At 39.7% G+C, this 60,948-nt stretch overlaps 1 protein-coding gene across 2 annotated transcripts; it reads left to right on the top strand.

Moving 5' to 3' along the window:
- The first annotated feature begins 2,677 nt into the window (after positions 1 to 2,677).
- slc6a17 (solute carrier family 6 member 17) lies at positions 2,678 to 41,493 on the top strand. 2 transcript variants are annotated; one of them, XR_005992607.1, is made up of 13 exons: positions 2,678 to 2,987; positions 11,533 to 11,940; positions 19,331 to 19,488; positions 23,871 to 23,997; positions 26,270 to 26,451; positions 27,073 to 27,183; positions 32,358 to 32,599; positions 32,717 to 32,909; positions 33,114 to 33,306; positions 33,399 to 33,558; positions 34,570 to 34,732; positions 35,021 to 35,594; positions 41,278 to 41,303. XR_005992607.1 is itself a non-coding variant. In XM_041800119.1 (12 exons), exons 2-12 carry the CDS (start codon positions 11,640 to 11,642, stop codon positions 35,381 to 35,383), a joined length of 2,193 nt encoding a protein of 730 aa, XP_041656053.1. In that variant the 5' UTR covers positions 2,678 to 2,987; positions 11,533 to 11,639; the 3' UTR covers positions 35,384 to 41,493. The 2 variants fall into 2 exon arrangements, 1 of the variants encoding a protein (XP_041656053.1); XM_041800119.1 differs by having other exon boundaries at positions 35,021 to 41,493.
- The last annotated feature ends 19,455 nt before the right edge of the window (positions 41,494 to 60,948 follow it).

Here is a 60,948-nt window from a genome sequence, read left to right as displayed (position 1 = left end):
CAGCAGCTTAAAGGTGAATAACATCACAGCACGGGCACATTGTCTCTCCTGCTGCATATTTTAACGGTGTGATAAAGCACCTGTTCACAAGTCATACTTGAAAAGGCACTGTAGTTGTAATTTACACGGGAGAAGGCGGGGTTATTGTGCTAAACTCCGGCGGCCCATTCATTCACAGCCGTACTGCAGAGCACCAGTAGGTGCTGTAAAAAATAGAAAGGAAGAGGGAAAAAAACACTCACATCATATGATCAGGGGTTGCCATGGCAACTGATCCCAGCAGTCAGCCTTTGGAAAGTGAGTCACATGAGTGAATTGAAGGAGACAGGAAACATAGTGTGCATACATGTTGTCGGGTGATGCAGTGCTACTGGGCAGTCTGGGAGGAGGTGAGTGTTTTTTTTCATTTAAGATGTACAGCAGAGTTAGGAGCTATTTCTCAATAAAAATATGAAGCCTGGACAAACTTTGAGCTATATTCTAGAATCAGACAAAATTAGTGTTGAAAAATCACTCATTAGTGCATGTAATATTAGAAGCAGATTCCTCCTCTAATAACCCTTCAAACAGTCTCATATCTAGTTTTAACTCACACTTTCTGACACTTTCTGCTTGCTTTGTTTACTCTCTCTGTTGTTTTTACAAGGAGCTCCCTGATAAAACACTCTATTCACGCTGTACCTCCTGTTTGTCTGGGATCACCCTCACAAGCCTGACTTTAACCCTCTCAGATCAACGCTGTTGTATACAACAAAAAGAGACACAGGTTAAAACAGTTACATAACTTTTGAACCATAAATCTTTGCCACTTACTTTTTTCCCTCTTGCAACCTGTTATTGTGCTGCTCTAATGGTGCTACCACTGCATTTGTAGGCCTTATAGAGGCTTTATAGCAAGCCTGGAACTTGGGTGACTCTCTGGAGTTTTAAAGGATGAACTCCACACCAGTAACTCAGACATTTTATGTCTTTTTATGCCTTTTTTAATGAATTTTGGATTGTTTCTGCCACTAGCAGCTAATGACTTCTAACATTTTGTATCCTACAATGCTCTGTGGCAGGCTGTAACAACCAATGGCATGTCTGTGCATGTCTAGATTATAGGGGAGACATCTTGAATAGCTCATAATAGAGAGAAAGAGAGACAGAGAGTCCGTGATGTGGCCCTCTGTGTCACTGCAGAGAGGAACTGCTTTGAATAATGGCACAATAGAGCCAATACAAAGAAACGCAAGGGCTTCTTTGCAATATGTGTCACAGAATAACATTATTTTTACTTTTAGATCCCCAAGAGCTTTTACAAAACAAATCTTAGTCATTGTTGTTTACTTTGTGTCACACATAAAAATCCTTGAGGTTTAACTTACGTGTAATTGTTCTTTTGTCTTTATAGTCGCATTACTTTTAAAAAATCCAAGTGGCATTACTGAAGCATGCATATTCTTAACTCACACTCATTTCAATATTTTTAAAATACTTCAGAGAGTGGAAAATTCAAAAATAAAGCCCTAAACAGGAAGTATGAGATGCTCTGGGCCACTGCTGATTGGCTACTTTCTGTGACATTTACTGATCTCCACTGATTGGCTGGGAAAAATCATTCTGGTTCTACTGTATCACAGAGAGTTTCCTGATAAAATGTTACAGCCTAAGTTGTCCACAAAAAAAGGATATTCAAGGTTTGACTGTACACCACATGGTTGATGTTTCACAAGCTTTTTAGCACAAAAATCCAGGTGAGACAAAATGGTTTAAAAACATAGCATAGGGCTCAGAGGGTTAAATCAAAAAGCCATTTTCCTCTGCAGTGATACACAAACTCAGTATGAACAAGAAATAAAGCAGTAGAAATAAATCTGTGTTGTCTATTTTTGGAAAATAAAAACAGCCAGTGAGCCAGAAGAAGAAATATTGAGTGTGTAGCAATGGCAGACGGAGCCAAGGGCACAATAAATTGCTGGTGTCAGAGAGAAAAATGAATGTGCCACAATTTATCTACACTTGAGAAACGTCCATTAGAAAGCTCGTTCTTTTTTTCTCACTTTTACTGGTCTACATCTCTGAGGGAAGGACACCAAACTCTGACATGTCTATTAGTTGTTAATAGAAAGCAACACCACTTTAATAGAGGTAAACAGGGCCAGGTTAGGGAGGGAGCACCACTTTAAAGCAATGTGGGGGAATATAAACTGAAGAATCTGCTTTGTTTATTAGCCCACTTTTACCTAATAGTAATCCATCCATCCATTTTCTATACACAGACTATAGACATCTAGAGACAGACAACCAGGCACGCTCACACTCACACCTACGGCCAGTTTAGAATCATCCGTTAACCTAATGAGCATGTTTTTTGGTGGTGGGAGAAAGACGGAGAACCCGGAGAGGACCCACGCATGCATAATAATAATAATAGAGCAGAGAGGAGCGTGTTTTTACTGCTTTAATGTACCTGTTGTACCTTCGTGACGCTATTTTTTGCATCCTGTGATCACTGCAGATGGCTTTGGTAGGGGGGGTCAATGGCTGACGTGCGCACGAGCGGGTGAGTCAAACCTGCGTCAGACTTCGTCGTGACTTGCCATAGTAATTTCTCCGTCCTATGGGGAGCTGCTGTTGCCTGTAATCCACAGCAGCGCAGCTAGAACCACGTGGAAACCAGAGGTGTGAACAGTTTTTCTCTCCTTTTTTTCCCCTCCATTCGTACAGCTGTCTAACCAGTGCTGACTGGAGACAATTTAGAAGCCGTATCCTGCACAAGTTAATGTGATTACAGTAGCCAGAGTTGTGGCAGGCGTTGAGCTCCTGCGTCAGCCTTTACGCACCATGCGCCCTGTGTGACTGGGAGCTCTGTGATTTCGCATCTCTGTGCGCGCAGAGATGTTGCATCCGGAGACGGTGCCTGAATGAAGAGAACCCACGCTCACTGTGGATCCATTCTGTCACGCTGACTCGGACGTGAAACAATTTTCTGCACACTACATAAGGTAAGGATGGCATTTTTGTAGTACTAGTCCTTGTAGATCGTTTCGTTTTTAAGAGTATGAATCGCCAAATCAAGCAGTGATCGTCAAAGCTTGTAAAAATCTGTCGAAATCACTTGAAAGAGAGAAGCTTTAGCCTTCACTTCATCACCTGATTCAATGCTGATTTCGCCGCAGCGTTGACGATGTGCGTCGGTCGCTTGTTAATCCTCCGCCTTTGAGTCGACGCCGCGCCATGTGAGTCCACATTTGGCACGATTGTGACGAAATCCGCGGAGCTGCTGATCACCTGCTGACTTGTACTGGTTTTGTCTGCATTCCCCTCTTTCAAAAGCAGACTCTAATTAAGGGATTCATTTGACCTTGAGGAGGCGTCAGAGGTTATATGCAGACAGGGAGTCAGCCTCAAGCTCTGGTCTGAGGGCCTGTGTGCCTCTGATGGATGCTTGAACACGGCCATGCAGGTGTACTCTTGAGCACCTGTCACCGCTCACGATCAAGTCCCAAAGGTACAAACCTTATGGCCCCATCTCTTGTCCACTGAATCTTAAAATAAGTGTGATGTGTTTCCGATCCCACGGCACCATCACCTCAGCTCTGCCACCATCCTTCGCCCTCTGTCTGCCCTGTCACAGCAACTCTGTGGTATTTGCAATGACCCTTTGGGAATATCATGTCTGTCCGTATGAGATGCAGAGAGGAGAGACAGGCGACCACTGAAGCTGCAGGGATGGGATTTCAATTTTGCAGGAAGAGCCATTGCTTAGCAACCAGACAGGATAAAAGGAGAACCTGCACAGTTACATCATCAACACCAAACTGTGTATAGAGCTTTATAGTCCCAGGAAGAGAAGGGTAGGAGCACACATGCTGTGCACATGTTGGTCACAGGGGAGGACTGGCACCGCTCACATGTCTCTTTAAAGTTATTACACACTTTTATTCCACCCAACATCCTCAGAACGGAGCTGTTATTTGGTAAGCACTTTTGATGTTCCTCAGTTATTTGGGATGAGGAGGACCTGGTATGGTGGCAATCTTAAAATGACACCTTAATGTGCTTTTGTGACCACAAGAATGCAGACCAACAGTCCACAAACAAGGCCAACAGGTCTAAACTCAGCCAATTAGGAGTAATGGTGCAGGGTACCCAAAATCCAGTGTCCTCATGTGAGGAGGCTGGGTTGTAGGAGGATAAAGCACATCCCCAGTTTAGTTTACTCTCATCTTTACTCACTTTTTTAAGTTCGCAGGGGACAGGAGTTCCTCCCACTCACTATGTTCCCCTCACATGAAGACTGAATATTGAGTCATAATCTGTAATAGTGTCTGGAGTTTATGTGAAGTCCTGCTGTCTCTGTAAAGTGCCATCTGCGTCTGCACATACTGCGAACTTTGTGGTGTCTTCTTCAGAAATCAGAGTGAGAAAAGTCCATCTGACAGGCCACTTCATCCTGACATATAAGTAGGAACTGGGACAGTTTGTTCCTAACTATAACCAGTTTTTCCATTCCTGAAAAAATAAATAGGACAAAAAACAGTGTGAGCCATAGCTCAACACCTACTCAACTTAAATTCACCCAAACTCTGCAACTCTGCCAGGAAAAAAAAAAAACGAACATTTCTGTTTGCAAACACGCTCATCATGGCTTCACACCTCTTTCAGCTGTTTTCAGTGATGACTCAGTATTGTGCAGTTGTAGACTGCTGTGGAAAAGGTCACCATCGCTCTCTTTGGATCTGTGTGAAGCTCGTCTCTGAGCCGCTGCTTGTCGTGACTGCAGGGGCTTATTGCCACTGTTGAGGAATGTAATGTGCGTGCTGCTGGTGCGGCCTCTGGGTGGGCTTAGAGTTCGGTCTGCTGGCAACTGTTCTGGAGAAGTCACAGCGAATAAAAACTCAGCTCTGATTTTAGTTCAGCTGCATCTGTTTTAAGATTAAAGGCCTTGTCTGCAGATCAAACACCTCTGGCTTTGATTCTCCGCTATTGAACTGCAAGAAATCTCATCCAGCCCTGCCAGCTGAACTGGAAAACTTTCTTCATAACCTAGATTTTGTCGTTTTCTGCTTCTGGAGCTGCCTTTGATGGCTGTCTGCATTTACAATGTGTTGTTGACCTTTAGTTAATGACCTGATGTCCTTTACAGTAAATGCTAATTCTCTAACCATGCTCTTGAGTAATTTTCAAACACCATTCCTCAAGGATCAAGGGTCCTCTCAAGCATTCAGTCTTTGCAGAGAAAATATACAATTTAATGTGAAAGGTGGTGCAGAGGTTAGAGATAGTCCACAGATATTATAATAGAAAACCTGAAATACCTCACCTGGAATAAAGATCACTTTCACAGGCATCATTAAAAAGCAGAAAACACATTCCTCTGATTCTATACACCAAAGCTAGTTTACCCATGTTGAAGATTATTGGGTACAGAAAGTGGACTCAATGATTAAAAAGTAACTAAGAAATGGAAATACTTATAAGTGTAGTAGTACTATAGTAACATGATCACAAGAAGAGATTTAATCTTCAATCTACAGAATGAGGCAGTAGACATGCAGTTCCAGTGCTCACCTGAGCTGTGCAGGCTAGCGCTGCCATAGTTTATGAAAAGCTGAGCTTGTTGGTGGCTAAAATTCATTGGAGAAGTGCAAAAACATCGTCTCTTCCAAGAGAAGCTTTTTTACAGCTACATCAGAGCTAATAGCAACAGCGGTAGCAGCCATTGTACACACCGGCATGTAGTTAGGCAAGGCATGTTTATTTAAATCACATTTTTCAGCGGTAGGGCAAATCAAAGTGCCTCACACAAGATATGAAAAGACAACGACAAAGGGAAAAAGAAGAACACCAGAAACATTAAAAAATGTTATTAAATCTCTTATAGAATTTTTAATGATAACTCATCGTGTAACATGATTACTGCCATGGAGGGCTGAAGGGATGACAGGTTTTTGCAGGTCAACCTGGCAGTTTCCATTATAAAAAGACTACGAGGGGTTTTTGGCTGTTGCTTATCTGTTCTTTTTATTACCCATGCCAATGAAATCGGCAGGAGGTTATGTAAAGGGTTCCATATCTTTCTTTCTTTCTTTGTTTGTATGTGTACAAGATAACTCGAGAACGGAAAGTCGGATCTTCACCAAACTTTCAGGGAATATTGGGATAGTGACAGGGAAGAATCGATTAGATTTTGGTGATGATCTGCGCACCCGTTTGGTTTTTCTCGGACTTCGAAATTTTGAACACCATAGTAATCAATGGGAGCGTAAGTTCCTCGGTGGTGCTGCTTAGGCGTGGGTCTGCCACCTCAGATGGCCATTCTAGTTGTAGTTGTATCCAATCACTTTAATGCTGCCATGTGATATGCCTGAACAAAATAAGAGTTTTTAACGGGCAGAAAAGCCACCTGATGGGCAAACTCTGATCAGTTTTATGGCCAAACATGAGATAAATTGAGTAAGTAGAATTGAAAGTATTGAGTACATGTATACATAAGAGTTGAAGATAAAATGTTCATTAGTTTTAGGAACATTTAAGTCACTTGTTTTAGTTTTAGTCTAGTTTTAGTTGATAAAAACTAAAAAAAAAAAATCAGTCCAAGAAAAGTGATTACATTTACTGTAAACACTTTTAGTCAGAACATTTATTCTCTGCCTCAATCTGTCACCCAGCTGAGAATAAATCTGTCGTTTTAATGGATTTACCCACATCTGAGAAATATCATGGATTTTAAATGATGACAAAAACTGAATTACACTTACTAAGTCTCATTTTAGTCTCCTTGATGAAAACCTGTTTTACTTTTTGTTGGAATTTTTATAACCAAAGATGTATTTTTAACTAGTCTCATGAAAAAGGTAGTCTACCAACCTTTTTAACCATCGTTTTAGTCGAAGACATTAAGGACTTGTTATTTTAAACATCCCTATCAGCCCTATTTTCTTATGGTGCATCTCTTCCTACACATTATGTTCATCAGGTAATCTTCACAAATGAACACATACAGTGCTTAACAAATGTATTAGACCACCTGTCATATTTGTCTCAAAGACCATCCAGCATCATAAAGTGCTTTAATGCGGACTCTTACATTTTCAGTGAGCTCTCCACGTTTTATCATTTTGAACAGGAATGAGGGATTTCAAACTGAATTCACCCATATTTGAGCCGGCTCTCTGGGCTTCTCTGAGAAGTCAGAAATTAATCAAGCATAACATTCAACCACTAAAACTCATTTTTCTGTTCAGGAATGCAAGTAAATAACTATAATTTGGCATAATAATCAAGAAATATTAATATGCTTTACTATTTTTTCAGTTTTTTTGTAAATCAGTAAATTTGAAAATTCATGGATAACAATAATGATTATATTTTAGCATTAAAAATATCATTTTGGTAAAGAGCTTCTACATATTGGTGTATTAACCATTGCAGAAACATAAAAATGATTTTGTTAATTACCAATGCTGTTAATTTAGGGCAGCTGTGGCATAAACCTTACTTTGGTTAGGGTTAGGGTGGTCTAATAAATTTGTTAAGCACTGTATATTTTCGTCTTTTTTAAGGAACAGCATTTGAACATGAGGCTAGTTCTCCGCATTGATGCACATTTTAGTTTCAGCAGTGCTGGTAATTTCTGTAAACAAGCATTTTTAAAAGAAGACAATATTGTTGTGCCTTTGTCATGATTGAATTCAGACAGAAACATAAATTACAACATATTGACAACCAAAGTAATATTTAAATTCTTAACATCCTCATTAAAACTGTTATGACAGGAGACAGCAGCACAAATCTAGCTGCTCTGTCTGCTCTGTTCTCAAGGTCTGATTTACTGAGTATATCAGGCTAATTATCTTCAAGCACCATCAAAAAGTTTGGCGTCTTTGTGCACTTTTCCCTTGTTTTGCATCTGAAATGAGCCATCAGTCTCTCCCTCTCAGCTGAGCAGAGCTTCACTGTCATCCTAACCAGAGGCTGATCTAGTGGTACCCTGGGCGAACCAGGGCATCTGCCTGACTGGTTATTTTTCTTGTGTGCCATTAATAGACAGCTGTGATGTGTTCTGTTTTGTTTCTTTAAGTATATCTTAACCTAAATTGGATTGATTCTCCTTTGATACTTTAAGGGTGAGGCATATCAAAGCAGCCCTGAATCACTCCAATGTCACCACAGTTAAGCTTCCAAATTTTAATTGGTGCTCTTTCCTCTCCAATTAAAGACTTCTTTGCAGTATGACCAGGTCAAGTTAGTGGTCATGGTTGCATCAATATGAAGTCCTTTTTATAAATGATTTAAAAAAAGATTGTGAACAGAGGCAAACATCAGTATAGGTCAAACAGTGTCAGAATAGTAGATGAGTTTAAATGTTTGTCTTGTTCCCTTAAAACTCCATAGTCCTAGTTAGCCTCTTGTTGATGACCCTTTTATATGAAAGGAAAAAGCTTCAAAATGCACAATTGGGGCACTCTCAGATGGATTTTATGTTGCAGAAAAAAATATTGCAATCTCTTAAGCTTGTGTTTACCACAGGCTTGTTTATTTCAAACATCTAACTAAAAGCTTATTAAAAGTGCCAGAAAATTCAAGACGATTGAACCAGAAGTGTTGAAATGCTTTTTCATTTCTGGGATTTATTCATTACTGCAGCACTTGTTACCTTCGCCAAGGAGGTTATGTGATCGGGTGGGTTTGTTCGTTTGTTTGTTTGTTAGTTTGTTAGCAACATAACTCAAAAAGTCATGGATGGATTTTCAGGAAATTTTCAGGAAATGTCAGAAATGGCATAAGGAAGAACTGATTAGATTTTGGGAGTGATCTGGATCACCATCTGGATCCAGGAATTTTTTAAAGGATTCATTACTATTGGGAGATAGGGCTAATGGCGGAGGTCTGCGCTGTTGCTGCTTTACAACAGGAGATGGTGGACATGAGTAGCAGCATGTTTTGATGTGTTTCTATTCAAAGTTTTGGAGTTTAAAGAGTTTGAAAGATGTACGCCTGGTCAAGGAGGCGAGTCGGAGTGTAACAGAAAGAAAGACAGCAAATTGTAGCGAGAATACTCACAATGCTGGGAGGAATAGAGGAATACTCACGCTCTGCCATGACTGTCAGTCATCCGGTGAGACCATGAGTGCTTCCACCATGACAAGTCCTCATGTAGTGAAGCCAGTGCTTTGCCTCACCGTGTCTCCACCCCACCGGGGAGGGAGTAATCAGCGAATTCGATTTTGGGAGTGATCTGGATCACTGTCTAGATCAAGGAATGTTTTTAAAGGATTCTTCACTATTGGGAGATAGGGCTAATGGCAGAGGTCTGCGCTCTCTGAGTGCTTTTCTAGTTATGTTACTGCATTTCTTGCTGAGAAAAATAACACATTGAAGGACTTTCACCTTACCAAAAAAGGAAACTCTTTTGCGATGAAAATGTCTGTGATCCTATTGATAGCATGTAGTCTACTGTAAATCTACCTTTCAATGTGTTGAGTCTCTCAGAGAGAGTCGGGCTGCAGACCATTCATCTCTGGTGGCGACTGTCACAGACTGTTCTGAGACGCCGTTGTCTCAGATTAGAAATACACGCTACAACTTCAAAATGAAATTGGATTAAACTTCGATTGAGGTTCAGGGTAAGGGTTAAGGTGAGGGTTAGGACACCAAAAGAAAAGGTTTAAAACCTGACCTGCAAAATGTTAAATAAAGCTGAATAAACAGTCTGCATACAGGAAAAAAGCTTGTCCTCCATGAAAACATTCTAATGCAGCCAGCATAGCTTACGTAGCTTCGTTAGCTGTGATATCTGTGTAAACTATGTAGATCACATGGATTATGTAGCTGTAACTAAGCTCACAAAGCAGATTCATTAATGAGATAGCTAAGTTGTCTTTAGTCATATTTGCTAAATCTCACATCACTAAAGCTAACTTAGCTATAGATAACAGAGCTACAAATGGTTAACGTAGCCATGTAGCTTACTTAGCTAGAACTAAACTCACAAAGCAACTAAAGAAGATATGTGAATATGTTATCTATGAAGCTACCTTAGCTCAGTTACTAGTATGTTTGCTAAAGCTCAACTTAACTACAGTTATGCAGATAGCGTATATGCTAGCTTTAGCTAAAGTTTATGAAGCTAAAGCGAGTCACCGGTTGTGTAACTTTTTCTAAAACTGATCTATACATAATTTAATCCCAGATTAAACCTCTGACCTTTTTGTCTGTTTTATTTTTTAGATATTTTTAGTCTGTAATGATTGCATTGTAATTATTTCATGAATTTAACTGCCAGACTTTGTTTATGAATAAAGTTTAAAAATTTTTTAAAAAATCTAAAACTGGAAATACGTTGTACTGGCAAATTAAAGCACTGACTTTCTGAGATATACGGTGTCTCAGATGAACTGAGATCCCTCTCAGTCTGACAACGTTCTACAGTGAAGTTTACAACCCTTTATTTTTAACTCTAAAGCCTAATAGTAGAAATAAAAAAACCTTTACAGTGATGTCATATGCTCATAAGCTGACAACAAACTGGGAAGAGGGACAGAGGGTTAGACACAGAGGGTTAGATGAAAATGATACAACATGCTCTTAAATTAATGTATCACCATGATGTTGTTCTTGTCCCTTTCTTCTTGAAATTCAAAATAACTGTAATTAAGGAGATTGTATGTTTACTTTTTTCATGTTGACAAGTAAGATGGAAAAAGAAAGGGAAAAACAGGACGTTTTCGAGTGACTGATTATTTTCATGCAATTAAACAATTCAGATGTTCTATTTTAGAGGGAAATTACTGTTAATTCAAGAGAAAGTGACTGATAGACTCATTGATCTCATGCTTTGAACTCCTAAGGCAGCATGTGTTATGAGAAAAATGTAGACACTGATGAAACCTTCATGTTTCATGTGTTCCTCCTCTGGTCAGCTGTTCCACAGACAGACTGCATGCTCCTGATCATGTTAATGACATGAATCAAGCCTTGTATAATGGGCTCCGCTATGAAGCGGGCTGTAATTCAATCTGTGAGTCTTATTATCCATAATGAAGTGGATTAGTGAAATTCCTCACTTATGGCTCTAAAGTACTGCACTTTTACTACCATTGTAAAACACTCTGTTTACCGGGCAGCAAACAGGAAACACGCTGCACATGATTCTGAACAAACTGTCCCAGGAATCCACCTACTATTATAATTCGATTTAATTTCAGAAAACAGGGACACATGCACATCACAGCTTCTCAAAGCACAAGTTAAGTCAGGCTGTGAATGATCAAATAAATTATCACAATAGCAGTTTTTAAAATGTTTTTGTAGCCTTTATGTTTTTCAGGAAGAAAAAATCACTTGTTTTGAAGACAAAGAGACAGTTCATGGATCATCAGAATCAGTCAGGTCACTGATAAGCTGTTTTTAGACATGCCTACTACACTAAAAGAATAGGAACAGAGAGTTAGCCGCTATAATGTCCAGACTTTGTTATTTTCATTCATTATTAGTTTGTATGTTTGACTCCTCTTGTGTGTCTCCAACCCTTTATCTTGCCAGGTTAAAGGAATAAGCACATCTTCCCTCCCTTGGTACTGTCCCGCCCGTCAGCCCTTCACCTCAGGCTCTCACCTCCCTCACCGTGAAGGAGCTCTTGTGTTGCCGCCATGCCAAAGAACACTAAAGTGACCCAGAGGGAGCACAGCAATGAGGCGGTCACTGAGTCTGTGGCTGACCTGCTGTCCCTGGAGCACCCTATGGACTATAAGAGCAGTCAGATTAGCATGGGTCTGAGTCCCGGCTCCACGGCACCAGGAAAGGCCCTGCTGCCCTCCCCTGACCCAGACGCTGAGGACGGCAGGCCAGCCTGGAACAACAAGCTGGAGTACATCCTGGCCCAGGTGGGCTTCTCTGTGGGCCTGGGGAATGTGTGGAGGTTTCCCTACCTGTGCCAGAAGAATGGTGGAGGTGGGTGGATTTATTTGTCTTGCTTTTATTTAACCTTTATTTAGCCAGGAGAGAGGCTTGTTCCGATTAAAGATATGTTTTTCAATAGCTTCCTGGCAGGCAGATGCACAGTTATTAAAGTTTCCATACAGCTAAACACACAATGTTAGCTAAATAGATACATTCAAATATATAAGATAAAAAGTAAAGTAGCAAATGCTGTTCAAAAATGCATGCCTGAGTCTGATTCTGGTTCATTTTTAAGCTCACTTTTTCTTTGAATCATAGAAGTCTTGTAACACTTTTTAGCAAAAGTTTTTCTCTGGGCCTCCCATTGTGAACATGTGTGGCTTTGGGGTGTGAGGAATCGTTAAAAAGAAGAAAAAAGCTGAGTCAATTTTGTAAATGTGTGTTTCTTTTATTATTTCTCTAAAGCGCTCAATAAAATCAGCTCCCAGATGGGAAAAGTTAACTTAATAGCTTGTAACCATTTGGATTGTATCATTTTATCCCTGTGTGTGAACATTGGACTTGCATTTTCCTGTCTGCAGTCATGTCCAGGATATTGTACTGTGCCAGAGAACTACTTGATGAGATGTGATTTGATTGAGAAAGCCCACTGGTCTCTGTGATTGGCTTCAGATTTAATGCTGTATTGCTCTATCACATAAAACTATCATTAGCATTACGTAACACAAGGAACACTTCAGCTGCTTACTGCTCTGTATCTTGTCTCAGCCTCTGTCACTGAAACATATTTAAAGCAATGCAGATACTCTTTAAAACATGCTAGACATTTCACTTGACAGCTTCAGATATCCACTTAAATTTGTGTTTGTTCAAACTGCAGCAACACATTAGCATCTTTAAAGGAAATTTTGAACATTATCTTGGACCATTAACAACCAACTTTTCAGCAAAGTGAAGAGAATGTTTGCAAGATGCCAACTGATATTCTAAAGTCAGCAAGTTCAAGTTTTTAAATATGATATGATTGTTCATGTCACTGTATAGTCAAGATTAGTGGTTTTCTATCTTTTTCTGCCCAAGGCACACCTAAGGTCAAGCCAAAATTTCAAGGCACACCAAAACCAAATCGATACAAAATAGTCTCTTTCACGTTGCAGTAAATCAAGAGTATAGCATTAGTTCAGGAGTGCCACTGAGTCAAGTGCTGACATATAACTGAGATCAGCTGATCTCACACAAGCCCTCATCAGCTGACGGCAAGCTGATTCATCCTAAGCACGCTATTGGCAAATTGCACTCATGCTGCCATATTTAAACTGCTTTTGCCTGGCTACACTTTGCTACTCCCTCTGCAAGCCTCTTTTTCAGCCTTCCTCCACCCCAGCTCCTCCTTTATTCTGCCTCTGACTTTATCAGTGTCATAACTGCTAATAAAGAAAAACTATTCATAACCACACATCATGTGTGTTTCTTGACAAAGTCATTCTGACTGAACTTAAGTTATTGTATAGTTGTAGTAATTCCGTATGTTTGTACACGGCACACCAAGACTTGGCTCAAGGCACACCAGTATGCCTTGCCACACAGTTTTAGAACCACTGGTCTAGATTATTAAGATCACTGTTAACTACACTGACACACCAGATTGACTGTTTCATACATCCATGGCATTGGATATACACTTTTTTCACTCAAATACATGTGTTTTGATATGAAATTGGGCCCTCTTTTGCGGCTGTAACAGCCTCCACTCATACCGGAAGGTTTTCCACAAGATTTTTGAGTGTTTCTGTGGGAATTTGTGCCCAGTTGGCTCAATGCAGTCAGGCAGGTAACATTCTCTTGGCATCTGTCAAACTCAGACTTGCCATCTGACTGACAAACAGAAAAGCCTAATTTGCGAGTCCACAGAACACATTCTGTGATTTACACCACTCCATCGGATGCTTGTCATTGAACTTGGTGATATTAGGCTAGCTTGAAGCCCCTGCCACACAGTTTTTTGTGCTTACATTAAAGTCAGTAGAAATTTAGAACTCTTCAGCTGTTGAATCAGCAGAGTGTTGATGACTTTTGCATACCTGCACCTTAACTGTCGTTGACTTTGCTTTTTGTTTTAAGTGGTCTTCCATTTCATTACTGAGTTGCTGTTGTTCCTAAATACTTCCACTTTCACTTCCAATATCACTTACAGTTGACACTAAAATAGTAAGCAGAGATGAAATTTCACTTTCTCATTACAAAGGTAGCTTCCATCAGAGTGCCTGCTTGAAGTCACTGAGCTCTTTAAAACAACACATTTTGTATCACAAATCTTTGCAAATGGAGACTGCATGGCTAGGTGCTTGACTCAGATTCAATCTCAGATTCAATTCAGATTAAATCTCTGCTCTGTCAAATCAGAACGGGAGGGCATGAGTGAATGTAGATATGTACAACTAGAATGCTATTCTCGTGATTTCTCACCTTTAGGAGATTGTAGCTCCATTCTATTTCTTCCTAATCTAAGAGCATCCTATTGCACACCTCTACTAACAGATGTACAACTAATCATTTGACAAGTGTATTTTAGAAAATACACTCTGTAGTTTTGTTATTAAAGAAGCATCATAAATGACTTTTGTTAGAATTTTGTTGGGTTTTTAAATATTTTTTTCTGCACATTTAGCAAGTTCACTTCTATTTCAGTGAACATTATTATCATCACAGACTGTACTGCACCTTTCTCATTTTCAAGTCCTGCTTAATTCACCTTCTGTTGTGTCTGAAGCCTCCTGCATGATGAATTACACCCTGCCAACCAATTAGCACGCTAACTGTGCAAGTCAAGGGGGCCGTCTCCTAAACATTTCTCAGACTGAATATTTGCCGTCAGCAGAAACGGGATGAAATCATTTCTTCCTAGCAAGGGAACATTGCGGGGTCTGGTATATTTATATGAGATTTGGTCTGTTTTTTTGGTTTTCTTGCAGGATTCACAGCCTTCATCTCTTTTTATGATGATTTACCAGTATTGTAGAGAGATTAGAGGGTGGCGATGACTAAGATGGAGGAAGAGGAAGAGTAAATGCTGATTTCCTCAGCTCTCTCACAGACATTGTTAGCTCAACCTTGTGTAGGAGGTGTGTGTACAGAGGGTATTTGAGATGCATGACATAACAGAGCATTATCACATCATTTTAATTGCTGTGTGGTTGTGTGTGTGTGTATTTGTGTGGTTTGTATCCCCTGCTGAATTTGGACTCAGTGGGTGGTGTTGCATTGTCTTGTCTGGACTTGTTCAATCTAGAGATAGGGACTATTGATGTACTATGGTTTATTTCTTTTCTTTCTACGTGTTTTTTCACTGTAGCTAGTCAAGTGATGGCCTCAGCGAAGGTGTGTAAACTTATGGTCAAACATCTACTTTTGTAGAAGGGTTATGGTTATAAATTTCCCTGTAAGTTTACATTTAAAATCAGACTAGGCGATTTGTCCCTGACTGTAAGGATTTGTATTGTTGAATCTTATTGGTCAGATTTTGCCTAATTTCCTTTGTTTAACTCACTCACTTGAGCTACTGGTAACCTAAGATGCTGACGATGGGGCTCCTGACTGGCACCTGATTGTCAGCACCTGTAAGCATGGGCCCTGCTTCAGTGGTCTGTAGGTGTGTGCTCCAGGAACTGGCGTGCCACATTTGACTGATCTGGACTTCAAGCTGGCATTCTGCAAGATAAGTTTTGTGGGCCCTAGTACCATCAATAAACTGAAGGCCAAGTCAATATAACGGAGGATGTCAGAGACAGGCTTCGAAGTGGGCATCCCAAGAAGACGACACCCCAAGAAGACCGTTTCCTCACCCTGTCAGGAACAGTAGGCTGTCTTCTACAGAGCTGCAGCGAAGGTTTGCAGGACGATATGACCGATGGCTCTCTTCCCAGACAATCCAGAACATATTGCACACAGCCAGTCTCCAGTCTCACAGGCCTGCCATGACTGCCCTTCATCATCAGGCCCGTTTGTGCTGGTGTCAGCAACACGTGCACTGGAACCTGAACATGTGGAAGAATGTTATATTTGGCAGTGGGTCCACATTCTGCCTACAGCAGTTGGATCATTTGACCAAAGTGTGGAGAAGATGTGGAGAATGCTATGCTAATGGCTGCACCAGTAGAGTCACATCTTTTGGTGTGGGCATTGTGATGGTGTGGGGCAGCATCTCCCTTACTGGAAAAATGAGGCTTGTCATCATTGAAGGCAATCTCAATGCAGAGAGATATTGAGATGAGATTCTGCAACCGTGCTGTTCATATCTGAGTGACCAACAAAGCCACACTGGGTGACTTACAACAAATGTTGGTTAAGAATGGGATCCTCACATCTCACAGCAGTGTGTGACCAGGCTGGTGACCAGCATGAGGAGGAGGTGCCAGGCTGTTGTGGTTGGGTATAGTTTTTCCACATGCTACTGAGGCTCCTGTTTGTTACATGAATAAATTGTTAAATTGACAGTATGCCTTGTTTCTTCAGATATCAAACGTACAATCCATCAAAGTACACCAAACAAGAGTCAATGGATAAATGAGCTGTTTGGCACTGGCAGAGAAGATCTGACAAATTTTTCATGGGTGCAACTCAAATACTCAGCTCTGCTGCTCATCCCACAAATACATGTTCCTTACAAATGTGGCACCATTTCAAATGTAAATAAACAGGCTTTACACCGTTATAAGATTTATTGCCAAGAAGCGTTGTTACAACAAAGAAATGATCTATCAAACACAAATGTCCTTTTTCTGCTAAGTTTATTTTTGGTACATCTCATACATGTTCTAAATGCTCCTACATGTGTTAGTTTCTTTCCCCTGACGTGTGGAATTGGAAAGCTGTACAGATTTGAAGGCCATATGAGATGCTGCTGCTCCAGTGGCCCTGCGAAATGGGGTAGTCCACCTTAAATTTATTCGTGCACATTTTAAGAAGATTGATCACAAGTCTAAGTTATTTACAGAACTGCATTAAATGTCATATTAAGTGAATGTTTATTCCAATATAGGCCATGAATCATGATTTTTTTAGGAGCACAGTCAAATCTATGTAAACACAGTGATTTAACACCCCCATGTCTCTGAAATAAAATGGTCCTTGTTTTCTAAGCCCTGTTCTGCTGTGAAATTGACAGTCACATGTGGCTTTTATAAGCAAAGGGTTGAATATTCAACTCTTTGGGTTGACCCATAGCCTGAATGTATGGAAACATCCAGAGAACAATCAAAACTGAGCATGACTCATCACAGGATCACACCACCTGTAGGTTTTCTGGCTGTGACTGGCTACCAGTAGCATTGCTAGTGCCTCTGGACTTTTTGCAAAAAGTTCACATTCTGTTGATTTCTAAAGTGCTATTATTCACATTATGATATTAGTTTAATTAAATATTTTTTGATGTGGCTCATGTTTGTTTTAGATTAAAATGAAAGGAGAGAGACGGAGCTTTATTGTTTCTTTTTGCAACCTTCTGGCCCGCTTGAAAAAAAAAATGTATTAACAAACAAAAATCAACAAGAAAAGGGATTGTGTTTTCATCAACACTTTAGACATGACTACTTTATATAACGTATAAGATCTCCTTTTGTTTTGAAAGATTCAAGCTGACGGACTCTGTGCAGTCGTGTATCCTTTAATTCCATTTCTGAGCTTGAATAACAGTCGTTTCATTGTCAGGCTGTTCACATGACCACAGGAATCCTGACTGTCTGTTTCAACTCTGACCTGTTTTTCGTCATCCTTCCCCCTTCATTAGTTTTTTTTTTTTTTTTTTTTTTTGAGGCAGTTAAGGTGTTGATCCTTGTTTATGCATCTATTTATATTAGTATTTAAATCTTAGTCTATATTTGTCCATCCCTGCCTGCATGTTGGAGCTGTTCTATCAATAAGTGGGCAAAGAAGTCAAGATGTCAAGGTTGATTAATGCAGTGATACTCATAAAGGCTGTCCTTCAAATACTGGAAGAACATTTCAGGGTTTTAGGGGCTTTTTCATTTATTTGACTGGCTCCCTTGAAATCAGAGGGAAGGCCTGTCAGTTGTTGCTTACTACATGCCAGACTGTCCCATTCACTGGGCTCTGTCTCATTCATTGCAATCTATGCTCCAAAAGGGGGGAGTGAACTCTCTGCAAAGGAAGCAGTCTACACCAGACCCAACTCGATGGTAGATTCAGCCCCCAGAAGCGGTGCCTTGGTCGTGTTTGGTGACTTGAGTTGCTACCACTGGCACTGACAGGGAGGAATGTGTTGGTCCACATGGCTCTGAACAACTAGATGAAAGCTCCTCAATGCTCCTTGACTTCACCAGCAGTCAGAGCTTGGTGTTAGCTGGATTGGGGTTCCAGAGACCTGATTCGCTGTATTGGACTTTTCAGTGATGGCAGCACAAAGAAGGAGATTGACCATGTACTTGTAGGTGGACACTGGAGGCTGGACCCTGACATTGCGGCTGAGGTGCTGACTCCTGGCAAATGGCTTTCACATGGTGTTTTTTGCAAACTCCAAGCAGGCTTTCATGTATTTCGCACCAAGGAGATTCTTCTGTCTAGCCACTCTGCCATAAGCCCATATCAGTGGAGGGCTGCAGTGATCTGTCCTTCTGGAACTTTACACCATTCCCATTCGGGATCTGTGGAGTGCAGTCAAAGTAATTATCAGGTTCTTGGTCACCTCTCTTACTGAGGCATTTCTCTCCCTGTGGTATTTTATGTTTAGATTGTTCCGCAGTTATGCTGAATTATGACGTCTTTAAGTAAAAACAAAAAGCCCACTGATCCCCTCTCTATCACTTTAAGCTGTCTTCTGCTCTGTGCGCCTGCAGCTCAGAATAGACATCAAAGATCAATGAGAGCAGTCACTCCTATCATGCAGATAATAATACCACAATAAAACATGCCTCTGTGCTTTGCTTTCTTTGTTTTTAATGCCACCCTCTCTAATAGCCCCTCGTGATGAGACCAGTGGTTCTGACTTGGTCAAACGTCTCACTCGCTTATGTTTAGTCTGTAAACAGGCTTCCCTTCCAGCCGTCTGTCAGTCTGGGCTCGTGCTCTCAGGCTGGACTGGATAGTTTTATCACCATGGTGCCCCTTCAAGTGTTGACGTCAGCAAGACTGGATGAGGCTGGAGCCTGCTGATTGCCCTTTGTTGTTTTGTCTGCCCAAAAAAAGATTTTAAAATCTGGTGAATGGAAGTTGACATTAAAGAGGAAGAGAGAAAGAAAATGTGTGAAGATGAGAGAATAAAGAGGAAGCAGTGAAGTAAAAGTGGCATAGAGGATACAGGAAATTGACTCCAAAAATAGAGATGATCAGAAAAAATTTTCTTTTAGCAGTTTTACACTAAGCTTACTTTAGAAACATTCAGAGAGCAGAGGTAGCCGCACAGTCTGACTTTCTATCTCTGTCTCAGGTGCTTACCTGGTGCCATACTTCATCCTCCTCCTCCTCATCGGCATCCCCTTGTTCTTCCTCGAGCTGGCTGTGGGTCAGAGGATCCGGCGGGGCAGCATTGGCGTGTGGAACTACGTCTACCCACTGCTGGGAGGCATCGGGGTCTCCAGTCTGATGGTAAGTGTGCCAACTCTTAGTGGTGGGTATTTTTTACCTTTTGTATCCTTAATGTCCTTAACACAGCGGGCTCCAAGATGTTGAAACAGATTAGCAAAAGGATCCTGAGTAATGTCCTTAAACACTACAGTACCCATGAGCCTCATCTGTGATTTCCAAAGAGATGAATCCAGTAAATCAGAAGATGTTTTCACATTTAATTTCTACAAAAGCGCTGTAAGGAAGCTTCACTGTCATTATGCTTTAAGACATTCATATGAAGTATAATATCAGATATGTGCATACACCTTTCCTTTAAAACCAGTTACAGGTGTGGTGCTGGTCTAGAGCTGGTTCTAGGTTGCTGGTTCAGTCTAAGAACTGTCAGAGAACTGGTTTGCTTTTCCACAGGCTGGAGCTGGCCAGAGAGCCATTTCATTACATCACTGTAAACATCAGTGTGGGTCTCTGTTTTCCCAGCAGCGCTAGTGCTTGTATCTCTTTCCAACTTTTTTTTGGTATTTCATCTGAGGCCAGCGTTGTCAGCTGACATGACTCCTCTCAGGACCCTGACTGCTTTGCTGCTGCTTTCTTACATCTATGTTAGTTTTGCACTGTTCCGATCTCACATGAAGCTTTGTTGTTTACAAATGCTGCTCTTCCTGGTTATTTGTACAGTACAACATCTGCCCCCAGCCACAGATGTAGGCCTGCAGACCCCAACAGAAGCATGCAGACCATGACATAAACCAGTTCTTTTCCTGGGCCAGCAGGGAGTTGGTACCCATCCATCCATTTTCTATACCGCTTATCCTGTTGGGGGTCGCAAGGGGGGCTGGAGCCTATCCCAACCGTTATTGGGCGAGAGGCAGGGTACATCCTGGACTGGTTGTCCGTCAATCACAGGGCTGACATATAAAGACAGACAACCAGGCACACTCACATTCACACCAACGGCCAATTTAGAGTCATCAATTGTGTTGGTGTGACTTCAGAAACACGTGTTGTTGATACAGGAACTCTGAACTAGAAAGGCCTCCTAAATTGAGTTTAGCACAACTGTCTTAGACAGTCACAGCCATTTCCACAGGCAGATGGTCATTTACTGAGTAACTAACTTCACTCATGGTGCAAGAGTGTCTACCACAAAAGCAACTCTAACACAAGGAACATGTGCAAAGGAATCTTCAGTGATTATGGCAAAAAAGGCATCAGATCACATTAAAACAGTTTCTTTAAATTTATAGACCAAAAGTACGATACCCAAAGACATGCTGGGAAAAAACTGCCCAGGCTTTTATTCAATGCATTATTTTCTCATTGTAGCGGCATCTTTATTTGGATTAACTGATTGATAGAAAATCTATTTCCATCTTTTTTGATTAATCAACAATTTGAGTTATTTTTTAAATGATTTTTCAAGCATCCAGTGAAAGCAAGAACTTCTGGCATACTTTCAGTATGTAAGTTATACCCATAAACAGTGCACATGCTGATGTAATGTCTCCAATGTCACACAGAACTTCAGTGCCCTCTATCTGCAGTGCATGACTAGAGATGAGGTGGTAGATAACAAGGATTACTAGTACTTGGAAAATCTCCCAGTCATGCTGCAGCATGCATCAGAAGTTTTGGTGTAAACTTTTGATTCCTGAAAATAAAACTAAAGTGTTAAATTTAGTGCATCCATGTTTAAAGGTTTTACCACGGCTGCTGTCACACAAATAAATCCAAGAACAGCCTCAGAAAAAGAAAAAGCGATGATACATGCACTTCTAATATGCCCAGTGTTTTTGGGTAGAATGTGCTACCTTTTTTTTGTTGCAGTAGTAATTGTTATAAAACAGGAAATAAAGATTAGATATAAGAACTATAAAAAGCTAGCTATTGAAGCTAGACTTCAATTCAAATTCAATTTGAAAAGCTGTATTTTTCCCAGTGTGGCAATTCAAAGGCAATTACAGCAGTACCACAACAAAAACAATGAACAGAAACAAAACCAACAATCAGCAAATTATATTAAAACATTGTTATAATGTCATTTAGCAGACACTTTTATCCAAAGCGACGTACATCTGACAGGTAGACAGGTGTTCCAGGGGTTAAGGACCTTGCCTAAATTAGATAGTGGTCATGCACTGACTGGGATTTGAACCACCAATCTCCTCTACCAAAGTTAGTGATATAACCCATTGTATGTACACCAAAAGTATGTAGGAAATTTACAATATATGATTCAGAATATAAACAGTATACTACAAATGTAGTGGACAGTGATCTGACTGACAACAGGAAATAAATGTGTGTGTAAACAGAGTAATATGAGAGTGGACCAACAACAATGACAAGTAGTTATAGTGCAATAACAAGACTGTCAAATTTCCTAAACTGCAAGTCACATTTCATCATGAGTGTACCATTTAACTCCAGAGCCATGGGTTACCAAAATATCTCCCCCGACCCAAAGACTACAGCAGATGATCACTAATGTTTTGACAAATCAAGCCAGATAATTCAGATCAGCTGATCTCATGCAAGCCCCCATCAGTTGACTTGCAATTGGTTAATCATACTCATGCTGCCATATTTAAACTATTCTAGCCTCGCTACGCTTCATTGCTCTTTCTGCAAGCCACATTTTGCAACCCTCCTCCACCCCAGCTCCTCTTTTATAATGCCTCTGACTTAATCAATGCCATTCTGTTGTCACTGATGCCTGCTCTGCTCTGGGTTTTTTTGCTGCTTCTCTCCCTGCCTCAGGCTTGTGCTGTTCCTACTTGATTCTTTCTACGTAGGCTCGTGGAAGGGCAGGAGGACCCCAAAACAGCCCCGCAGCCAAAAAGTTGATAGCAGCAATAAGTGCAAATTAATAACTGCTAATAGAGAAACATATTTATAACCGCAAATCATGTGTTTCTTCACAAGGTGGTCCTGACTGAAATGATTGTACATGCTCATATGACAGCTCTAAAAGACTGCTAAAAGACACAGTCGGGGTGCATGTGGCCTAGTGGTTTATGGCGCGCCCGGGTTTGAATCTGGCCTGTGGCATTTTCCTGCATGTCTCTCCCCAGCTCTCTCATTTCTGTTTCCAATTCTATTTACTGTTCTCTGCTCTCAATAAATGCATTAAATCATAAAAAAGACAGTCATCTGTAGTTAGGCTTAAAACTACAGTAAACAAAATAGATACTCAGAGTGACAGCAGGTGATGTAATTTCCATGCAGTTTAATAGCATTCTAGAGTTTATGCTATGTTAGATCAACAGCCAAGGGATCTCAGGTTGTCATATTAAATTGTAATTTGCCATTTAGAAAAGGACTTTAAAGTGTATCCACTGTAACCTAACTTGTCAGCAGGGATTTAAGATAGCACTGTGTCTAGCTCCACTCTCAGGTTGGTTTGCTGGGTACCCCAACAAAAGGGTGCCAAAAAAGTAGGCTCATGTGGACCATTTTTATATACCTTTCTAAACTTTTAAAAGTAGAAACATAAGTAACTTGGTGGAAAAATAATAAATGTGTCTACATGAGTGTGCCCATTAAACCTGGGCTTTCTTAAATTATGAAGTGACTTGGCTCCTGGTAGTTTATTAATGGAAAAATTTATGATGTATCCTTCATAGCCAGCCACTGACACTTAAAAGTAATACATTTTGATATAATGACAAGAGTTAGACACAAACAGAAAGGTTTTTGCTAAGGAATAGATTTTTCATTATTTATAATTCGTCCATCTCTAATCTGTTAAAATGCCACCTCCAAACTGATCAGTGTTCAGTGTTGCTCTTTGATTTTTCCACATTTGCTTGTCAGCTCAGAGAAGAAGATGTTAGATGGAGAGACAATAAACATGCTGTAGATTTCAGCATTCATGACTCTCTCTTCCGTTTTACGTCCTCTTGATGTTTAACAGCGAGCGACACGTAAAGACCAGCGCTGATCACTGTCATAATCTGTCTCCATCAGCTACATGAGCACTGACCCGTCACATCCCCATCCCATCAGCTGAACACACAGTCCATCAGTGGCAGATTCACCTAGCCGCTGACCTTCTCCGTTTGCCTTTCTGATAGAGATTTCATCAATCTAGCGTTAAAGAGGGGAAGGTAGAGGCCTGGCATGGGGCAGTGAGGCGTGTGGCAGCCAAGATGTGGCAGAGAGAGACTCAGCAGCTATAAATACCTCCTCATAGAGGACCCCAGCCTCTGCTGCTGAGAGCAAACAGCTCAATAATTCATACACACACACTGACTTGAGCTGTGTGCTCAGCAGCAGAGCAGACTGAAGAAGAGGAGTTCACCTGAACAAATTGCATGTGTTTGTGAATGTGTATTTGTGTGACGAGATGCAGTTGTTGCTAGGAGTGATGAGTTCCTCTGTTTTCTCTTATTTTTCCTCAGGTTTGTGGTTTTGTGGGCCTTTACTACAATGTGATTATCGGCTGGAGCATCTTCTATTTCTTCCAGTCTTTCCAGTATCCACTGCCTTGGGCCGAGTGCCCCATCAAGATAAATGGAACCCAAGCCAGTGAGTGCAAACACAATGCTCTGCACAACACACCTGAAACAAGAACAGAAATGTCTGGCAGAAGACACAAAGTACATATAGCAAGAAGTGAAATGAATACTGCAGAGTCTAGCTTCCACATTCATGTGGTTAAATCTGCAGAATATGTCTTTCCCGTACGGCCTTGCACTTTATCCAGCAGAGCAGCCCTGTTGGCGAGGCCTGTCAGATGGTATGACCCCAACAATGTCAGAACCTCGGATGGCTATCAGCTGTTAGCCCGTGGTGGGAGCTCGTGCAGGTTTTGGAGGAGTAAAGGGCTTCAGCTTTTATTAACATTCAAGCACAGGATGTCGACTCAGTTTATGATTATGAGTGCAGCGGGGGAGGTGCTGTGGGGCGTCACACACGACTCTGCCACTGTGTTTTTGACTGGTAGTGTTGTAATTGTATGCTAAAAACATGGCTGCAAACATGCTCTCAAAAATTGGCTTGTCAAATAGGGAGTAAATGCCAAGAACACTTGATTAAGACTTATGAAAAATTCTGCAGAGCACAAGTAAAAAGGTCAACATTAGCTAGTGTTTTATGTCTAAGGACTGCATGATGAGATATTTCAACATGAGAAATTAATTAATACTACTTTATAAGCCACTTATACCCCTTTTAAATGTCCCTTTCACACATGCACTGCACTCCTGATTTATCAAAATTAGGGGTCGACCAATTATCTGCACCAATATACGGTGTTTTGCCCACAACACTATTTGATTGGCCAAGATGTCACATAAATTCTAGTCAATCAACACAGCAGCTGACGTGCAGAGAGCAGGCAGGAGATTAGCCAAGTCTCTGCAGGGTCCTGTTGAGAGGGCACGGTAATACTGCAGATATTTATGAAGTTCGAAACATTACACGCCTCCAGAAAAAACATTCCAACAACTTCACAGTCTGTTGTGGAGTTTCTACAATGAAAAGCACGTTCAGTTGCATAGTTACTCTATGCAGAAGCGTAGCTAGGGATTTTAGGCCCCCAGAGGGAATATTACACAGGACCCCCGAACTGGCTAGCCAAGCAACAAATGTTGCATAATTTTTTACAAATATCTATCCTTTTTTTTAAATATATTTTCGAACCATAATTTCCCCATTTATGAGCAATATTTTTTTACTATGGTTAAATTAAATTTACTTGCATTATTTCACTGCGCTGGACTATACAATTTGGAATTTTGTTAAGGGAGGAGCAGGGCCCAGTCTGTTGACCAATTCATTTGGTTGCTTTTGATTCAATAATGACACTAATTACTAAGAAAGAAATAATAAAAACACACTTTTCATTGCAGGCTTCTCAAGGGCCCCTCCCTTCTGTGGGCCTGGTAATCCCTCCACCCGTACTGCGCCCCTTGACTCTAAGGAAAATATCCGAATAGTGATCTTTGCTTCAGCGCTCCATTGTAAACCAATGGGGTCTGAAATGATGTATTGAGCCACAGTTAATGTCCTATTACTCATTCAAGCTTTTAATATTTAATCCCTCATAATGTGTTAAATGTGTTAAAAATATCTTTTGCTGCTTCTTTATTAAACCAGATGACTGTGGTGTTATTTCTTTCCCCCTGTTTACAGTTACAGTGCTGAATTGTCCTGAAGCTGCTTCTGCTAATGTTGTAGACATAAAGCTGTATCTTAGGCCTCTGTTAATCCAAGTGCTGGAAAAATAAACTATATTTAGGATACTGAAGTACTATAAATTTGAGGTATGTGACTGGTACTTCATAAAAACTTGCATTTAACTTTACTCCACCAGATTTAAGGGGACAAATACTGGCTTTTTTTAATTAAAATGATTTAGATGGCTTAGTTGAAAGTGACCTTGCGAGTTTAAATTATTAGATAAAAGTCTACTCATACATTCACATACTATGTCCTAATCCTAACCTCTAATCAAAATTATCCTAAGGAGATATTTGAAAACATAAGGGTCCAAGTACCAGAGTTTAAGCTGCTTACACTTGTACAGAGTCAGTTAAATGTCCTATACCTATATTTTAGAATACATGTTGCAGTTTCTGGACACCAACTTTTTTAACTTGAACTTCGCGTACTTCTTTCAACATTGGCTCTTTGAAAAATCATTCACCTGGTGGGAAGAACGATAGAATTTAGAAACAGAGCAGTAACAAAAAAAAGTGTTATGGAAAAAGTAAAAAGCACATTTTCCTCTGTATTAGAGCAGTTTCAGCTGTTGGAGCATTTCCTCTCATCGCTCTCTTTCCTTGTGGTTGTTTAGTTGTGGAGCCGGAGTGTGAGAAGAGCTCGGCCACCACTTACTTCTGGTACCGTCAGACTCTCAACATCACCAGCTCCATCGACGACACAGGCGGCCTCAACTGGAAGATGACCCTGTCCCTGCTGGTGGCCTGGATCCTGGTCTGCCTGGCTGTAATCAAGGGCATCCAGTCCTCTGGGAAGGTACGAGGTTTCCAGGGCTTTACAGCAGGGATCATAGACCTTATTAATCAATGACCCATCCATAACGGAGAGTGTTTGATTCACTAAAGCCGATAGCTGGATGCTAGAGCCTGTCATCAGCGCTCATCTATTTCTGGATCTCATCTATATTATGGAGGAGACACATGCAACATTAATAAACCTGAACTGAAGCAAGCAGAGAGCGGATCAGGATGCTTTGTTTGGCGACAACTGCAACAACATCCTATTATCTTCATCCAGAGAGTGAGTCATATAGCTCAGCGTAACATCCAGCCCACATTCTCAACAGGAAAATACACCGATTGCCAAGGTCTGACACGCTTTTTAAAGACTGAACTCAGTAAACCAGTTTTCATCCTCAGGACTGAAATATAATCCAGAATAAAAACTGTATGAAGGATCTTTTTCGTCATCTTTCCAAACATTTCCAAATTCTGTACACATTTGGTATGATTTGGCAGATTTAGTGCCAACAAAGACAAAGCAGTTTGAGACTGATTCATGATCGCTGTCGTCTCTGTGAGGCATCAGAATAGTGTCACCATGGCAACGCTGTGTGAAGTACTTGACTTTCTCTCTCTCGCTTTCTCTCTCTCCAAGGTGATGTACTTCAGCTCTCTCTTCCCGTATGTGGTGCTCTTCTGTTTCCTGGTGCGAGGTCTGCTGCTGAAGGGAGCCGTGGACGGCATCGCTCACATGTTCACCCCAAAGGTGAGAAAAATAATCCCACTGCTGATATTCAGAAACTCTGATGTGCTTCAGCAGGATTCTGGTTGGTGTGTATAAAAGAAACATAACAAAAGGTTATTTCCCCTCCGTCCTCCAGGATAAGGAAAATGTGGTTTTTAGCTCACTTTCATTTTGGACCTGAACACTTACACAAGCATGGCTGGCCAATCATATAAGCAGCTTAAGTGATATTTTATCTGTGCATGCTGCTGAACTATTACTGGTGATGGTTTCGCTGCTGTACCACCAAGGCTGTTTAGCTCCATTACTATTAGAAAGTCATAAAGATCAGCTCTGGGTCATGTGTTAGGTTGTTGTCTCCCTCTAGAGGTGAAAATTTGTAACTACAGAGGAAATTCCACATTAGTGCTGCATTTTGTTTGGGACAGAATGTTCACATGAAAAATCAGCAAACTAGTCGTTGTTTCACCGTAAAAATGGTTATGAAAGCAAACAGGTTTTTGTTTATCCGTGTCAAGTTGTGTTATAATCTCTTACTATCACAGCAACGGTTCTTTCCCAGCTAAACAGACAATAATTCTGCTACAAGATTATGATGTGCACATACATAACACGTAACAGGGATACCTCAAAACCCCAGATTTAACCAGAACAATTTGTCTCAATGTCTTCATAATGTACTGTAGAAAAATGAAAGCTCTTTACTTGGTTTATGTGAAGATGCAATTTGAATTTATTCCTGAGATTTGCTGCTGGCATCAAATGTCAAAGGAGGTAAGGTAATGAGGCAGCTCAATGGATTTAGAGTAGCACTAGAGCTCTAATGAAGGTGCAGGTTAACTTCATTGTGTAGGCAAGCTTTTCTCAGTCAGGGTGCCTTCAAAATTCTTTAAATTTAACCAAGAATCACCATAAATATGCAGACCAGTAGCTATCTAAGTGTACATAATCAAAACCTTCTTATTATTCTCTTTTCCTTAAATTACATCAACGCCAGACTCACTGAATGAATAGGCTAATGTCAGCATGTACTGCTTAAGAACCACACAGTTTTTTGGTTTTTGTTTTTTGTTTTTTGCAGTTCAATAGGTGTCTGTGGAGTAAGAAACAGAATTTTCAAGGTCCACACAACCATTCTGAGAAAATAAGGGGAATTTCAGTTATTGAGATTGCTTTGGAGATTTATTATGTTAATTCTATTGACATTAAGCCCTCTGAAGCCATGGGTACTATGTAGAATATTTAATCACACAAATACACTGTGATTAATCCTGATTTATCATACATTTAAATACTACCATTTACTTGCATATTGGTTTGAGATGAAAGAACTACAAGTATGGTAAACTAGTTTTTAAACTTTATTTCAGTCAGGCACACCCTCGTCAAACATTTTAACATTTTATTGCAAAATGGATCTACATTTTTACCTGACAGAGAAGGCTCTGATCAAAAGATGCTTCCTGGGTTAGTCAAGCTGCATGCTTTGACTTTCCAGGGAGCATATAACTAGAACCCCACATATGGATAGATACATTAATGACAAAGGGGACTGAATACAATAAAGTTAGTTCAAAATACATACTAGCATTAATCTCTTTATGCAACAAGCTTTAAGCTATAAAGGAGGAGGCTGGGGTGGAGGAGGTTAAGCTTTGACAGCAGCAGCAGTGTGGTGCATCAGCATTAATGCATTAGTGAGAAGTATCTCATGAAAATGGGTCGCTGTGTTAAGAGAAAGAGTTGTGATTGGCTGTTGGAGCTGGGAGGCGATAATTGGGATGAGTTGGCTGTCAGCTGGTCATGGCTGGGCGTATGACTACCCTGTCCTGCATGAACTAATACTGAGCTTCATTTAACTTCTCAGTTAAGTTGTTATGGTATGTAAACTATAGTTTTATTTGATGAGCAATAATATCCTTATACTACAAACTTAATTATCAAGAACAAAATAACTTTAGCTGCAAAGTTAATGTAAACTGATTTCTTTGAAGCCCCTTGTCCTCAACGATGTTGACAGTCTTTGGTGACCCATGTACCGATTGTATTAGTTTACTTGGTTGTTGTTGTTTTTTTGACATATCTGTTCTGCTGGTCTGCTGTACTCACCAGTGTAGCTTGACAACCATGGCTTGTTCCTATGCTGATGTTAGCGTCTTTGCTGACTTTGGTTTTATCTAATCTTCCATTTGACAGTTTTTTTAAATTGAAATTTGCTGTTAAGCAGAGAGTATATTGCAGCCAGAGAAAAGAAAACAGATCTTCTGTAATTAGATAATTAATTAAACAGACAAAAAACAAAACCCATTGAATTTTGTGACAACCCCCTTTGGATGAATCATCTTTCTTCTAAGGGGTCCAAAACCACAGACAATACAAGTCACAGAAATACATTCAACAGACACACAAAGGCTCTTATGCACTAACCCACTAACACATTGTTCTCTCAAGCCCGCTACGCCTACACGTATAGGAACCAACAAGGCTGCACATAAGGGGGGAAAGGTACAGCTTTCTGTGGCCCAGAGTTATAGAGATTAGCAAAGGCATGGTCCATCCTAAATTTAAGCAATTATGAGCTTTTATTAACACCTAAATTCCACAGGAGGAAAAGTGCAAGATTATTTGCTCAAGTAAAAGTGCAGTTACTTTAGTTAACATTTACTTTTGTAGGAATAAATTTGCTGCTCTGGTAATCCAGGGGTCAGGAACCTTTTTGGTAATAAAGGTGACGCAGTCAATTAGCCTAACTCTTTGTCTATTGACATAGCTGATTGAGCAAAGATATGTGGCCTTCCACTGATAAGTTTTATCACACTGATAACTTTCCACTTAGAAGTTATTTTATTCTTACTTTGCATTTTAATCATAATTTTCATTTTGACACATTTATGGATTTAGAACTACAATAGAAACAACTGTGTACATATTTTTATTTTTATCTATAAATGCTATTATCAGCCAGTGATTATTTATTTTTATTTTTAATGATACCGATATAGTCATTATCATTACTTCTATATTCATCAAAACACACTCCTTACACCTGCTGTCAGACAGACCTAATGCAGGATATTGTAGTAGCCTACTGCTCTCCTATGGATGAAACCTTCTCCACTTCATCTCCTCTCTCTATGCTGCTGTCTGTCTGTCTACATCACATACAGGTGTGCAGTAGGCTTAGTATAAAACTTACCAAAGTTAATTGTTGTTTTCACATTCCGACCTTCCCTCTTGCTGTACTAAACAAGATTTCAAAATTAAAAACTTAACTTGCGTGATGAGCAAAACTCCTGCTTCAGGTGTCATTAGTGACAAGACTGTCCAGACCTTTGTTCCCAAGACAGGAAAGCACAGTATGCGCTGCACCATAGAGGCACAATATGACTCATTTTTGAGCTGATAAAATAGGCCTATTTGTAAAAATAAAGAAGTGAATGAAAGAGCTACATTTTTTTTAATAAAATATACAAAACTATCTCTATATAGCATTATAAAAAATATTCGTCTAATGTAAAAAAAATTTCCTTTATTTCAAATTTGGCACAGCTGCAGAGAGCCAATTCGGAGGGGCAACACAGCCGCATGCGTCACTGGAGCCACAGGTTCCCGACCCCCATATTAATCTAATCAAGTAAAAATTAAAATTATTGCTTTCAAGTGTATTTAAAGTACTAAGTAGCTACTTTACCACTTTAGAGGATTTCTGCAGTAAAGTGATCATTACTTACTGGCAATAACAACATAAGAATATGGATCTCCAATCAGGTTATTCAGGTAACGTCACACCTTTATAATAAAGTGAAATGGAAAAGCTGTTTTTGGATGTGATGCAGACATGTGCTACTGTTTGATCAAAGCCAAACTCCTTTTTCTACTCAGTAACTGATGTTTTTTATGAATGTAATGAATATTACTACAATTCTTCCCATCAGTTATTAAGTAAATGTAATAAGTTTCACCCCAACTCTGCTAAATACCCTCTATTACAGTGGTGCACAACTGGTCCAGCCTCAGGACCCACCAGTCTGTCTTACGACAGATTGCGACCCAAGTTTTCAAAAAATACTCAACAACGCATGTTTAGTTAAATAAATGTGTTGCAGTTTGGAGCATGATTGGACCAAAACACCTGATATAAAAAGAAAAGGGACAAAACTGACACATTTTATACCTTCTTTTCATGAGCATGTCATGTGTCAATTTCTGCCACTTTCCCAGAGAACTTGTGAAATTACTTCATTATCCTGGGAAAAGAAGCCTTTTATTGCATCAAGAAGAGATAGATTAGTTAAAATATTGATCAAACATTTGCATTTACCCAATTTCACAGTAAAACAGGGTAAAATAAAAGGTATCAATGCATGTTCAATAAGGACTGCCACCATTTTTTTTCAGGCACCTAGTTGCAACCCACTGAAAACTGCTCAGCAACCCACCAGTTGAGAACCACTGCTCTATCATATATTAAAACAACAAAAGTAATAATTTTATATTATGTTGCCACTTTCAAAATGCATACCCCCTCTTCCTAAAATGGTATGAGCCTTTATTTTTGTGATATATGGTGGATTGTCCCATTGGACTAGGGCAGGAATGCCACTGTGTACAGCCACACTAAGACCTGCAACAAATTGTTTTCAGTCAACTCTAAATCCAAATGGCCCCAGACCCAAGAGGCTAACATTAGCCAGGAGGCTAGTGCTAAAGCTGCAGATCCAGCGTGCATGTGTTGATATTGTTAAATGACTGTTAACAGAGCCTGTCAGGGGCCCATCCATGTCTGTGGCAGGTCTGGAACCAGATATAACAACATATATGTTGCACTAGTGACAATAATAAGAGTGGTAGGACTACATAATGACAAAGGGAAACATAAAGTTTGAATTAGTTTTTTTTTTTTTTAAATTTTATCATCCATTGTTTCTACTTTCAAATGTCAGTTCTTGAAAACTTGAATCCTGCATGACAAGTGAATGCTCTAGATCCAATAAACTATCTTGGATAAACCATCTAAATATGAGTAGGAGAGTAATAAACTCCCACTTTGCCAATTTTTATGGAAATAAAATGAAATTATGATTAACTTACTTGAGTAAAAGAACCTCACTGCTCAAACATTTTTAATAGGATAAATGTGAATATATACATTATAATCTGTCACTAATATTGAAATGTTAATCTTTTCTCTGCAGCTGGAGAAGATGTTGGAGCCGCAGGTGTGGAGAGAAGCAGCCACTCAGGTTTTCTTTGCTCTTGGTTTGGGCTTTGGAGGTGTCATTGCTTTCTCCAGCTACAACAAGCGAGACAACAACTGCCACTTTGACGCAACGCTCGTCTCCATCATCAACTTTGTCACCTCCATCCTGGCCACTTTAGTCGTGTTTGCTGTGCTTGGGTTCAAGGCCAACGTCATGAACGAAAAGTGTGTTGTCGAGTGAGTATGTCCTTCTAAAAAAAATAATAAATAAATTAAAAAAAAACAGTTGTGCCTGTTTTTATCACTTTTGCTTACACATCTGTTCTTTCAACATCTCTAATGTTCTCTGTGCAGCAATGCAGAGAAGATCCTAGGTTACCTGAACACAGGTGTGTTGAGCAGAGAGCTCATCCCTCCTCACATCAACTTCTCCCACCTGACTACCCAGGACTACGCTGAGATGTATGGTGTCATTAAGACGGTGAAGGAGGACAGCTTTGGACAGCTGGGCCTGGATGCTTGTGTGCTGGAGGATGAACTCAACAAGGTCAGATGCTCTAAAAGTAGCATGACTGTTCAAAAGGCAGAATTTTTGTTTAGCATATGCTCGGAAATGTGCTTTATACTTGACTTATCTATTCCCCTTTATCACTTGCATTAGAGTAACCAAATAAGATCATCCACTTAAAAACAGCATTTTGTCACTATGACCTTTAACATTGTGACCATATTCCCTCTGTCCATCCTGCAGGCGGTTCAGGGCACCGGCCTGGCCTTCATCGCCTTCACAGAGGCCATGACACATTTCCCTGCCAGCCCTTTCTGGTCCGTCATGTTCTTCTTCATGCTCATCAACTTGGGTCTGGGAAGCATGATTGGCACCATGACCGGCATCACCACTCCCATACTGGATGCTTTCAAGATCCGCAAAGAGATCCTGTGTGGTGAGCTGAAGCGTTTCATTTCTCAGTCCCTTGTGCTTGTTTTCATTATGGCCTTTGGGATTCTTAGAGGATGTTTTTGCTCTCCTCCACAGTGGTGTGCTGTATCATCGCCTTCCTTTTAGGCCTGCTGTTTGTTCAGCGTTCAGGGAACTACTTTGTCACCATGTTTGATGATTACTCCGCTGGTCTGCCTCTCACTGTGGTGGTGATCCTTGAGAACGTCTCTGTGGCCTGGATCTATGGCACTAAGAGGTCACTACACACATTTGTATACTACTAGCATTTTTAAGCTTTTTCAAACTTTTAATACTTGCATTGTCTAAAAAAAGAGGAGGGTCATTAAAATGAAAATAACTTTAGTCATGCTAGTAGCGTAACTAAAAGCAGGATCAGTACGTTTTCCCTTTATTGAGTGGTTTTGCAATAGAATTTTGCACAGACATCAAGATTTAAAAAGAAAAAGTAAAAAACAAGCTTTACGTAATACCTTCACTTTTTCCATACTGGCAAATTACTCCAAAGCTGCTGAAGTGATTACCCTTAAACTTAGTTTTACCCTTAAAATTTATTGAAAAAAAATGGCCTTTGCCTTATACAATGACTGCTAACACTGTGGCTACAGTATTAGCTGGGATGTAGCTGTAGAAAGGCCAACCACATTTCTTTATTATAACAAGAGCAAGAATGTTTGCTCTTCTCCTGAAAGGTTTTACATGAATTTAGACACCACTTTTCATAAACTACGGTAGCACTAGACTCTAAATCTCAGGTTAGAACTGGAGTTTTGAATGGCCTTATTTTGTCTTGTTGCTCTGATTGGACCATCATCAATAAGACAGATAGAATGTTTGTCCAATCACCTTCTGAGGATTTTTGAAAAGTCCTGCCTTTCCCAAACTCGTTGTATGAGAGATTTCTTTAGATGAATGTGAAATAAAACCATGCATTGGGTATGTGAAACTGACTATCTGGCATGTCAGGTTAGGAATCAGTCACAAGTGGGTATGTTAAGAGAAAGTTATGTGACTAATAACCAGATATTTTTCATCATCCTCAGTAATAGATGTGAAAGCTGGGGAAGAAAAATATCTAAAAGGTCAAGCATGAAAACTGCAGGGAGATGATGAGATGATGCTTATAAACAGTTTATCATCAGTGGAACTTTCGAAATAAATCACAGTGGTCATTTTTAACAGAAAACTCTTTCATTCTTTCTTTCTTTCTTTCTTTCTTTCTTTCTTTCTTTCTTTCTTTGTGTAACAGATTCATGCAGGACCTGGAGGATATGCTTGGCTTCAGGCCATACTCCTTCTATTACTACATGTGGAGGTACGTGTCTCCAGCTATACTGGTCGTGCTTATCGCTGCCACCGTCATCGAGATGGCCGTCAGTCCTGCAGGATACAACGCCTGGGTAGAGTCTGAGGTCAGTCTTTACTTTATTTTTGTTTATTTTAGTCACAAAATTAGGAACAGGAAATACTTTGTTGTTCTCTTTTGGCAGCAAAATGCAGAAATATTTGCTATTTAAAACACAAGTTAACAGGTTTACACAAGGCAGTAGATTTGATCAGCTTAGATACATCCTGCACATACAGATACAATACAAAGAGTGCTCCAGCTTCATGGTGATGACTGAATTGGTTTTCAATAAAAGGTGAAAGGCATACTCTAGTTATGTTTTCCCCCTTTTTCCATCTTTTTTGTTCACCAGGGTGCAGAGAAATTCCACAGCTACCCACCCTGGGCGTTAGCCATGGCTTACGCCCTCATCATCACTGCCATGCTGCCTTTACCCCTCGTCTTCATCGCACGCCGCTTCAATCTGATTTCCGATGGCTCCAACAAGCTGTCCGTGTCCTACCGCAAAGGCATGATGAAGGACATGTCCAACCTGGAGGAGCAGGACGAGCAGCGCTTCATCCTGGGCAAGAACCCCAGCGAGGCTCCCTCCCCGATGCCCCCCCACCGTACCTTCCTTGGTCCTGGTGGCGCCCACGAGATGACCAATACCAATTATGGCACAAGCACCAAGACGGGCTACCAGAACATTGGCTCACCAGAGTCTGAGCTATGATCTACCTGTCGTAGATCCATCCTCCTTGTCCTTTAGGTGGAGTACTAGGGAGAAAGGGAGGAACAGAGGAGGTGAGGAGGGAGAGAAAAATCCACTGCTGCTCTTTGTTTTGGCAGCGTTCATCACATCTTAACCCACAGAACCCAATCCCTCCATCACACCTTTTTCTGGCTCCTGTCGAGTCTCGCTGACATAAAGGGATCGTGGGAATGTGAGTCCCATCCAGGCATCTTTTCCATCTTTTATTGCTCACAGAGAGAAGGAAATGTGAACGAAGAGAAGCATATAAATTTTATTTTGAGGGTTTTGTTATTTAGTAAGCTCTGGTGAGGTTAAGGTGTGTGAAATGCTGAAGATTCACTTTGGACTGAACCGTAGAAGTCAAAGACAGTTATTTTTGAGTCAAGTGGATGTTCTTTATCTTGGAGATAATTGTCTTAATCTGGTTTAGTCACAGAAGATTGTTATATGTGGGGAAAGGATAGAGGGAGACTCATGGTATGAGATCATTCCTCATCTGGAAACACAAGAATCACTCTAAATCAGTATTTAACTAACAGTTCTTTCAGTGTAAACAGTGTTACAAGCACATCTTTAAGTTTAATGTGCCTCTCACGCATCAGCAATAATTCTTATCAAAGCTGATCTCCTTCTATTTTTCTCCTGCTCATGTAGAATATTGTAAATACGTGTTGTGACCTAGTCTGAGATGTCAGCGTAAATCGTGTATATACACCACAGTTGTGCACATCAAGGGGAAAGCTTTTTGCCTCGTCATTTCTTCTCTGCGATCACCAAAAGCACAGACGTCAGACATGGTTAGAGCATCTCTGAGCCTTAACACAGAGCAGCACTTTTCTTTTCTTCTCACGCCATATCTGTGCTGTTCCAGCCGCAGCTGGCCAACACTAAGCTTTTCGGTTTTAATCAATCATTTCAATCAAGCGTTTCCATTTTAATCAATGCCTTCGAAGGGCTGAGGTAGCGGTGCATGAGCAGAGATAAGCTCAGGTTGTATGGGTGAGGCAGAGCAAGCAGAAATTGGAAATGCGAGGGTTTATTCCTTTGTGTAGTAGAAGTGTTTGAGTGTGAATGTATTGTCTGCTGCTGAATGAGAGCCCCGGTGACCCTGCTGCTTTAAAAATAGAGCAGCTTCACCCAGGGGAGGCTATGGCAACAAGGAAGGCTCAATAGAGACAGATCCTCTTGTGATGTGGAGGAGGACGAGGAGAGCAGACACCTCGCTTTGTCTGCTTCACCTGCACAGCTGTTTACGTGATCTCTGACGATGTGATAGAGCACTGAGTGAGAGGTTCACTGCCATGTGGATTTATCATACTTGACATGTGGGTTTAATTGTTGTACATTCCTAAAATCTGTCATTAGCACTACAATTACACTTTGATGTCTTTTTGTGAACTGAGGTGTGAAAAGTGAAGCCTTTTTTATTTTTATGTATAACCTTGTAAGACGCTGTATGTTTAGGGGCTTCATGTGGAAAATGTTCTGTGATAGATGTTTGGAATAAGCGGTAATACACACGTTTCAACACTAGGGGGCACTAAAGGCCAGTGGAGGAGGTGTTAAGGTTCTCTCCAACTGGTGGCCCCTCCCTGAGGCAACAGGGATACTTGAGACTGAGCAGATGTAGTGAAGCACAGTTAGTCACATTGTTTGGTGCCTGAACAGCATCTCTGTTGTCTGTTTGCCTTATGCTTTTGTCACTTTGTTCTCTTGGTTATGTAGCGTGTTTGTGCAGTTTGGACCAACTTCTTGTGTCATTCACTTGAGCACTTTAATTAGGTTGAGACCCTGGAGGTGGTTTTAGAGGACTGAGAAATATTTGGTAAAATTTAAAAATACAAGGAAGCACAGATTGTCACAGATTTTGTATGATTTAGCAATATATGCATTAAGGCTGTAACTATATCATAATTTCAGGATTTTTCATTGCCAAAAACAATCAGATGGACTGATAAATCATCATAAGGCCCCACATCTAACAATAATATGCCAAATAAATCAAAGTCCCTAGCTTGGGCTGACCACCGTTCACTTTATTCTGATGAAATCTGAACGATGAAGGTGATTGAGCTTTCTTTCACTTTTATAGCACGTCCTGCAAACACTGTCCTTTACAAAATCTTCAGAACCTCCAAAAGAGCAAGGAACCTTGCTTCAGGTCTAGGTACAGTACCTCCCTTAATCTGTCATCTCCTCTGACATTATTTAGTAGGAGTAGCTAAACACAAGGCTTGCTAGCTAGCTAACTAGCTAGCAGTCACTGAAGTGTCTACCAGTGTGTTTCAAATTACATACCTCTGATGGAATACTATTAAAGCACACTTAAAGGCAGTACAGGGAATTTAATCTCAGCAGGTTAGTAGCGACTCAGATCACACACCGACAGGAAGTGAGGATGGATTAACTGACTCTGTTTTCTTCTATTTATTTTTTAATTGCAAGTTATACAAAGGCGCTTCTAATCAAAACTTGGTGACTTTTATCACTCACTATTAAATTCATGTAACTTCTTTAGCCTTTTTTGATGGCTTGTAGGGCGAGCTGCACTGTAACCTCTGTTAGTGGTGTAGTTGCTCCACTGGTTTCCCCACACTTCTGTGCACTTACAGATACATTTTAAAAAGGTTTCCATGCTAACTGGTTCCTGTGATCCAGTAATGGCTGTGTTTACTCGACATTCCAGCTTCTTTCTAAAGATTCAACACTTCTGTGACTCGCATCTCAAATCTATTCCAGCCTAAATGTTTGTATGAGTGATTAGCGCATCACAGTCACCAACAATAAATACATTGAGAAAAATAAAGATTTTGTAAACACAAGCAGAGTTTGACTCTATCTCACCAATATTATCTCAAAAATTATTCAGACAGCGACGCATCCTCAGTAGCTATGGAACTCACATCTCTACCACTCACCTGACAGGTATCAATCAGTGTGGCTTGGATTGATCTAAAACAGTGGTGTCCAAACTATGGCCCGGGGGCCAAATGTGGCCCGTGGCCCATTTTTAATTGGCTGGGAGCAAATTCTAGAGAAAATATGGCCCACATTAAAACATGTGGCTTGAGCTTAACTATATTGTACTTCTTGTTTTCAGCAAAAGGCAGTGCTACCTTGGTAAATCTGTGAACAAACATTTTGACAAGAAGATATCTTGATTGATAACATCCTGATGGATTATCATAGCAAATAGCGATAGCTTGTCAGGGGCAGAACCAGTGGTAGCCAGGGCTAAACAGGGCCCCCTGAAATCTGATTCCAGGGTTTTGGGGTGCAAGTCTATTTGCCCTGACAGCCATTAACTAGCCACTAAGGCAAACCCAATTGTTAAGCATGTATTAACTTATAATTGATTAGTCTTACTAACTTTAAAATCCTCATGGCGAGGAATATGGAAGTGGCCCCACCATTCTTATATATTTCCATATGTGATCCTCTGTGGAAAAAGTTTGGACACCCGTGATCTAAAACTTAAAGTTACCTCGGGTAACAAATGAAGTTTCCTCCACACTACAGCTAAATTAAACACTAAGCTGCAGCCCCTACCACACTCAACATTACTGACACTTATACTCTTCGACAGAGACTCTGGGAACACAGTTGAAATACCACAAATAACCATTTTAACGGAAACACAGTAAAAATACCGTTAGTAACTGTTTTCACTGAGCTACAGGAACACAGGACAAGGGATAGAGTCCACCCTCAACACAGTTCCTGAGGAAACAAGTTGTTCCGCGTCAGCTTCCAAAATAAAACAATGAATAAGCAGACAGAGCTAAAATCACACCTGTTTGAACTGGATTCCAGAATATTACAGGATGGAATTATAAATAAATAGCTAAATACAACCATGGATGGTCTTGAGTGTGCCAGTAGTATACTGCATTTGAGTAAACTTCTCGTTGTGAATGCACTATGTGCCAGTATTTCGTAGGGGTATGCAACTTGAGACCCAGGTTACTTCTTCATGCTCCCTCTCTTTTTTGATGTTGCAACCAGTGTGAAGAATCCCTGCAGCCCCTTTCAAAAAAACAGATACATAGGTATTACTGTATGCATTTTTAAGCACAACATTCATATTTAATTTTTTAAAAAGATGGTTGTTGTCTCTATTACAGGTTTCTTGTGACAGTCCTAACCTGCATACTGTGAGATATTAGTCTGAATGTCCCTGAATGACATCTGGTTTCTTGTTTTTATTAGTACAGTGGATCTGTGCGTCATTGCCTGTAATTTAGATTTCTCTGTACACTTACAACAGATTTTTAAAAGTTTGGGTTAAATGAAAGTTGCAAGCATGCTTAATAATTACAAGAAAAACGCATTTTCTTCGAATGGGCTTATTTTATACCAGTTGTTTTCAGCCTTTTTCTCCCTTGGAGCCCCCCTAATTTTATTTAAGAAAAGCTGAGCCCCCTGCAGAAGACCCCCAATGATAAAAAATAAAATATTTCTGTCAAAAATCAACACCAATGTAACAGTTTAATTTCTGAAAACCTTAGAAAATAGACCCACGCATGTTTTTCTTACCCAAATATCTCAGTCTAAACTATTTAATTAGTGTTTTGTCATGATTTTAGTGGATATGTGTAAATCTAAAACAAAGCTTCAGGCATTCCTGAGATTTAGTAACCTCTGGAGTGTATATCAGTGTATATCAGTGTATATGTTACCTGAATCATACACTTAAATACACTCATGGTTAGCTGATCATTATGATGAAGGTAATTCAGCTCACAGGCCACCAGCTTCTAAAAGGACACACCTGCACTCACTTATAGCATTTCAGGTGCTTTTTTTTCCAATGCAAAGGCATAAAGATCTATCTAGATCAAATGTACCACACCAGATGTTTCCAGCAGAATGACTTTGATCACAGAACACAAAGTGAGCTGCAGCTCTGGAATTTAAGCACATTGACAGAAGCACAGGAAAGAGAGCACAAAGGCGAGAAACTCACCAGTTCAAATGAAACACCTGGCTGGTAAAACTTGCAGATTATGTAAGTTACAGCCTGCTTCTTGCACACTCTGAGGGGTCATTTCAGGATAAAGGCTGCACACTAAACTACACAGATGCCTGCACAAGAAAGCCATTCATTTGTTCTGCATCTTAACTGTGGCCAGAGAGTATTAGCACAGTAACCATGAGAGGACATGAGAGCACAATGACAACAGACTTTTGGAAAGGCAGCATGCAGCTCCAGACTTGAGGAACTTCCAATACTGCACAGTAAAAAAAAAAATCTCTGATATAAATCAGACATTTGCATTTATAGTAGATATTTAATATCTATAATGACAAGTAAAAACTCCAACTCCAGGGTCTCTTTGTCTCGTCCATGTGTCAGCTGTGTTGCATTATGTACCACAAGGCAACTTGTGGAGGTTAACTCACTGAAGTAACTGAGATTAACTCAATAAAAGTAGAGTAATATTGTGTTTATTTAACCGTAAAAATAGTCTCTATGTGACCAAACCCATAGTTATATTTATAGTATTTAAGAGAGTGTATTTAATCTGTACATATGGATGTACATTCAGATCAATTCTCACTGAGTATCTATAGTATAAGAGTGACGGACTGTATACTTGAGCTGTAAATAATAAATGTATATTTTGAGATATTTTTTTGATTTTTGTACTGTAGGTAACGTTACGTTGGTGTCTGTTGGTTTCTGGTGTTAGTGTGTGGTTGTTCTGATTGTGACTCCGTATGTGTGTGAGAGTGTGTGTTTGTGTGTGGATGTGCGTGCGTATAAAGTAAAGGTAAATGTAGGTTTTGGTGTTTAAATGTGTGTTTTTTTCTCCTCTCTCAGTGTTGTGTGCTGCTGAACTAATCCAGTAGATTCAATCCTGTTGTTACAGAGAACTGGGACCACAAATGTAAGCAATCTCCTCTCTGAGTTTCTCAATGAAACTGTGAGCAGCTTCCAGCACAGAACTGGCAACGCAATCACAAGGAAAATGTCTGACTGAAACAAGCAGCCCAACTTTTTTCCTCCTTTGGTTGAAGACAGTGATGGACTGTAGGAACACAATGGAGCAAACAGGAAATTAAAGTAACCACTTTTATTAAACAGACAAAGGCTGTGTGTGATTTTTTCTTATGATCTAACCGTGTTTTAGTGCAAATACATATTTCAATAAAGATTTATGTTCTCAAACATGGCTTTAAGGTTTGTCATCTACAGATTTCGGCCATAAACAACATCCCTAGTCAAAGCTGCTCATAAGGAGTGATAAAGGGAAGAGCTTTCTGGGGTCCAGACGAACTGTGGGCCCATGAATGTCAGCAAAATCATGGTCTATTGAGAAGTAAATTATCATTTGTCAAAGTGTCAACAAGTGTCAAAAATGGATTAGCAGAGGCAGTGAATAGGCAAATAGCACCAAATAGGGTCAAAAGTGGCAAAAACAGGCAGAAAAGGGGATTAAAAACAGAAAAAAATTACTTAAATTGGCATAACAAATAGTGAAATGTTAAAGTTGGTTAAAAAAATTGATTGAAGGGAGTGGTGAAAAGGGCTTAATAGTGGCACAACTGGGTCAGAGGTGGCAACAGAAGCCAGAAAGTGGGAAAATGGGCAGAAAAGGCAGTGAACTGGGATTTATAAAGTAACAGTGAAGTGGCAAAAACAGGCAGGAAAGAGTGAAAAGAGGTTACAAAGGGCAAACATGGGCTCAAAGTTGCAAAAAAAAACGGCATAACAAAAAGTGAAATGCAGTTAAAATTGAAAAAAAAAAACAATGACAGAAGAGAGTGGTGAAGATGGATTATTAGTGGCAAAAATGGCTTAAAAGGGAGAAATGAGTGGAAAAGGTAATAGACTTAGACTTTAAAAGTGGCAGAAATTAGTTAGAAGTGGCAAAAATGTTTTTAAAGTTCCAAAAAATGGATTAACAGGCAATTAAAAGGCTGAAAGCGGCTAAATTGGGGGAAAAGTGGCAAAAAATGACATAAAAAAGGGTTACAGATGGAAAGGGGAAGGGAGTGGTGAAAAAGGATTGAATTTGGCAAACTATAGTTTAAAAGTGGCAAAAAAAATTGGCAGAAAAAAAGTGATCAAAAGGGCTTAAAATTTAGCAAAAATTGGTTTAAAAGAAGAAACAAAAATGGGCGAAATTAATGAGAAGTGGCAAATAACAGTGGAAAAATGGTCAAAAAGCGTTTTGAAGGGGGTTAAACAGTACAGAGTGACATGAATGCATGTGTGCTTTGTAAATATAAATACACCAGAATGCAATGATTTGCAAATCTCATAAACCCATATTTTATTCACAACACAACATAGACAACATATCAGATGTTAAAACTGAGACATTTTACCATTTCATGAAAATATTCACTCATTGAATATATCAAAAAATTTGGACAGGCCAACAAAAGGTTGGAAGAGTAAGTGGTACTGTAACAGATTAGGTTAACTGGCAACAGATCAGTGACATGACTGAGTATAAAAGGAGCTTTAAGAGAGACAGAGTCTCTCAGAAGTAAAGATGGGCAGAGGTTCACCAATCTGCAAAACCTTTGTTGAACTTTGTTAAAGTTCCTCAATGTAAAACAGCAGACTCTGAATTCCCCATGATCTACAATACATAATATCATCAAAAGATTCAGAGAATCTGGAGAAATCTCTGTGTGCTGGGCACAATGCCAAAGATCAGTGCATCAAAAACAGAGATGATTCTGTACTGCAAATCACTGCATGGGCTCAGGAACACTTCCAGATATCACTGTCTGTCAACAGTTTGCCATGCCATCCGTAAATGCAAGTTAATCAATCAATCACTAAATCAATCATTTTTTGTATGGAGCCAATTCATAACCGAAGTTATCTCAAGACACTTTACAAGAAGGGCAGGTCTAGACCGTACTCTCTGATGTATCCTATAGTAACAGACCAGAGGTAATCATAAAGCTAAAGCTGTGTCATGCAGAGAAGGACCCATATTTTAAAGCAATCCTGAAACACTGCCATCTTCTCTTGGCCAAATATAATTTAAAATGGGCTGAGACAAAATGCAAAATGGATTTGTGGACGGATGTATTGAAATTTGACATTCTTTTTGAAAATCACCAGAGGTGTCAAAAGTATTCACGTTCATTACTCAGTAGAAGCATAGATACTAGGGTTTAAAAAGAGTTCTGTAGAAGCTGAAGTATCAACTAAAGCTTTTTACTCTAGTAAAAGTATAAAATTACTGGTTTCAAAACTACTTAAAGTGTAAAAGTAAAAGTAATGTAAGGGGGGAAAATATACCATTAAGGACAAAAGCTTATGCAGCACCACAGGGGCCTGTAGAGCACTACCCCACCTCCCCCAAAAAAAACATTTTTCTGAAGGTCATAATGACTATAATGTTTTATTAAGATATTAATTAATTTATGCCCATTGAAAATAAACGCATTTTAGTACAATGAAAATACATTCGAGAACCATATATGTGTACTACTGAGCATTAACGTGTTTCATGGAGCAGAAGATATGATGACTAGTTGCCTATAAGTATTAGTCTTCCTGGCTACCAACCTCCTCGCTGGTGCTTGGTTGGGACATTTCACTCCAGTTCTCTTGAGTCTCTGCTGCGGACATCTTCATACTAGGCTACATACGTCTGCTATTTCCTTGCTGGAGTGTGACGTGATTTGTGTCATATGTGCAGGTGCAACGGATCGCGTACAAACCAATAGGGTGTCAGAATGGTATTACGTTTATACTTCCCATCCAGCCACAATCAAATTCACTCTATCCGGATGGCACGATTTATCTAGATAGTTTTTTGGTTTTTTTTATTTGTGTTTTTTTGGACAATGACAAGCCAGGATGAAAACAAGCTGAAATGAAATAGGAGTAGCATGGTTATTTTTTAAATGTAAGGAGTAGAAAGTACAGATAATTGCTTGAAAATGTAAGGAGTAGAAGTAAAAAGTAGGCTGAAAAATAATTACTCCAGTAAAGTATAGATACCCAAATTTTCTACTTAAGTAAGGTAACGAAGTATTTGTGCTGTTATTTGACACCTCTGAAAATCACGGACGCCTAACATCTGGTTAGTGTAACGATTAAGGTAAGAGTTAGAATACCAAAAGTTAAAAGTCAAACGCCAGACCTGCAGGGCACAGGTGGCTTAGTGGTTTAAGGCGCACCCCATGTATGTGGACGGCCCAGGTTCAAATCCAGCCTGAGGACCTTTACCGCATGTCTCTCCCCCGCTCTCGTCCCTGTTCCCAACTCTATCCACTGTCCTCCTCTATCAAATAAAGGAACAAAAATGTCCAAGATAAATCTTTTTAAAAAGCTAACATGCAAAACCTACTTAGAAAATGTTTAAGTGAGCCGAGCAAACAGTCTGCTTACAGGAAAAAAAAACAAGAAAACCATATCATTTTTAGCTTTAGGTCTAGCCATGTTAGCCACGTAAGCTACTTAGGTTATGTAGCTACATAGCAACAGCTAACAAAGCTATGTAGCTAAAGTGACCAAAGCTATGTTTGCTAAAGCTAGACCCATTTTAGAGGTAGTTATGCAAACAGTGGCTGCATTAGCTTTGTTAGCTTTAGCTTAAGCTAACATAGCTACATTGGCTTATGTAGTAACAATAACTACATAGCTAGCGAAGCTGTGTCAGCTGTAGCTAAGCTTACTATAAGCTAAAGATAGCCACCATTTGCATAACTATTTCTTAAACAGGTCTATACATAATTTAATCCTGGATCAGACATCTGACCTCAGATAAATTATATCCCTTCTGTTCTGACAGATGTGGCGTCTCATGGTAGTTGTCTGCAGATCTAAGATGCCCAGTACCTCTGAATCTCTGTTTAAAAGGCTGTATCTCCTAATGCTACCCCTCCATTCTAACAAAAATCAGGACACCCTAAGCATAGACATGAGTACACAAAAAAGAGAAGTACTGGGCTAAGTGGAAAGGATGGGCACTGAATCGGGACTGAGCTGTTGTCTTATCTGTTCATGAGTTCATTCCAAAGTGAGCAATCATGGTTTAATTGACATTCAATAACCTAACTTGATATTTAGATACATTTTCAGCCCCACAGCCCCTCCTGAACCCTCTGGTGTGCTTTATGTGATCCAAACTCAGCCAGCTTTAATAATGCAGCACTGACACATAGTGGGCCCTTTTCCAGAGTGAAGGCTGCACACGCTCACGCATCCATCGCAATGCAGACTTATTATAGACTGTTGACAGGGACACATCATCTGTCCTTTGAGCTGTGAGCTCCATCACCTGCTCCTCTTGACGGCTGATAGTTTATAAAAGAGACAGGACTGATCACCGTCAGGGTCAAACAGGCGACACATCAGTAATGGCAGCACTGTTTAGTACATTTGTGTTGTTGTTGAACACGTGGCTCCTGGTGCTTTCAAAATACTCAGAAGTTTCTTTAAAGTAAGAACTGATGCTGCAGCTGCTGTTGTGTTGCATTGTGTGCGTAAATGTCGACCTCTTTGTCGTCACACATCCTCTTGGCTGTCCGGTGCACTTTAAAGATCATCTCACTACTCTGTATCCTGTAAACAAATCATTTCCCTGCACAGCACAGGTCGCATCAGTTACACAAACAGGCTGAAGTTGATACACAAATAAAGCGCACACGCAGTAATGAGAATCCCACATGCAGGTTCCTTTACAGATGTTTATCTAGAATCTACTTCCCCTTTTCCCACCTGCAGGAAAAGACTGTGTCCGAGGATATTTTTCACACTCTGAGCAGTGTTTTCCAGGCAGACTGGGAATGTGTGGGCAGAGGTCCATCAGTCATATTCTCACACATCTCGTCGTGCTGCTGTCAGCTCTCACAGCAGAGGGCCAGATGGTCCTGTGTGTGAGGCCGGCTCAGAGGACTGACCCGGCAGCCATGACAGCTCATTATTGTTTGACCAGCTCGTCTCACTGCAAACAAGGCTGAGCTCTAACAGCGAACAAGGCCACATGTTGCTCTGAGGATTGACAGACAGTGATTTCATGCTACAGAAATAGATGTTATTCTTTTCATTTTTCAGTCAGATCAAGGCTTTAAGCTAAGCATGTTCATTTTTTCCAATAGCTGAAAAAGCATGCGGGTTATAGGGGGGTGAAATCTCCATATATTAGACTCCTGCATGTTTATGCAAACCATTAATCCAAAATTATATAGAGCTGCCTTGTTTGCATCAGAATCTCCAGGGACTTCAACAAGTACTACAGTCTGAACCAAAAAATTTAGTAGACACGATTGAACTAACTTTGATATATTTTATGCCATTATCTTAAAATTCAACTGGTTCAATAACTTTTTTTTTTTTACCAAATCACTTCCAACATGAAGGCAAGCAGTACTTGAGCTAAATACTTTGGGTACATACTGTTTTATTTTAAAAGTGGCACAAATAGATAATTTCAATATTAGAACACAATTACCCAATTTTCAGCTCTAAAATAAAGCAACTGTTAGCCATGATGCTAGCACCAATGCTACCTATCCAACACACCTGCATTATCATCGATAATGGGTCCAGTCCAGCAGGGATGAGTGCTTTCTGTTATTTTCATGTGTGATGCTGACACTTTGACTGTTTATCTAGTTTGTGGTGGAGGTAAGAGGCCTTTGACGAGGACAGAAAGTATCAGCAAGTATCAGCATTGTTGGTATCTGGAGTTTGTATATACTTGTCTGGGTTTTTTAAGGTGGTGATCCTGTTTGTACAGTGATTGCCATGCAGTAGAGAGGGTAACATATAGAATATCTCTGTGTTGGTATGGTGGGATGCTCACTGTTCAACCCTTGGAGCTTTTGTGGAATTGACTGTACAAAACACCAGCAAAGAGGATATCCAATCTGACAACTCTGGCAAAGTGATAGCTGTTTGCTTCCCATCCTTCTGCATGTTGGCTTGTGGGGGCATAACTGGGTTTGGGGGTTTCTTCTATGAGTGCTTATCATTGCTCAAGTATCTTGTGGGAATATTAAACTAGGTTGTTGCCATATGTCAGATGAAACTTATTTTCGATCAATTTAAAAACAGGTATAAAGGACTACTCATTTTAAAACATTTTTTAACAGGCTATTAACCTTTTATTTTTTGTTGGCATCTCTTCGATGGTGTGGAGTTTTGGGCTCAACCATTGCAGACATCTGTAATGGGGCGACCTCGACCGTGGGCCAGGAAGTAACATACTAACTCTTGCTGGGTTTTTCCTTAGTTTGTGGTGTATTATTGGTAAATTTATCGCACTTACCTTAACCCTTTTTGAGTTTTCTTTAGTTTGTTGTGTGTTTAATTTTATCCCCCTCAGTCAATTTTTGATTTTCATTCATAAAACTCTGCTTTTGTGAAAAATAGCCACTTACCATAACTTTTGACAGCGAGCTAAAATATACATCATTCAGAATGTCATTCTGGTTCTAGCTTGGGTAATGTATGTCACTTCCTGCCTAACAGTTAAGGTTACCCCGTTGTAGAGATCTGCAACAGATGAGCCCAAAACACCCCACTATAGAGGTTTGCAGCCAGATCCTCTTGGTCAACCAGATAAAAGTGTAATAAATCAACCAATCAACCTCTGTTTTTATAGCCCCAATAAATAACCAAGGCTGAGATAAGTCGAAGACTTGGACTTGGGGCGATGGGCTCGAGTATTTCAGTCCTTGGTCCTCCCAGTCTTACTATACTCTTGTGAAGCCTTGTTGTTGACTGGGGAGGGGCACTGACTAGACTCATTTGTGACAACTTCTCTTTAGCGCGTTTTTGGCCATCGATAAGATGGTGTTACTTATATCAGCGTTTTCAGGAAAGCAGGGATGGGAAGGGTCAGCTCCTTGGTACAGGAATGGCAGCTGTGCTTTCATGGCCACCTGGCCTGCTTTCCAGCTCATCTCATACTCATGTGCCCAGGATCCTCTGGGCTGGTCCAGACACTCAGGGCTGCATGGAAGGTCAGAGATGGGGCACTGACGATGGCCATCAGGAGGACAGAGCAGCACAGGTCCTAGGTTGACTTGACAAAGTACCAAACCGGTAAATGCTCCCATACCTGACCTGACCTAAATTCATAACCAAAGTTATCTCAAGACAGTATCTAGCAGTATCTAGCCTCATTACAGTGGCAAGAAAAACCTTCCCTTTAACAGGTAAGAACCTCAAGCAGAACCAGACTCATGACAGCCATCTGCTGAAATCACTCTGGGGTTGGAAAAGGGTAGGGGAGGGGGAGAGGCAGAGTTTAAAGTGCTTTAATGAGCAACATTAAATCTTAATAATTTTAGTCTCAGGATGGCTTATGTCACTGACATCATGTGTTTGCCCATTATGAACACAAGGTCCAAAAATGATCCTATTGTGTTTAATGCATTTTAAGTTTCACAGTGTCTTTTCAGGTAACTCTTCCATCATATTGAGAAATATTTGCTGCAGTCAGATGGAGGTGTTTGTCTGCTTGATTGTATTATCTCTGATGGATCCTGTCTGCACACCACACTCCCCCTCTCTCTTCCTGCTGGTTTTTAAATGTCTTCCTGTTTACCTGTGACCCTCAAACCTGCAGATACGAATAGCTTTGACAGTAAGCGAGAGAGGGCACTACTTTATGTTGCGTAATGCTGTGTTTTCAGGCCTGATTTGGTAGAAAGCTCTTTCCTTTATTTTCACTGTCCATCCAGCAATATATCAGGATATTTTGTGATACAACACAAGTGCACCTAGAAAGGTTGTCCTTGGCACTGTTTACAGCGACACTGCCATTATTAAAGGTAGCTGCTTGTCAGTGGAAATCTGGTGCTGTGGCTACCTCAGCCATCTAATTGGGATCCAGGAAGACAAGGGGGTTCAGCAGAGCTCCTCTGTGGAGATAATTGCCTCCGTCCATGTTCTGAGGATGTGGTGCAGCACAGACATGATCGTTATTTTTAACATTGCTGGATATTTTCATGTAAAAATGACTCTTTCTGATTAAAATTAAAGGGAAAAAAGTGTTACAAAGTAAGGTTAGGTATTTCTTTAATCATCTCTCTACTTCCTGCTTCCTTTAACTCTGCGTCAGATAATTGACCTCTCCAGCTTTCACAGCGGAGCATTAAGCGTCACACATTACTTGTTGCTCATCCAACAGGAAAAAACAGAGTGGAAACAGACTCCTCTCATGACCTGTTCTACCTGTTCCTCTGTGTTGTGACGCTCTCTCAGCTGATTGTGACTGGAATCTGCATTTATCTCTCAATATTTCACCCACCATCTATCCTGCAAGTAAATAATGTTTGGCTGAGCACAAGTTCATAACAGCCCTCAGCATAACCTGCTATAGAAATAGATATTCAGACTCCATATAGCTTAAAAAGACAAGCAATGCCTTTTTCTGTTATTACATTATGGCTCTGACATGTTGTCTAAGTGTGGTGAGTGCTTTCTTGGCCAAGAACTGAGTGCTAACTGAGAGATTATGAATGTCCTCATGATTAAAAAAAGAAACAACCTAAACAAGCCATAGCTAATGCTGAGAAAAAGGCCACTTAACTATATAAACGCCAGAAATTAGTCATAAACCTTGACGCAAAATTTATAGATAGAGCTAGGATAATGTCAATGTATGAAAGCAGTGCGAACACATTTTATATGTTATTAAATAACACTCAAATAACTGTAAAATATTGTTGTTGAACTTAATTTAGGACCCAACAGCCATGCTCGCTTGTTGCTAACTTAGCAAGAGAAACAGTACAGACTGATAACACATCAATCTTAAACTCATGTGATGAGATGATAACATTTTAAGTATGGTGGAACAGCACACTATCTGTAAGCTGCCCATTCATTCTGTAGTGCATTTATGAGGTCAGGCACTGATGTTTGACCAGAAGGCCTTGGTCACAAGCTCCCTTCAAGTTCATCCTAATGGTTCTTGATGGGGTCGAGGTCAGGGCTCGTGTGCCAGCCAAGTTTTCCACAAGTCAACCATGTCTTTTTAGTCTTTGCTTTGTGCAGTGGAGCACAGTCATGTTGGAAAAGAAACAAGCCTTCTCCAAACTGTTGCCACGCAGTTGGAAGCATAGCATCGTCCCACTCTGTGATGTTATACGGTCTTCTGCTTCATGAGTCCCTGTTGTTTCTAAATGCTTCCACTTTCTAGTAATATCACTTACAGTTGACCATGGACGTTCCAGCAGGGATTCAATTTCATGAACTGTCTTATTGCAAAGGTGGCACTCATCGCAGTAATACACTTGAAGTCACTGAGCTCTTCAGAGTGACAAATGTTAGCAAATAGAGACTGCATGGCTAGGTGCTTAATTGTATACACCTGTTGCAACGGCTCTGATTGAAACACCTGAATTCAATAGTCAATAGGTTTGGCCAAATATTTCTGACCATATTATATAACTTCAACTAATGAAAAGTGATTGATCTGCTACAAAATGTCAAAAAATACCTTCAAAAATTTCAAATGCCAAAGAGAATAGTTTTGTATTCCCATGCTCTGTCCAACCAGCAGCTGCCTAATTCCCATTTTTGCCACTTTTAAACAATCTTTGCTTCTTTTTGCCAACTTTTGTCACTTCCCATTTTTATCACACTGTTGCCACTTTTAATTGTTTTTTCTGCTTATTTTCCATTTTTGTCACTATTTTTCTACTGTTAACCAATATTTGGAGCTTATCCCCCATTTTTAATTAGTTTTGTCACTTGTTGCAAATCTTTGCCACTTCTTTTTCCCTTTTTCGCCCAAATTCATTGCCACTTGTTGCCAATTCTTACGTTTCTTTTTGCCACTGTTAAACAATTTCTAACAGTTTTTGCCTTCCTTTCTCACTTAAGCAATTTGTGCATTTCTTTGCCCAATTTTGTCACTTATTTGCAACTTTAATCAATTCATGCCACTTCTTTTTCCCAATTTAACCCCTTTTTACCAATTCCCCCATTCTGTTCATTTTTTACCTCATAAAACTATTTTTTGGTCTTCTTTTGCCAATTATAGCCACTTTTCATCCATTTTTTAAATTTTATTTCTGCCACTATTAATCAAGTTTTCTGTTCCTTTTATGCCCATGTTTGCCACATTTATCCCATTTCCTGATTTTTGCCTTATTTTACTACTTAAGTAAATTTTTGCCCTCTTTTGCCCATTTTTCCCATTTTAATCAATTTATTCGCCTCGTCTCGTAATTATTTAATTATTTTCCATTAAAGTTTTCTGTTTATTAGGGCCCAAGCACCAACCAAGGGTTGGTGGGATCCCTATTGTTTTTCCTAAGTCCATAATTTCCGGCTATTCAAGGCCTGTTTTGGGGTCCTTAATATATGTGAAAAGTCTTTTTTCCCCTCAAAAATTGTCCCCCTCAAGAAATAGCCATCTAGTGGTGCAATGGTGTAAGTTCATCCCACAGATTCCTCTAGGGGCGCCAAAAGAGAGATAGGGCCCTGGGTGAGACCTACATACATGAAAAACGGTCCACATACACTATATTGCCAAAAGTATTCCCTCACCTATCCAAATAATTGAAATCAGGTGTTCCAATTACTTCCATGGCCACAGGTGTATAAAATCAAGCACCTAGGCATGCAGACTGTTTTTTTTTTTTTTCCATTTTGTTTATTGAATTTTCTTAGTTTATACAGTAAATAAAATATTACATACATTGGCAATGACACAATAAGTCAACAAGTATGCACAATAACCAACAAATCAAAACAGAACCAAACAAACAGCTCAGGTGGATCCAGTTATACACAAAGATACAGGCAATAATCCAATATGCCTACAACAGGTCACAATCCAGGCTCAAGAAGCTCCCCTTACAATAATAGCAGAGAGATCAGGTCCAATATAATTCAAATAAGGCTGCCAGACTTTGTAAAAGTGGTCTTTCTTTGCATGTAACATGTTTGTAAGATATTCAAGAGGGACCAGTTCAAACACAAGTCTACTCCATCCTTTAACAGTAGGGCTCTTATCACTAATCCATTGTAACAATAGATTTTTTCTTGCATGCAAAGGTGAGAATGTTATACAATCTTTTGTTTGCTTCAGTGCTTAACATCTGACTTGGAAGACCCAAAATCAAAGACATGGCATCCAACTCAAAATTTTTATGAAATATTTTCCCCATTTCAAAAAGTATTTCTGACCAATACTTCTGCACATTACCACATGACCATAAACAGTGAGTCAGAGTGCCTATTTCTGTTTTACATTTAACACACAAAGGGGAAAACGATGGATTAAAGGAATGCCTGCCACTGGGAGATATATGAGTTTGATGTATAATTCTGAATTGGATTGACTTTGTTCGTTAGCATATTGAAATCTTTTTAGCATATTTCCAAATACTATCCCACGTCTCATCATCAATAGTCATTGATAATTCCCTCTCCCATACACCCTTAACCCTCTGCATGCCAATAGGTGAGATATCACAAATTACCTTGTAGAGAGAGCTCAAAGACACTTTCTCTGGATGCTGTAGTAACATTTTCTCAATTACAGATACTTCTATAAGAGTAGTACTCTGGGTAATATAATGCCTTAGCTGTAAGAAACGGAAAAAATCCTGTTGTGAGAGCTGGTGTGCATTTATTAATTGTTCAAATGACATCAGACCATTGTTCTGAAATAAGTCCCCTAATGTACTTATATTTTTGTCACACCAATGCTGACAACCAGAATCTAGTATGCCTGGCAAGAAGTCTGGGTTGTCTATTATAGGAGTAAACATTGAAGTTAACTTAGACCTTCTCTCTAGGTGCCGCACTAACCTCCACGCCTTCAAAGCATTAAGTATTATTGGATTAGAACAATTATCTGTAATATTCTTAAAACTCTTATAGAATAGCATGTTCTGCAATTTACATTTAGATAAGGATGATTCAATATTCAGCCAGATACAAGAAGCCAGTTTGATTCTTGGTCTATGCTTGCTCCAAATAAAAGAGCTCAGCCAGCTGTTCAAATCCTTTAGAACCCTTTATGAGAACAATACAGGAATCATTTGAATGGGATAAAGCAGTCTGGGCAAAACAATCATCTTTATCAAGGCTACACGTCCCAGCCAAGAAACAGGAAGCGAGTTCCAATTTTCTAAATCTTGTCTTATTTTATCGAGTAAAGGAACAAAATTAGCTTTGTACATTTGGTCAAACGATGGGGTAACAAAAATACCTAAGTAAATAAACCCTGAGGGAGACCATTTAAATGGGAAAGATGGTGTAGTCTTGGGTATGGTGGTAAGACTTCCCAGGGGCATGGCTTCTGACTTATTTAAGTTGATCTTATAACCTGAAAATTTACTAAACCTGCTGATGACATTAATTAGCACTGGCACAGACATCTCAGGATCACATAAAAAAACTAACACATCATCGGCATATAAAGTTACTTTATGACAGAAATCACCAATTTGTGAACCATGTATAGAGGGATTCGTTCTAATGGCCTCAGCAAATGGCTCAATAGCCAATGCAAATAAAAGGGGGGAAAGGGAACAACCCTGTCGGGTGCCTCTATGTGTGCGAAAATAATCTGATTTGAGGCCATTAGTCATAACTGCCGCTTGAGGATCATTATAAAGAATTTTCACCCACTTGATAAAGTTTAAACCAAGCCAAAATTTTCCTAAAGTGTAAAATAAAAAAGGCCACTTGACTCGGTCAAGTTTCTCTGCATCCAGAGAAAGCACCAGACCATCTACAGATTTTTGCTTAAAGGCTTGAATTACATTCAAGAGGCGTCTCATGTTGTTTATTGAGTTTCGACCCTTTATAAAACCAGTCTGATCCTCTTTAATTAGAAATGGTAAGAGATCTTCTTGTCGAGCAGCTCAAACTTTTGTGGGTATTTTCCGGTCTAAATTTAATAAAGCAATAGGTCTATAAGATGAGCAGGACTCAGGACATTTACCTTTTTTGAATTGAATCTTTTGACTATTGACTATTTTTCTTGCGAACAAATATAAAAATGTATAAAGTATGTTTTCCAAAGCTTCAACATTATGTAACTGCTATACCCAACTACTATAATGGGTCAAAAGAGAAAAAATGCAGATGGAAAGTGGCAAAATTGGTAAGAAGCTGCAAAAATGGGCATTGTTAATGAGGATTAAAGGGGACACATTTTGCCCTTTTATGACAAGTTTATATTGTTCTGATAGGTCCTCAAAACATGCCTGTAAAGTTTGTTGCTGAAAAAACACTCTAGTATAGGATTTTTGCATGCCTAAAAACCCTTCTGTTTCAGCCCTGTTCAGAACGAGCTGTTTCTGTGTCTGTGGCTTTAAATGTTAATGAGCTGTCTGACTCCACCTCTGACCACACCCCTCTCAGGGAATGGATGCGGAACTCCTGATGTTACAGACACTTTTATCCAAAGTTAAGGACCAGGCCAGGGTTCAAACCATTAATCTCACAGACCAAAGTCAGCAGGGTAACCCACTGAGCTATCCAGCATCTCAGGTAGCAGAGGAAGATCAGGAGAGGAACTCTCTTCCAAGCGAGGAGAGCCAACTAAACCTGGGTGTGGGTGCTTACTCCTTATGTGAGGTCATGAGGGTAAAATCTGAGAACAGTTTGTTTCAGCACACATTTTCTGAAAGGTGGAGAAAGGGAGGGGTGAGGGGAATGGATTTTTCTGGTACTTTGGGGGACAGTAGACAGGCCAGGGGTACATATTTGAGTCAGAAAGCCTGAAAAGTGATTTTTGCACAATATGTCCCCTTAAATCTGCAACAATGGGCATTAAAAGAGGTGAAAAGGGGTTAATAGTAACAATAATGGGTCAACAGAGGTAACAACAGATGAAAAGTTGAATAAATTGCAGTTAGATCACTTCAAAGTCTGTGATTCACTGACATTTAAATGTCATATTGGGAAAACCAACAACTTGCTCTCCTGCCATAATGACTACTTCACAGTCCCTCCTGACAATGACAAAGATTTAGTTCATTATCTGAACATATTTCAGTACCTGTAGCTAAAGCAATATTTGTTTTCTTGCAGCTGAGTGTCTTAAGATGATAATTTTTTATATGCAGTCATTTTCTCTGTCTTTGACTAGTGGAAATTGGCTAGATTTTTATCCTAGTCAATTTACAGGGGATTACAGGATGGAAAAACATCAAGATACTTAAATAACAAAAAAGGTTTTGAAACTGTGACATTAATAAATAAATGTAAACAAGAAAATTATACTATAATTATAATAATTAATTCTGAAACAATGTTTATTAATAACTTTTCAGCTGTCTCATATACCTAACTTTTCATTTGAAATTCTATCAACAAGTCGTGATTTTGATGTTTTGTTCTTGTTTCTTTAAGTTAATTTATTTTATCGGATAGAGTTGCCAGAAATTGAGCCTTAATATTAAGCTGTTTTTATGCAAGCAACACAGGTAAAGTAGGGATATCCATGGTTTCCATAGTGACAACAGAAATGGACGTAAATGTAAGGCTTCATACTTGTGATTGGTGGAAATTAATTCTAGAACACTATATTATTATATTTTTTCACTAGAATAGTTATTTGTCCTCCGATGAGGGGTGGTGGTGGTGGGTTTAGATAACAAAACACACTAATTTTGTAGTTTAACCATATAAAATATAGAATTAAACTACTTTTAAAAATTTGAAAACCTACATTACTTTATTTTTCCTCTAGAATAAAGTTATTTGTCCTCTGATGAGTGGGGAAGATGGCAGGTTTTGATGACAAAATGCACTTAGTATGTTGTTTAACAATTTAAAAACAGAAAGAAAGTAATCTTAGAAAATTAAAACAAGTATATACACATTTTTTTCACTTAGACAAGTTATTTGTTGTCCCATTAGGTGGGGTAAATGCAGATTTGGATTATAAAAATAATTACTGTCTACTTTAACCATTTAAAAATTGAATTGGAGTAGTTTTAGGAATTTAAAAAGTAGAATATTGTATTTTTTCACTAAAATAAAGTTATTTGTTCTCTGATGGGGGGGGGGGGGGGGGGCATTTTTTTATTTTTTTTAAGATAATTACTGTCTAGTTTCAAAGTTTTAAAATAAAATTAAATGTAGTTTTAAAAATGAGAAAAACCAAATGTATTTTTTCACTAGAATAAAATTATTTAAGTAAACAGATCAAAACATGAGAAGTTTGAAGAAAAGCAGATTTTGAGATGGATTGATGTCATTTCACTCTCCATTTTAGACAACAGCAGGTATTCAACTTTTATGTTATAGCGCTCATATTGACTCAAAAACCATTTCCACTGGATTGTTTTAATTTATTACTGTCTTCTTTTGTTGGAGTTTTGATTTTTTGTCATTGAAGTTTTATCTACAAAGAATCAAGAGGACAGACATAGATCACATCAGGGTGAGATAAAATAAATACCTGAAAGCCAAAGTCAAGTCCAACTTTATTTCTATAGCACATTTCACACACAAGGCAACACAATGTGCTTCACAATCATAGGCAAGTTAAAACAAAGGTGAGAATAACTTTATTATTAATTTACATGCTAATGGGCCCACAAACACACACACAACTAAATGATGTACACTGTTTACAGAGTTCACAGCATGCATGCCCATGTTAGTAGCTTCAGGACTTCCATATAATCATATCTCTACCAAAAAAGACAGCAGAAAGGCTGAAACCAGAGCCTGCACAGCTTACATGGCAGAATGCAATCACTTCAGGTCTCACTCGATGATGAGCTGACAGCTTGTTTTCATCTCATAATAAAGCTATAAATGCATGAAAAAAATGATAGGAAGTACAAACTAGGTGCTCATGTTAGGCACAGTAGCCAAATTTACAACTAAAACATTATCTTGTGTTATAGCAATTTGTGACACTTTGACATGGATGTCTGTTTCTCTCAGATCTGTCCCGTTAGTTCTGCTGTAATTCGGGTACCCAGTGATAGCAGCCTGCTCGCAGATGTTGCTAACTCTTCATCTCAGCTCTCAGCAGGCTGTACAGGTGAGCAGTAACTCAGTGTCGGCAGGTGCGTCAGCTGATGTTTCAGTGTTGCAACTTCTGCTGGGGACTTCTGGGTCAAAGCTGTTTTTATCTTTTGCCTTCAAAAATGTTCGTTAGTTCATTTTGTTAGCTAAAATTAACTCTTGCTGCTAATGTTAACTTTGAAATTAGCACTTGATTGTCTGTGATTGGTTAAAGATATGATGCTTTTGTGCGCAAATCAGGATGTGATAGGCGCTTGTTTGTTTAGCCTGTCTATCCATAGGCTGCAACATACAGTCACACAGTCAGTAACACTCTACACAGTTGAAAACTAACACGCAATTTTACTTTTACACACTCTCTGGCAGCGTCACGACATTTGTGAGAGGACGCAGCAGAGACTGCAACTCATGAACAGGAAGAGGAGAGATACTGAATTAAACTATGCTTTTATTTTCATTAAAAATATGTATACTGGCAAAAAAATGTATGCAGAGTGCATACAGGATTACGGCTGGTGGTGCCACTGACTTGGGATACAGGCATTTCACACAGAGAGCAGGTCTAGATCTACTTTGTAGAGGCCGAACATTGATACACCAGAAGTCCACTTTTGGTGTTTACACGTTTGCCAATTTGCTAACACAATTAGCATAGTTACAAGGAAAAACTACCTCTGACAGGCTAAACCTTGAACAGAACTAGACTCATGTTGAGCAACCACCAGCAGAGAGTGTGGGGTCTGAAAGACAAAACCTCAGAGCAACAACACCAGCATCTAATCCAGAGTTGTAACGGTATGTTTGCAGAATATTAGCACAGATAGCACAGCATGTACAATAAAAACAGACTGATCATCATCAACAGTTGAAGTAATCATGTCTATTAACTGTAACGATGGTGGGAGGATTGATAATATTTATTCCATCAGTTTGAGTCCAGAAGCTCTAAAATGACTTTAGCATTAGTGATGATGGTAAAAGTAGATTGATGTTGATAGTTGCAGCTGTTGGAGTTGGCAGCAGGTCATCCACACCAACAATCTAGAAGAACCAACAAGATATGGGAGATAAATGTTTAGTAAAATTAATGAGATAGAAAGATTTTAAGTAAGCTGCATGCATTTAATACAACATGATGGCATAAAAAGGAGCAGGAGAGGCAGTAGCTCAGTGTGCCAAAATCCCCAGCAGTCTAGGCCAGCCACACACTACGGGACTTTAAGCTCGATTTGAGGCAAGATTTGTCTCCCCTCGAAGATTGTGGGGACATTGTGGAGCCTCATCGCAACCACTATTTGTCTGAATATCCTCGTGTGTGGTGTCAACACAATTGTTTTATTGCTACAAATCACGCCATATCCTCCCAGAACTGTAAATATAAAACATGTTAAATATTTATGATTCTGGGTCGTAGTGCCTCTGATGGAGTATCCAAAACAACCAATGAGAGCGAGCAGGAGGGGCAGCGCCAACAGCCGGATCATGCGTACTTTCACAGCTCACAACCATAAACACAACTGTAGCTTTATTTAGCAAGGATTTCATCCTGAGTCTTTCCCTTGTTTTATGATGTTTGCTGCACCTGCCAAGGCAGTTTGCTGTGGAGGGACAGCGAGAGGGTACTGACAGACATCTGTGTTTGTTTGTTTTTTTCTGAAGTCACATGATCACGCGAGGTCGCTGGCAAGTCGGCAGGTGTGTGGTCTCCAGTGACCTGGCTGAGCTGTCTAGTGTGTGCCTTCAGAGGATAAAGGATGAAAAATTGTTCAAGATTTACCTGATGTCTGTGGTCTCCCTTTTTTTAAAAATCATTTCAGATTTGAAGATCGTCTAGTGTGTGGCCAGCCTAAGCCTGTAGCAGAATAACTAGGGCTGATCCAAGCCTTAGGAACATCTAAGGAAAAGCTTATTTAAAAAGGTACATTTTGGGCCTGCTCTAACAGGTAAGATTGACGCCAACAGGTAATTGAGTCCAAAGGAGAGGACTACATTTAGAGACTAAGGTACTACGAGCAGGCCAGTGTCAAGAGAGCTTTGTAAGTGAGGAGAAGAATTTGAAAGTATATTCTAGATTTTACAGGGAGACAGTGCAGAGAAGTCAATGTACAGATCTCTTTTTTAGTTGTTGTCACTGCAGCATTTTGGAACAGCTGAAGAGTCAGTAGTGACTTTCTAAGGCAGCCTCCAGTAATAAGTTTTACTGCTTCATTTTGAGGCAGGATATGTTGTACTACTTTGTTGTAAGGATAAAAAAATGATCTGTATCTAAAGGCCGTGGGATCCAGGATACAGTCTTGTTTGTGTTCAGCAGCAACAAAATCCTGATTATCTTGGTCCTAATGTCTTTAAGTCACACTTCTAGGTTAGTTAGATGATTGATATCATCTGGCTTCATTCCTAATAATAGCTATCCTCTAAAAGCGATGAAAATTTGTGGAGTATTTCCTCATGATATTGCCTAGAGGAAGCATATGAACAGGGGAAAGGATCCGTCAAAGCACAGAACATGGTATAACTCCATAGCTAACACTAATGTGTGCTGAGAACTCATTTACATCTACAAACTGAGATGGATCAGATGGAAATGATTTAAAGCAGCTCCTGTACTGTCGGGTTATTGTTGTAGTCTGTGTAATAAGATAAAATGGACAATCCATCAAAGCAGCACTAATATGTAATGAAACGAGCACAGAGAAAAGACCTCTGTCTGCAGCTACCTGTAGGTCTTTAGTCATTTTAACCACTGTGCTGAGCTGGGCTCAGTCCCCATGGCAAAAGCTGGGTGTCTTGGATCCAACAAGTCCACCGGGTTACTGATGCAACAGAGGGAGAGGTTCACCTGGTATTTCAACTCTGAGGTTGCTGAGCGGTCCTGGATGCATTTAGTTGCTACCAACCCTACACTATTTCACAAACAAAAGGCTTTCAGGCCCACTGAACTCTATAAAGTGCAAAGTTTCCAGAAGCGAAAACCCAGGACTCTAAATGATAGACAGACAGACAGACACTTTATCAATCATGAGGGAAATTCAAGGTATTTAGGAGCTTACAGACACATGACACAAGACATCTCAACATTTATACACACCTCACTTACCTCACAATGAACAAAAAAACGCATTTAACTGTTAACTCTCAATAAAGGCAGTGACATCAGCTAACAACAGACTGTACTGAGATGAACTGCTTTGTGATTTTATATTGTAGTGTTGGGGGGGCGGGGTTATTCCCTAATGTGGGCTCATGACATCATGAGCCCATCTATTAGCCCCACCCACATGAAACCAAGCCGGGAGAGAGGTGAAAAACTTTCTAAAACAGTCCAAGTCTAAAATTCAGTCACATGTAGATCTCAGTGTTTTTACATGTTTACAGCAACCAAATTCCAACATATCTAGTGTGTTAAGACAAAAACTTTGGATTTCACTTTACAGGATCTTTAAACATTTTTATATGAGCAGCCATGTGATTAAAAAAAATCAGCACCAATAATAAATAATTACTGGATGTGTGCCCAGCTCTACATGTATCTCAAATACATTATATATAGAATAATATTTGTATTTTTATAAGACGTCTTTTTATTGAGGTTGGAATC

Source organism: Cheilinus undulatus, linkage group 11, assembly GCF_018320785.1.
Source record: "Cheilinus undulatus linkage group 11, ASM1832078v1, whole genome shotgun sequence".
Lineage (NCBI taxonomy): Eukaryota > Metazoa > Chordata > Actinopteri > Labriformes > Labridae > Cheilinus > Cheilinus undulatus.
Note: the sequence above shows the minus strand (reverse complement) of the source record. Positions and strands in the feature narration are given on the sequence as shown.

Excerpts from the sequence above, each read along its gene's own strand:
- slc6a17 (XM_041800119.1), top strand. The coding sequence starts at position 11,640 with ATGCCAAAGAACACTAAAGTGACCCAGAGGGAGCACAGCAATGAGGCG. Across the intron at positions 27,184-32,357 it reads CTCACATGTTCACCCCAAAG|CTGGAGAAGATGTTGGAGCC; the intron begins GTGAGAAAAATA and ends TTTTCTCTGCAG. Across the intron at positions 34,733-35,020 it reads ACGCCTGGGTAGAGTCTGAG|GGTGCAGAGAAATTCCACAG; the intron begins GTCAGTCTTTAC and ends TTTGTTCACCAG.